The following is a 72,089-nucleotide window of genomic DNA, read 5'->3' as shown; positions in this document are numbered from 1 at the left end:
ATCACTGAGACGGCACTAATTACCATAGAATAATAATTCGACCGTCGTTCTCTTCAGAATGGAACTGCCTTTTAGACGGTATGACTCACGTGGTCCTATCATGTATGTGAGGCGGGAAAATGACGAAAAACGGGATTTTTGGTGTAAAAATATCCCTTTTTTAACACTTTGCCCCTCTGGTTCCCCCCCTGTTTTAACACTGACATCGGAACAAAAATATGGTAAATACTACTCGGTGGACTGAATGTTTGTGCAAAATTTCAATCTTCTACGTTCAAAAATAGGCCCGCCAAAAAATATATATACCGACAATACTCCATTTTTCCCCATATAGAAGTATATTATTTAAAAATTCCCTGAGACTTCCCTAATTACCCTAGGATAATAATTCGACCGTCGTTCTGTTCAGAACGGAACTGCCTTTCAGACGGTACGACTCACGTGGTCCTATCATGTATGTAAGGCGGGAAAATGACGAAAAACGGGATTTTTGAGGTAAAAAATCTTTTTTTTTACTCCTTTGCCCCTCTGGTTCCCCCTGTTTTAGCACTGACATCGGAACAAAATATCTGGTAAATACTACTTGGTGGACTGAATGTTTGTGCAAAAGTTCAATCTTCTACGTAGAAAAATAAGCCCGCCAAAAAATATTGAACATAGGCTTAGAAAATGAAAAAAGAAATTTTTGGCTTATGACGTCATCACCTCCTATGTCTGGACGCAGGACGGTCTGAAACCATACGTAATGTCTTCTACAAGGCCTCTGGACTTGGAAAACAAAAAAACGGACAAAAAGCTCAAATAGAAGAGAAATAACGCAATGTACCATGAAAAACGCGTATGGTACAAAATTGTACCATAGGATCCGGAAAGGATTAAAAACACCTGTCCTTGTCCATCCCCTCTTACTTTATTATCATTATTAATAGAGTTTATCTTCCAAACAACTATTTATATTATTATGCGATATTAAACCAAATATGAAATTTGTGATATTTATTTACTTGTATCATTCCATCCGGCAAACTAGTGTGATCTGCAAGAAAGGGAATGTTTTCGGGGTGGTAAAATTTGAGATGACTTCTGCTATGCTGTAACTTTGAATGTCGCCTTATCTCAAGTAGATGCAGACATGTTGGAAGGTTTGAGTGTTGTAGATTGACTAGTTTAAACGCTGTTGAAGATTAGGTCTGGAGAATATGACTCTCAACGAATATTATTCGAAAAAAATTATCACGAATGTTTGGGGATATGCAAAGAAAATGGTCTTGAAATTCCAGAGCTGGAAACAGATAGAGTTCCTCGTGGAAACGAACTAGACATTCGCCATCGAAATATCACAAATTTATTTTTGGACGAATCTCTTCTTCATTGGAGGCAGAAAATGAATTTTCTAAAGATAATATACTAAGAGACGATTTTCTGCTTACTATTAAGGATCATGTAGCAAAATCATTAGATCAACCACCACACCCAAAAAGTGAAAACTTTCTAAATTATAACATAGTCAAGCCTTTGGCCCAGCATTATTGAAGTGATCTGGAAATATTCAAACGTGAACTTAAAATCCTCCCAAATACAATAAAGTTGTATGAAGAGGAGAGAAAACCAAAGTTCATTTCTTGATGAATATCGTTGATCTTTGCATCCACTAAAACGCATTCCTAGAAACCTACAAGCTAGATATCATCTCTGTGACTATATCAGTTTCAAGTGCTACATGAGAAAGGCCACTTTCAAGTTTGAAATGATTAAAGACATAAACACAACTCAATGACTCATGACAGGTTGAAAATATTATTATTACTATTATTATTATTATTATTATTATTATTATAGAGTTGGGCCTGGAAATGTTTCTTCCATATTTATCGATCTTCTGCTTCCTCTTTTAACTCCCAATATTATTTAATTCTATCTTTTAAACCATCGATCAACTGTGTACTCCTTTTCCCTATTCCTCGCTTCCCTTCCATCTTTCCTTTTATGGCGGTGTGAAGACAATTTCTTCACAAAATATGTCCTACCCAATTGGCCTTCCTATGAAGGATGGTAGATAAAAGAGTCCTCTTTTCTCGTATCCGTTTTAAAATTCTTCATTTGTTGCTCTCTTTATCCACTTTATGTTCTCCATTTTCTTTTCTAACTTCCGTAATGTACAAGTCTCTGAACCATATAGCCCAATGCTCTATATATAGCACTCAACAAACTTTTTACGTCCAATATTGAGTCTGCTAGTTAAGAGTGATCTTTCCTTCTTGAATGGTTCATTAACTATGTCAATTCTTGACTAGATTTCTTTGGTGCCGTAAGCGTCTCTCGTCAAAATACTTCCCAAATACTTGAAATTCTCGATTTCTTGAAGTTCCCTTTGTTCTACTTTGATCCGCAAGGGCATGTTTCCACGGGATATTCTAGTGACTTTCGACATTTCGATGTTAATTTCATTTCTATACAGTTTTCCAGTGTCAAGTATTTTGTCAATCGGCTAATGTAGTTCTCCTTCGGTTTTAGCAATTATTACCATATCATTTCCATACCTAAAATTGTTAATGATCTGTTGAAAAACTTAGGATTACTTTATATTGAAGAAAATTGCAAAATCGTTAGATCTTGAAGAAGTTGTTGATTAGTTTACTGCTGCCCACAAGAATAGAAAGATCCTCTTTTAAGTAGAGGCATGAACCTATACATAATATTCCTTACCTGTAAAGTGTATTTTTCTACTTCCACTTAAAACAACCAGCTACACATATTTTAAAAGCAGTGATTAAATAACCACTTACTTATATTAGAAATCATTTGTTTTAATGTATGCTAGTTATTTGAGATAGTAAATTCTTATATTTTCACGGTAAAAGAGAAAAATTATGGACAGCAAAGATGAAAACGTTCATCTTCAAACACACACACACAATCATATATATATATATATATATATATATATATATATATATATATATATATATATATATATATATAATGTGGGTGTGAATAATTTTTTCATTCACTGGAGATAGCCCCTCAAAATTTTCTTGGGTCCTTCATTGGCCCCACTGCAAAAACTTCTAGCTACGCTACTGCCTACACAAAAATTTTTGACAGAAATATAATGGATCTTTTGATCAAAAAACTAGAATCAAGAACCAAATGAATAAAACAAATGTGGTTGGCCCTTCTTTTAGTATAGCTAAATTAACCATCTCAAATAACTTCTCGCGTAGGAATTGGACACTCAACGAAATAGCAACAATTTGATAAGAAAGAGAAAATTTCATATTAGTCGACGGAAATTTTCATGAGGAAACCTACTAACACTCAGGACGAGTAGACTGATATAATACTGATATTAAATATTAGATTGGAACTTATACTAGTGTTTCACGCGGATGACCAACAGGTATTTAACCCCAGACTACGAAAATTACCCTGCTAACCAAAATTCTTACTCCTATGATTGGGATAGTAGAACTGATCTAGTAAACAAAACCGTATAGGAGAAGAAAACTGTTTTGAGAAAAATTCTTTTAAATATTGCAACAGAACAATAGCCGTTACGAGTGTAATACGATTAATCTACTCGTGTTCTTGTTTGAAGTTTCGATCGTATTCAGCTGACAATAAAGTAAGACAGGGGTGCCCATCCCCCCAAAGCTGATGGCGCACTCCCCCCCCCCCCCAATCTCTTCCTCCTCCTCAAAACTCAAGTCCTCTAAAAACAATTGCCCAGTGTAGCAGTAGTTTTTATAATACTAGTAATTGTTTTTTTTTGTTGTTTTTTTTCCTGTAGTAGTATTATAGAATGCTTGTAGTAGTAGTAGGGGCAGTAGTAATTATAAAAATGGCATTACTTTTATTAGTAGTCTTGGTAGTGTACAATACTAAATATGTTCTATAAGTATATTGAAGGGTATTAAAAACTTCTACACACTGTGTATGGCACAGGAATTCTTTTTTTACAATTAGTAGTATTATTTCTCTTTACAAAATTATGATATAATTCCCTTGTACATGAAAAGTAAGACGCAAGTTACAAGTTATTGAGTTTGATACAGGGGCGTCATTTAGGGAGGGCAGGAGGGGGCGATTGCCCCCCCAAGAGTTTCAGATATACATATACTTTAATCAATTGTCTACTAATATATTAGTACAAAATGTGAAATTCTTATGTCGGTTGTGCTCTTGCCCCCCCCCAAGCAAAGTCTGAAATGACGCCCCTGGTTTGATACCAAAAGAAAATGTTATTAGCCTACAAAAAGAACTGATATCCAACGAAAAACATTCCTGTAAAAGAGACAATTACGAGTGGCCTTAAAAAGAATTGAAATCACAAAAATAGGCGCCAAGTTCTGGTGGACAACAGTTACAAACACTCACTGGCTCACTTCAAATTTAGATTTGAAACTTGGCTGTTGTCTCTATGGTTACCACTAGCTCACAATTATGTCAAACTACTTTGCAATTTTCAAGAGACAACATAGGCAAGTTTCACATCTAAATTTGAAAGTGATTACTTGAGTGTTTGTAACTGTTCACCATTACTTGGCGCCATTATTTTATATAGCAACTTGCGCGGTACTTCATTTATAGAGTTTCATTATTAGAGTTTCTAAGCAGGGGGTAGGGGGAGTCGTTCTCGAGATTTAAAAAAAAATCGCATCGTGTTCCAAAGTTATTCTGACGACAGCAAAATTACTTATTCGACATTAGAGTAAAATTATTCCCCATTTTTTTTATTCCCCCCAATTCTTTTCTCGATGGCACAACTTGCGCCATTCATCCCTCCTGTGGGCGGCCCTTCTCTCTTAAAACGAACCAACCTTTCCTTTCATACGGCTACTTGCGCGGTACTTCATTCATCAAGTATCGAAGCAGGGGGTACGGGGATCACCCCGGAAAATTTTTGAAAATTAGCTTCTCAAAATCGTGTTTTAATGCTATTCCGACAGTAAAATTGCTAGTTCGAAAGTAGAGTAAAATCCCCCCCAAAATTTTTCTCAATGGCGCAGCTTGCGCCATACATCCCCTCTGTGGGCGGCCCTGAAGTAAGACATCAACCGCCTTATGCAGAGTCTTTTTGATTTTAAATTAGCGCCATACTAAAAGCTTGACTACTGCAGAAAACATATCTTAGTCGAACTGTTTAGTAAGGCACTAATCACGCGACAGAACGTCTCTGCATAAGGCCCCAAAACTCTTTGTCGTCATTCATGATACTTGTAGATAATTTTTAAGCAGATGTAAAATCCTTAAATTTTTCGGCAAATGGTTGAGTGACAGCCACCGATGAAAGGTCTTTACCACAACTAATCGAATTACGACACCACTTAAGACGTTTTCATATATGCTTCTTTAAGATTTTTTAATAAGATCCGTCTTGTGAAGTATATTGCTCTTTGTTACTCCCATTCACGCAATATTTTGAGATATAGGCCTAACTTCCGCATTCACTAAAGAGTTTTTGATGTAAATGATATTTTGACCTCATTTATAAAGATTTCTCAAGACAAGCTGTCGACCTCGCTAATCCAAAGTCAAAATTTTTCTAGTTTTCAGACTGAATTGGTGGAGTAGTGAACTTAACTCTGGGCAACACTGATACGCTGTCATTTGTCACAACCCGCATAAGTTTGTTGTTAGTATGCATATAAATTAAACATTTTGGTGTTTCTAAGTAGTAGTTCATAGATTTATGCTTTGTTTTGTCATTAAAATGACCGGTACTCGATAGAAAAGACCCAAGTGATATAAATGTAGTCTGTCATATTTTGCTTTTTATTAATTATATCTTTCTGACGTCTCGTTGGCTATGTTATTAAATACCTTTCACTTTTACCCCTAGCAACCTAGTCCATAACTTTTTCTTGAATGAAATACAAATGTGATTTTTTATTTTAGTTTGTGTCAGTCGCACTTTAAATGGTATTTATGGGTTAACAACACCCGCTCCAGCAGGTATACTCACTCAGAAACGAGAAACTACACTAATAATTTTATGAAAATGGATCAAAACTTACTTAACCTTAAGTTAACCCGTTCCTAACCCCTACCCTACTTATTTATATCTTACTTTACTCTACCCTACCCAACTCTACTCTACTTTTTAAAAAGGCCTTACTTATAGATGCGCAGCTGGAGCGTGTCTTGTAAAGTTATCCGTATTTATATTAGTACACTTTGCGTTGCTGTGCGCGGAAATGTGTAAAGACCACTGCAGAACGCACCACATGGTGGAGTTGAACAGAATTAGAATATGGGAATGCAATAAATATGTGTGCAACATTTTTTGAGATTAGATTGGTACAGTTCTACTATCTGAAGCTATGCAAAAAGTAATGGTATGTTTACTTCTTTGTACAAAAAATTGAGTCTTGGTAGTTTTAAAACTGTTTCTTATGGGAGACTCGCATTCCTAGATGCAATTTCATCTTGGTAATGGAGAGTAGTATCTCCCCTAAACCCATCAATGCCTCTGGAGCGGGTACTGTAACTTGTAGTAAGTAGTTGTGAACGACCTCGTTAATGCGTATACTCATCGTTGCTGATGTGCCTGCTTCCTACCAACGCAAACCCTCAGTTCCGCTCGAACCCCTGCCTGCCCTCAGTTGGTTAGATAGCATTCGTACTTTTTTTCTGGCCACCTAGCCCAAGTTGGTTCATGTTTTATCCACTGTTCTTTTATGCCAAATGTACACACAGTATTTACACTCACCACAGTTTCAAATAATTAACCGTAATTACTAAAAATGAGCCAGAGTCACTGCCAAGTGATCTGGGGAGAAACTGAATAACACCCCACTTTAGGATGGCTTAACGGTTATGAGTATATCGATTATTTTCACGATAGGCTACTTGTGCTAGGTGCCCTCGTCAGGAAGTTCGTATATTTAACCAGGGGTTAGGGTAACGTGCCCTGGATGCACATCCAGGCAGAGCTGGGCAGTGATAGGTACAAGTGCCGTTGGTTGCAAAGAGACATGTGATGGACACAACAATCAAGCCGTTGCTCCTTAAACTTTCCACATTTACTTATTTGGATATCCCGTATGAGTGGGGCACTTCCATACTTCTATATTATGAATTAATACACTGCCTTCAGAAGTTGTACTTCACTCCTTTACATATGGGAGACTTGTATGGTTGGGTATCATCACGTAATACACTGTCTTCAATCTTCATATAGTTTACTTCATATTGTAATGGCAGACGTTGACTGATATCCTGCTTAAAACTTTCAGTTTCAATCATCTATTTCTACATTGTTGCGCACCTAAGACATAAGATCCCCAATTACATATACAGTGTTCTTTTTAAATATTAAAATACATATCTTCCAAATATTCTACAAGTATTTATTTTCAGATTTCATATTGGTACTGGTAAGTTTAACGATAGCACTATAACTAGTTGCTATGATTATTATTATTTCAGAGCTACCTTTGTATCTTTTTGTAAGCGATTTGCAGTGAGTAACAATATTCCATTTCTTGTAACGTGGACCAATATATATTTTTTTTTTTTCAAATATTAAAATTCTTTTCATCCTTTTACAAAATAGTTAATATCTCCACTGGTAACACGAAAATACCATACTCGGCAAAGGTACAAACTTACGTGCTGCTACTCGAAAAAATAGATTTTCTTTCTGGTTAAAGTTTGTGATTACAGAATAAAAAGGAACAGGCCAGCTATTAAATTGCAAACGAGTTGTACTTTTTCAGAAGAAGAAAGAGTTCGATCGTATGTTTACCACATAAAGATTAATGGCAAAGTATTACTGGCGTCATACAAAGTCATAACTGGAACACAATAACAAAATATTCTCTAATTACTCCCTTAAATATTATGTTTTAATTGATTATCTGGTTGAGGTTTAATGCGGGCATCAGTAAAGATTTTGTTTTTGACGGAGAGATATCTATATATGTGATGCACATTGAAACGAATAAAATTACAATTAATATTTTATTAAAGCATTTCAACTTCACAAAAGTAATACATATGTTTCTGCTGATAAACAAAAAGTTATATAAATATGTGTCTACATTATATCTGTGCATGATGGCGCTTCCTTTGCAGCAATCAAAAAACTACACCTACGCAATTACGCACGTATCGCCACTTTTGGTTTCCTAGATGTAGTTTGAACACTTTCCCTGTGTTACATATGTGTTGTTTTGTTGCTAACCAAGTTGAAGGCCTCCAGTTTCGAACTCCGTTTCTAGATTAAATCCGTAGCACTACCAATGTGCGATTGATATTTTCCGAAGCTACATTACGCGATTCACCTTTTGTATTTCTCTTCGAAGTTGCCATGAATAACAATTCTGGGAACTGGTTATTTGTAGTGGCTTGTGTACACGGGTGATTTCTCATCTCCTATGTTGGACAAGCAAGCACTTGAACCAAGTTGTTCTTCTATTTGCCTATCACATCCGTTAAAGTAGTCAAGCAAATGGCGCAACTGCTGCTCTTCACTGATACTCTAAACGTTGCACCGTAAAAAACTACAAAACAAAACTCCTAGAAACGGCTCAGATTTTAGTATTTTAATCGAAGCGAGAAAGCTAAAAACACCTGCAAAAACTATAGAATGTTCTGATGGAGCAGTTTCCAGCTCAATATTTTCCTAGAATTTACTTACTTTTCACTATCAAATTTATTCTTTCTTTTTCTTCCTGTCTGTACGCAGCTCTAACCTCGGCTGTCAGATGTTTTCAGCGTTTAGCTGCTGTTTTGTTTTGACGGCATTTAACTGTATTGAAATCAATTTTGCAAAAAATCGAAAGTGGAAAAATGTTTTCAAGATCTCCAAGCATAGGTTATTACATAACGTTGACGTTGTAAACATGTATTTCTTACATTAATTAATAAATCTTTCTTTTTTTGCTAATAATCCAGTATCTAATTTCAAACTCTACATATCCCACGTATCTTAAAATTTTCTATCAACTGAAATATTTTTTTCCAGGTAATTGAGAGGATGACCGAAAATGTTCCTGTGACTAACAACATGCTTTTTATATGCAGAATTGTAGTTTAAATTTGATTATTGTCGTACAATTTTTTTAAACTTAATTCTCCAAAATTGTTGATACTATAGTGTTAAATGAAGATTGTTTTCTACAGCAGTCTAATACCTGAAGCCAAAACTAACTTTTATCGTTTTTAGACAATCAGTTTCCCATATTTCCTCTAAGCTCTAATAACTAATGCAAATGCCGAAAGAAAATATGTATTCTGAAATAAGGTAAGTGCACCAGTAGCTGACACTGTTCCAAAAGCTGACACTTTTAGCTTAAATTGAACATAATAGGATTATTTGTGATCATTAACAGATTTATGAACGCACAAACCTTTATTGGTGGTTTGGCAGCATTTTACGTAATGGTGGTTAATTTGCGCCTCAACTGATAGAAGTATGCCGAAGTTGAATTACGTGTTATCAGGAAATATGCAGAAGTGAGAAGGATTTTTAAGAAATACCGTAAGCCTACTTACGTCGTTATTTTTATGTTAATTAATGTTTTTTTTTTCTAGTTCAGTAGCGTGTTGAATATGTATAGTGTTCGTGAAACAGGGTAGTGAATCGCTGGAGGAAAATTTTGTCAAATTTCAAACTAAAACTTCAGGTGGGTGGGGGGGTGTCACGTATTGGTGTCATTTTGTGTAAGATTTTCCAGTAGCTGACACTGTACGTCAGGCATTGGCATAACAGCATAACGGCATTAATTTATGAATTTCATAGATAGTTTACACGAGAAAGTAGCACTTATTTTCTGTTATCAATTTCACTAAATTTGGATATCTCGGCCCAAATGCTGACAGGGGCTGTCACTTACTGGAGCAACAATATATTGTTTTGCACCAAGACCTGAGATGAAAAAAATTTCATTGAATTTGAGCAACGCAATGACGCAAACATCGTTATTTTACAGAAAAAAAGTATTTTGTGGTTGCTCTAAACAAATTTAAGACAAAAATTCATGACCTGCTTTTCTTAACTTTTCATTGATTAGAACAGAGATAGATAGTGTTACTTCCTCCTCTTGTTGGAAAATTGGATGACCCGAGGTGTGTGAGCTTGTTGGAACAGCCAACAGTATTTTATAGAGGCACCTTAAAGTCCATCCAGAATTCTTAACGCAGACGTGACTGCATTCTTTCTCTCCCCAAAAGGAAATAGCGTTAATTCGTAAGGAAGAAGAAAATGTATACACATGCAAGCAATGATGGAAAAGAATGTATGATAACGCTGGTTATAGCTAGTGCTTCGGGTATTTTTGGCTTCCCCCGATGGTTGTATAGAGTTACATACGTATACCACCTTCTGTAGTTAATATAGTGCCTAAGAATTGGGGTATTGGTAGATCTGAGTCAGGTTGGATGACAGGAGAGATATTTTTTGAATATATGACTAATGTGTTTCCACCATGCCATGAAAATCAAATATCAAAACTCCTGTGTTGGTTTTCCTTGATGGTCATGCATCGCATCTCAGTGATCCTCTAAGCATTTTTTGTAGTAACAATGGTAACTTGTAGCTTTGTATCTGAATTCCACTCATGTTGTTCAGCCAATGGATGTTTCAGATTTCCATCCAGTCAAGAGCGCCTGGAAATGTGGTGTGCATCAGTGGAGCATCGAACATGACGGTAGAAAGCTGAGAAACGAAGACTTTGCATCTCTTTTGTAAGAAAAACAATGAAAATATCAATTACACCAACTACAATACAGAATTTATTCAGAGCATGCGGTCTTAACCCATTCAACGCTGATAGACTATCAAAATTTCACGAAAGGAGTTACAACTCTAAAATCTCTACAAGGAAACTAATCATGGCCAAATAATTGAATTCTTATGTTTCCTAGAACAATGAATTGGTACTGAGAAAGTTAAAATATGTCCGATGGTAATGGCACGTAGTTAGGCAACATACAATATTAAAAAGATTTTCCTTCTGTGGAAATTTATAAAGCTGCATGCAGAGAAGTGTGTAACGGATGTGATCCTCCACCCAGAATAGACAACGAATAAGTTACAGAAGAAATATCTACTCATCAAAATACAGATGAAACTACTAACATATCAATTCCAAGCATTTCAGAACCTACAAGAACTGACGTTCCTACGCAGGAACAAATTACAGAAGTAATTAAAATATCTACTCATCAAAAAAGAAGTGAAACTATGTTTTCAATTCCAAGGACTTCGAATACTACAGAAACTGACGTTTCTACCAAAGAACAGGAAGCAAGGGAAAATACTCTAATTCCCTCACCATTTAAAAGAGCTTTATTTTGGCAGAGTGAGAGAAGTATCATGAAAATAAGCGAAAGGAAAAGGAACGTATCCAGGGAGAAAAGAGAGATAAAGAAAGTAACAAGAATTAGCGAAGAAGGTCAAGGAAGAGAAGAAACTAAGTTCAACGGAAGGAGAAAATGTGGCATTTTCTTGGAGGAATCGTCCGACTCTTCCATTGAGCTTCAACTTGAATCTGACGGAAACAGTGGCGATTGGTACCAGGGAAGGTTGTCAACTAGTGGAAGTGAGTCCGAGGGCAATTTTCACGTCAACGATTATGTAATTGTTCAGTACGAAAGTGAATATTTTCCAGGAAAGGTTTTGAAGACCGAGCAAAACGAAGCTTTTGTCAAAGTCATGCTGAAGACTGGATATGGCTGGTATTGGCCGAAATTTGAGGACAAGCTATGGTATGCATATGACGACATTTTGAAAAAAAAATCAATACCTAAATATGATTCCCAGATGGGTGCATATTTGATAGAAGAAATTCACAAATACCATGTTAACAAAATGTAAGAAATGTCTTGGAATTTAAAACGGATACATTTGAATAAGTACCCAAAGTGCAGATTCTACTGTTACTTCTGTTTAACCTATATTGTGAAAGAATATTTGATGTTATTCTTACTAATAAATGATTTCATTTTACTGTCAGCGTTTGGTACATTACTATGTCAGGCATTGGATCATTGGTATTTTCTGCGTGTCAGACTGGTACAAGTGGGTTATGTTCCATATAAATTTCAGTAACTCATATATGTTTATCTGAAGGTCTCATATCAATTAAAACCTTTCCTTAAACATTTTAGTTATTAAAGCCATAATCCTTGTATGTTGTTTTATTTACAAAGCAAAGCATTAGATTTAAAAATGCATCCTTAAAGTGTCAGTTATTGGTGCTGTTACCTTACACTATTACAGTTGGAAAGCGTTCTCAATTACCTGTGGCAATCTAGAAAAAATGTGCAGTAAGAAAAGGAAAGCCACTGTCGCTCCAAACTTATGTGGTGAAATTAAACATCCACAAAACCTTCCCAGCGTAAACCTTGGGTTCATATGTATGCAATTGTATTTTCTGATATTCTATTTCAATTGCTCTCTTTCTACTAATGTGTTCAAAAACAATATTTTACTCGTACTTGTTACAATGTTTTCTTATTTTCGTTTCTTTAAAAGATATGAGAGTCAGTATTTCTTATTTTTTCCAGTTGCTCCTCCAAAGAAAGACTTACAAACTAAAAGAATATAATATTTTAAAACCTTCCAAAATGTACTTCCAAAAAGATCCTGCTATCAGTGACCTATACAATCAATAAATAAAAAAACACACGCCAGCTTAGGCATATTGTGGTACTGCTGGGAAAGTAGTACAGAATGGAAAACGCAAAACATTCTGTACAACCCGGAATGTCTTGTATAATAGAAAGCAATGCTGTTTATATTAAAGAAGAACCAATAGAAGAGGATCAGTTAAGGTTCTCTGAATACAAGAGATTACCTTCACCAGCATCCGCAGATGGTCACATAGACAAATATGAGCAAATGCCTTTTTCACCAAATTACAACTCAAGAGAATCTTTAGTGATGCCAGATGATGATATCAAATATACAAATTTGTCTGAAGATATGATAAAAATAGAGAAGAGCGAGTCCTTGGAAGAATCGCATGAAATAAAACCGTCAAATGTTGTATATGGCCAAGAAAGTGATGTAAGCGAAAACGAATTATTTGAAAGGTAAGATTAATTATTTATCTTGTTATGTATTTAAATGATATCTACCAGACAATATGGTATATTGCAACTGTGTCTAAAAATTAATCCTTAGTGTTTCACAAACGTAATATTTCGTCTGCATTCTTACACGATTGAAGACGAGAAAAAATATTACTAATTTTGCACATTACTGTACGAATAATCTCCCAATTCAGAATCAATATAACCATCAGAATTAATTCCTTTTTTCTATTTTATTGAAGGGCAGTGGCATACTTTTTAAATTTCTATTTCTTTAAAATTTTGAAGGTAGTGACATCCGCGTACATATATTGAATTCGTACAGACTGTATTTACTTCTAAACCACATGCAATTGAAAATATTGTGTGAACAGAAATATTCCAGAGAAGTTTCCAAATGTCAACACTTGCAATTCCTATTTATTTATCATACATGTTTTGTGCAACACATTTTCACATCTCTGGCTCTTGCGTGTGTGAAAAATATGTATTTCAATATACATATTACTGCGTGTTGCTTGCTTCGTTGTGCACTATCATGCAGTGAAGCGTTATAGTAGGCAAAATTTATGTTTTTGTACCACGAATTTAAGTGAAGAATAATGATTTAGCACGTAGAAGTTGAGATAACATATAGTGATAATAAATGTTAATGTCGTGGTAAGAAAAGAGGGAACTCCCGACATTCAGCGTATTATATGTGAATTTATCATTATCGAGGAATATGCTTATGAATCAAGTGTAGGTATCTTAACTCCTTCACAACAAATATTGATATGACTACGCCTTTAACTCATAGTTTTTTCAAGAAAACAAAACTAATGGTACAAGAAGGAGAAATCTTTACTATCAGCTTTCAAGTTTAGATGTAAGTTTGAAATATAATCATGAAATATTCTTGGATAGTGATCTTACGTATTATTTCAAACTTTGTAACTTTTAACCAATTTTTACATTTTGAATAATTTGATATCTTTTTCATTGTTTCTAGGAAAGATCAGCAATCTGGAGATCTTTCCTTAAGTGCAACACAAACAGGAGAGAATTCTAACTGTTGCTTCATATGTCACAAGAGTTTCCCTACAAATTTTCGACTAAAAAGACATTTAGTAAGTCATACAAGTCAAAAGCCATTTTCTTGTAATGAATGTGGAAAATCATTTTCTCAAAGTTCTCACCTTTTTTCGCACACTTTAACTCATACTGGTGAAAAACCATATAGTTGTAGTCATTGTAATAGATCTTTTATTCAGAGAGGAAGTTTGCGGAGACATTTATTAACACACACGGATGAGAAACCGTATTCCTGTGATCAATGTGGAAGAACATTTTCCCAAAGATTTCACTTTCAAGCTCATATCTTAAGACACACTGGTGAAAAACCATTTAGTTGTAGTCATTGCGGTAAATCATTCGTTCAGAGAGGAACTCTGCAGAGACATCTGTTAACACATGACAGACCGTTCACTTGTAATCAGTGTGGAAGAGTATTTTCCCGGGGTTATCTCCTTAGGAAGCATTTATTAGTTCATGAAAACATGAAGCCATATTCTAAGAAATGTAAATAATTCTCGATCAGTACACTTTCTGTTCAGTTTAAAAGCTGTATGTATGGTATATTTGAATATTGTTCAGCATTGAGACCTAATACGCTTAAAGATCTACATGTTACATTTCACTCGAAATTAATGTTCATTAAACACATCGAAAATATTTTTCATGATAATTTTAAGTTATTATTATTCATAATGAGAAGTGGCAAGGATTTCATTTATATTACAACACTCTGGAAATTATATTACTTATATATGCACTTCAAATTGGAATATAGTGTAATTTCGAACCCCTCGCAACCAAAGTATCGCCAACAATTGAAAAAAAAAACTTCAATCAAATTTTCTTAGTATTTCATTTACAAAGTAACTAGAATTTATCCTTCACTTTAAACCCATAGTACATTGGAAAACAATTTTAATGTTTATTCATTAGAACAAAGGCGTAATATTGCCGGTCTGGTATCCTTCCAAAAATAATAAATTTGATTCCTCAAACTTGATATCATCATTGAATTTCCGTTTTTCTTCAGTTAGAACTAGAACTAATGATATAGGTGTCTCCTATTGCAAAAAATTTAGGACCAACATAATACTGAAACCACAATCTGAAGAATATATTCTGTCTGCAACAAATTTTGTCAAAAACAATAAAATTAATGTATGCACAAGGTCCCGTAAGGCACTAAATGAACTGTTGTAAAAAATATGTGGTAATGTTCCAACACTTATTGGACATGTGTTTGTTGTGTTGATAAAAAAAATATATATATATAGATATATATATAAAGACTTATCTATTAAGTCTTTGATTTGAAATGGCAATTTTATACTAACGGTAGTTAAAATAATTTGGTAACATCATTCAATCTGAATCTTTAGGTTTGTATGCCAGTAAATCAAATTTTCGTACTTCGAGATTCATATTTTTGAAAGAAACCTAATCTCAAACACGGCTCTAGTCTGTGTTACGGGCTTCAGTGTCAATAACCTGGAAATAAACGGTTGGAAATCAAGTTCGGAAAGCACAAGGGACTAATTATATGATCTCATGTCCAATTTGCGGAATGTGGCCGTACTTCGAATCCATTATTAAATAATATGTGTCGTTTCTTGTAGCCTTGCTGATAAAATGTGATGTTAGATTCTAACAAACGAACGACGCCTTCTTCCTATTAACATTACATGTCGCTCTTTTATATACTGCAACTATATATACAAAGGTACTATCATTAAGAAAAACTAGAGTAAGGTGTTTTGTGGGTGCGTCAACATGTAGATCTTTTTTCACCCATGCAGTGCCATTACTGAAGTATAAAAAAATATAAAGGACAGAATGAACAATAATAGAACTGGAAATAATTTAATGAAAATACATAGAAAAGTCCATACACGTGCTAAAATTAAATTGCATGCAAAATTTCAAGAACAACTAAATATAGCGGCAACCCTGGGAGTAAACGGGCGTCGTCACGAAGCAGCAAGTGCAGGTTGTCAGGGAGCCTGTAATGTGTACTAAAGTGTGAAAGGTGCTAAACTTGCCAGCATTTGAACATACGAATAATCTAAAGATATTAACCCCAGCGGTTTGAAAGACGAACTGAAACAAGTGTTATTCGCTATAATTTAAGCCTAAATGTTCACCAAATGAGACTAAAATTAATTAAGGAGCATGACTTTGCTCCCAATGTCGGTGTTGCACTTAGTATTTTGTTAACTTTACCGGTAATAGTGGCAAAGTTTTTTTTCGCAACTTAAGCTTATTAAAAACTTTGTACGTTCTTTCATGTCTGAAACATGCTTGAGTAGTCTAACGATGATATCAATAGTATACGAATTGGCTGGAATATTGAACTACGCAAATGTGATAAAGGAATTTGCCATAGCATAGGCTGTGAATTTGCTCATAACAAAGCAAGAAAAGTTTCTTTCAATTAAGGTGTGTTAAATTTGTCTGTCAATTTGTTTCTAGTACATTATAAGGTTTCGGCTAATCACTTAGTTTTGCCCTAATATTTGATTCACTATATTATCTTCATGCTCCATACTCTATTGGAAACACCTTTTGATATAAAATTAAAATTCTTAGTCGTGACTAAAGCACACTTCTTTTATTTTCTGTATGCCTTGCTGCACATCACAGATATACAGCGAAATCGAACATAATGAATATTGTGTCATGCTGGGAGTCGTTTAAATATTATATAAGCATTCGCGAGTAGTTCAATTTTCTTTTCTTTACTCTTCTATTTCGTACAGGTTTTTAAATGGGACATATTACTTTTTCGGACACTTAAACATCCTCTGTCCAAATAAAGTGTGCGGATTAAAGGAGCGGCATGTGAGAGTACCGCCAAGGGCGGCAAAACTGCTAGCCCCAGCACTAGTTTAGATTGCTTGTCGGTATGTATTACCATTGTAAAATTTCGTAGTTTTTTCATATGGCCACAGGAAATGCATCCATAACAATACACAGGAGCTGTTTATGCATTACCAAAGATGAAAGATTAACTAACTAACTCTATGGCCTATGGAACCCGGAGGTTCAGTGCCGCGTTCACAAAAGCTCTCCACTGACTTCTATCCTTAGCTAATTGGATCCAGTTTCTACTTTGTATTCCTATCTCTGCGAGATCCATCTTAATATTATCCTCCCATCTGCGCCTAGGTCTTCCTAATGGTCGTTTTCCTATGGGTCTACCAGTCAAGACTGAAAGCGTTTCTACTTTCTTCCATTCTAGCTACATGACCTGCCCACCTAAGCCTCCTAGACTTGACGACCCTAACAATGTTGGGTAAACCGTATAAACTATGTAGTTCCTCGTTATGAAGCTTCCGCCATTCCCCTTTCTCGTTCCTCTTGGGTCCGAATATTCTTCTCAGGATCCTGTTCTCAAATACTTTCAGTCTATGTTCTTCCCTCAGAGTAAGCGACCATGTTTCGCAACCATACAGAACAACAGGCATGATTATCGTTTTATATATTTTAAGCTTCAAATTCCTCGACAGAATTCGCGACGACAAGAGATTTTGAACCGAATAGTAACACGAATTCCCTGCTTTTAGTCGACATTTAATTTCTTCGTGAATATGATTTTCGTCTGTTAATATTGATCCTAAATATTTGAAAGTATCCACTTTATCAAAAGTATTATTTAATATTTTAACGCCTCCACAATTTGCCGTATTACGGTCCCGACGCACTTCCATGTATTTAGTTTTCTCTGCATTTACTTCTAAACCCATGTCCCTGCAAGCGTTTAATAATATCTCTGCATTTATTTCTACTGTTCTCCTATCATCCCCTATTAAATTTACATCATCAGCATATGCCATAAAGATGACAGATTACCTAAATTTGATAGCGTGTCGTTACTCTTATCTTTAATTTTGAGATACCGAGGAGTAAACTACACGCTCTGATCCTCAATATGATCACTGTCTGAAGAAGTTTGTGATGCGAAGTCATGTCACGAAAAAAACCTAATATCCTCCAGTTCCTCGTCATGATTCTAAGTGCCAACGAAGTGACCAGTAGTTCTGGATTGTCCTATGTCAGCAAGCTGAGTCATGGCTAAAAGCAAGAGAAGAAAAATTACAATGAGACAGGACTACTTGTACTTCTCACTGGTGAGTACTCATGAGGAGACCGCTGTCCCACTGACTAAGGGGAGGAATCAAACTTCGTTTGGACTTCAACAAAGTGCACTCCCACCTTTCCCTTTCAGGGCATCGCTCCTTCCAGTACAGCTGTGCACTACCAGATTTTCCGTTTTCATTCACAAGATTACGTGTCCAAGCATCAGTCACCAAATTACTATTCCATTGAGCATAAATACGTCCATGGCGAGGTCGTCGTCCAAAGAAAGCGGTCCACATCCGAGGCTTATTTTGACACTGTGCTCGATCGCAGGTTTTGAATGCCGGCCCGGTACAACCCCCAATCTGGAGGACCAGTGACAGACTGCAGTTCCGAAGAGCTGTGCAATGGATTCTTACATCCCTACGCCGGTTTAGGAAAAACTAGTTGTTTGTGACGGTACTTATTTCACCTTTTATATGTGAATTGTTTAGCAGTATATGTGATCTGTAAGGATTGGCAAACGTACACAACACACGGTTAGTAAACAAGCTCTGGTAGCTATAACGCACGTATAAGTGTAACCATGCACACAGATTGTAAATACTAATAAAAGAACATAGGATATACACTGGAATGTATTTAAATATATTTGGACTATGTAATATAACATAAGAACACTTAGAATGCAGGATAACTTGTATTTTGGCCTGGGACAATGTATTCCTTTAGCTATCAGACATACTGTATAGCCATCGTGCGATCCGTTTGTACTATTACAATTCCCAGAAACATATAAGATCAGTTGTATAATATAAAATATAGGGAACAATATATTCACAAATTCACCCTTGGATCTTGGATTATAAGTTATGATGCTGCCCGATGGTCATGGATTAATACAGCGCTAAACTGAAAACCAACTCACGTCACCATATGTTTTCCGTGAATACGCCACGAATTGTAACTGCTCATTTGCAGTTATAGATAAAAGTATTCAAGGTGTTCGGTGGGGAAAGACAAAGATTTTGGGGACAAAGGTGATGAGGGAGGTCATTCTAAGTAAAAATGCTTATGTGAACATAGGATCTATTCCCCCTCGTTCCGGAGATAGGGGTGGGGGTAAATTTTTTGCCACTTACACTTTGATTTTCGTTTCAAACATTGTATCACACCCTGTAATTGAGATTATGTTACATATACTTCGTTTGAAAGCTAATGAAACATGCTTGCAGATAATGTACAAATTGTCCCAGTATCGTATACAAGAGGGAAGTGACGGAAATTTTTCAAATTTCCCTATGAAATTTCCTTTTTAAAAAAATTTGCACTATTCTTGAGTGGAAACACTGTCGCTATAGGAACAGTATCTGATTAGGCGAAAATGATAGTGTATACCAAAGATCCAGGTGAGGTATCAAATTTTTAGCTTCATTAGAAGCCGTAAAAAAAAAGCATTCTTCCTAACTCCTTACCCTAACAACCTAACAATCTTCGAACTTTCCATAAATGATAATGGTTACGAATATTAGTAAATGAATGTTTTCTGCGAAATTGGAGATACAATATTATTCCCTAACATACGACAGCTCTACATTTCTATCCGGGAACACAAATTATAGATGGCAGTGAAACTCGAATTAAAGTTTTCGCACAATATACTATACCAGAATGTTCATTGCAATAATTACTTCTAATGCATACAGATACAAATGTAACCTACTAGTCTCAATCTTAAACGTAATCATTTTACGCGTGCAGCAAATGTTCAATCATATCACCACCCTCCTCAATGCACTTTGCACTGCACGTCAGTACATTCAGTGTTGCCAAACAGATGTTTCTTGGTGTTCTTTAACGATGTTGAATGCCCCTAAAATGGGGCATAACATTGGCAACGGAATTAGAATGGGAACAGAATTGGGCGTAAAAGTGGCAACATCTCTATTGGGTGTACTTAGACAAGCAAAATGTTTGTGTGCATTAGAAGTAATTATTTATGATTTCGGCAGCCTTGCTGCATTGCACATTCTGAGGTAGTATGTTGTACGAAAAATTTAATTCAAGTTTCATTTCCATCTGTCTTTCAGAAGTATAATTAATGTTCCTCCACAAAAATGTAGAGCTCTCGTATCTTAGGAAATAGTATTGTATCTCCAATTTTCCATAAAAACATTCATTTATTAATACACGTAACCATTGTCATCTATGGAAAGTTCGAACATTTGATGTTATTAGAATAAGGAGCCAAGAAGAATGCTTTTTTTTACGGCTTCTAATGAAGCTGAAAGCTTGACACCTATCCTGGATCTTTGGTATACAGTATCAGTTTCGTCTAATCAGATACTGTTCCTATAGCGACAGTGTTTCCACTCAAGAACAGTGCAAAATTCTTTTAAAAGGGAATTTTATAGGGAAATTCGAAAAAATTCCTCCGTTACTTCACTCTTGTATGCAATGCTGGGAAAATTTCTATACCATCTGCAAACCCGTTTCATTAGCGTTCAAGCGAGGTATATTATGTAACATATCCCCAACAACGGGGTGTGCTAGAATGTTTCAAACGAAAATCGGCAAATGCAAGAGACAAAAAAGTTACCCCCACCATACCTCCGGAACGAGGGGAATAGACCCTATGTTCACATAAGCATTTTTGCTTAGAATGACCTCCCCTATCACCTCCCAAGATCTTCGACTTTCGTCACCAGACACCCCGAATATGTTAACCTTTGTCACTGAAGGAATACTACAACACACTCGTTTAAATACTCGTTAAGACAGATTGATGTAGGTAAGCAATATTTTAATTTCCCATATAGAGTTTCCCAGACGAGCACTTTTGTTTCTCTTTCCATCATCCACAGACTATGGAGTCTTGCCAACTCAGAGACAATTTTCAGGATGAGTAGTGTGACCACGGTTCGTCACAATATGGCGTAGGCGAGCTTAATTAGGTCGGCTTTACCGAGCGCTAAGCTCCAGAACCCATGATGGTATTATCTGTATGTTGATGTTCGTGTAAGCTATTTTAACAACTTAGCACCACTGCTAGTCAGCCGATCGGTTTTCAACTGCTGGCTAAGTTACTTCTTGAATTCTTGTTCAGGATCTCAACTCACTGTTGTACTGTTTTGGGCGTAGGATTCTGTTTCCTACAATTGTCGACAGATTGGGGTCGAATATTTTCCCTGTCAACGGATCCTTCAGGATCAACACTTTATCGTCGATCACCTTCTCGCACCAGAATAGACCTTGGTATACTTGGAAGAACTTGCTTATTTTCCTTTGTGCGAAATTGCTGCGATAATGGATTCGTAAAAACATCCAGTCTTTAACCTTGATCTCCTTCCGACAGGCTTGTTTCTCATTGTGGGCATGATTCCCTCTTTGTCGCTTGGTTTACTTATTTCTCTAGGCTTGGAGTAGTCGTCCGTTGCATTCATCTTGTATGTCTTCCGGATAGAGATTTGTCTGGGTTAGTTCTAAATACTTTTGCACATATGTGAGGAGAGTGATTCAACAACAATCTAGCTGGTGTCACTCCTAAGGAACTGGAAATAATTGTTTAGGAGCATGACACATTCCTGCAAATGTGAATACTATTTCTCATGGTAAATATGCCTCAATAACCTGATGAGCTCTGAAAGATTCCTGTGTGCTTTATTGCTGGAAGGATGATACGCTGTAGTGAAAAGTAACTGGCTGTGTTCTGACTCCAGGAAGTCTGAGAGGCCTCCACTTCTAAATATGGTACAATGATCGCTCACTACCACATCTGGTCGCACAAGATGCGTGATATACGTTGATGGTGATTTGATCACATAACTGGTTGAGGCCTTGGTGATCGGATAGACTACAATGTAGTTGCTGAAAGTATCCGTAACTGTCAATACGTATCTATAGCCATGAGTTGAAGCTGGTCGTGCGCACAAGTAATCGATACATAGTACTTGCCAAGGACTAGAAGCTTGAGATATTTTAAGAGGTTGTGCAGGACGGTGTCTATCAACTTTTTTTCTCATAAATTCCACGCAATCTTGTGCGAATCTCTGTATGTGTTCTTTCGTGTTGCGCCAAAAGAAGTTTTCTAATTTTGTGTACTTTTCCCATGCAGAAATATCCTGTGCTTTCATGACTAATCCGTAGCATGTCCGGTGCCAGATCTGCTGGAAGGCAAATTCTACGTCGTTTCAGTTGCCGTGGGTGTCTCACCTCCATAATGCCATTGTTCAGGCGGTCGTTCTCCTTCCAATACTTCCTTCTATTATCTTTAGCTCCTCACGGATCATTGAGGGCCAGAATAATCGAAACTAAGTAATGATCTTGTAGCTGTTGAAGACTTAACAACGCTGGTGTAAGATGCTGGGTTTAAGCACAGAGAGCCTGTACGGAATTCACCAACTAGTGGTAAATTTCTTCATCGATGGCTACACGTAACAATGCGTCCATGGCTACGTTTCTTTTCCCAGGTACGTGCACTACCTCGTATTCGTACTGCTGCAATTCGATGGACCACCAATTAGCCTGCTGCTCCAGAGTTACGTGTTCTTCTTACTTTAATGCTTCTTTGTATCATAATATCTTGAAAATGTGTCCTACTAGCCATTCGGACCATTTTCGCACGGCGAACATAATAGCTAAGCATTCCAGTTCGCTGGGGCTATAATTCCTCTCTTGTGGATTTAATGTCCTGATAGCATACTGCAGGACTTTTGCTTCGCCTGCTCTTGCCTGCCTCTTGTGCTAAAGAAGCAGCTAACGAGACACGTCAGGCGTCACTCTGGATGATGAATTCTTTGTTCCAGTCCGGATGTATCAGCAGGACATTTTCTTGCACTTGCTCTTTGAACTTTATAAAAACTTGTTCACAGTTTCCTCTCTAGGGGCAGTTGTTGCTTCCTTTCAAAAGGTTAAAAAGAGATTGCGCAGTCTCCGAAAAATTTTCTATAAAACGATGTTGATATTGGATTAACCTAGCCAATGCTGCAATTCCTTCGTCATTGGGCGTGGAAAATTGATGGGTCTTACCACATCCATATCCTTTGTCACAACCTCCGTTGTTATCACATACCCCAGAAACTTTCGAGTTATTCTACAGAAGACCTCTTGTCCAGGTTGACGTATAGATTGGAGTGACGAAAGCCTGTAGCAACTTCCGCAAGTAGTCTGCAAATGTATCCTGCAAATCCTGCAAATGTATCGTCCAGGATTTGGATGTCATTCACGTACATGGTTAAAGATATTGTTTGAAGCAGACCATGATATGGTCGCGGGTTCGTACTTTTGTGAAGATAACCTTCGATTTCTTAAATCATAGGATTTGCAACCCAGTCTATTTAAAACAAAAGGACACTGTCGCCTCCTCAGGAAATATTTTATGTTTGCTTTGAGGGATCAGAACATGTTAGCTGAATGAACGTAAAACCAAGTATAACGCAGGTCTGAGAATTTTCATCTTTGACCCACCATCATGAAGCAACTGAGAGCTTACTTAATGAAAGTGTACTGAAGTTTTACACAAACGATATTGATATGTGCCAATATAAGGACCCACCACATCTCTTCGTCTCTTGAAATGTGTGGGATTTTTTCTTGGTGCAGCTGAGCTTTTACCCTCTCCCGTCCATACAAAACCTTAAGTGTAGACTTATATGAATAATTAATAACATGAATATAATTTCTTGTGGATCAATTTAACTTTTTCTTCAGGCTTAAAGCACTGATGGTGAAACTTTAAAGGAATTTCCCAAGACAGTATATAAAATTCTTGTTTGACGAAGGAAAGTATCGAAAAAGAATTCATACAAAGATGTCATAAATATTTGGAAGCAGTTTCTTCCTAAACCATTATCAAAACTTGGGTAGTTCATTTTAAGATGGATTGTTGAATAAGAGCCCCGCAGTAGGCGATCTCCAACCTCGACCAACCTGGACAAATATGAATTGATCCATGTGAACAGAAGAATATCGGACAAAAATCAAGCCCAGATTAATACCATTAATGGGAGCGTATTATGTTCATTATTAGCAGTATACTGCACATTCGTAGGCTTCAGCAAAGTGGTGTCAAAATGTCTGAACAGTGATTAGAAATCAGGAAGACTTGGAGCACTCAAGGAAATTTTGGGCGATGAATAGCTAATGATGAAGCAAGTTTTCATATCTATGATCCTCAGATCAACAATGTCAATCAGTGGTGCCGCTCCGTGTCTCCTTGGCCAAAGAAGTCCCTCACCCAGAATTAAAAAAGAAAGATATTACTCCAATTTTCTGGCTAAATGACAGAATTATCTTGATGGACTTCCTACCTCTGAGCACTGGTATCACCGACGACAAACTTTCTAACCTATTAGACCAGCTGCGCGAGGTAACTAACAAGGAACGGACATAAACCTTCCATCCGGACATCCGAATCAAACCTAGTCCATTCGATAAACATAATAAAAATACCGTCATGCGCCAAAAATTAGGTGCCATGGACAACGGAGCAAGTCCCTGGGGCACATTAACCCTGTTATTATAAAGAAAGTCGTAGACTCGCAGAGAAATAGCTATTGCATCAACACTGTTCATTAGAAAGTCATTGTTTTTAGTTCATTCTCTTCAGCATGAAACAAACTTTCCAGAATTGCTTCGTATTGGGACCCATAACGTACTTGAACAGAGAAAATTGGGACAATGTCGGAATAATTCCCCCCGCAAATCTTTCCCATCAACTCTAGAGTGACCCCGGGTACATACAAACCATGACTTACCAATGAACAGGGTTAATGCAATAGCTATTTCACTGCAAGTCTATTAACAAGGTTATTGGGCCCCAAGGACTTACACCGTTGTCCATGGCACCTAACTTTTCTCTTTTTTGAATGAAAAAATCTGTATGTTTATCGAATGGACTAGGTTTGATTCGGATGTCCAGATGACACCTTCATGCCCTTTCTTCGTAAGATTAAATGTCATGAAAATGCAAAAGATTCTCCCTTTGCAGGACAAATGCCCAGATCACACGTCTCATATTGTGTTGCCAAATTGAAAACCCTGGAATTCATATTGGCGCGCCATTCTCTATTTCCCTTAATTGTATCCCTCTGATAATACTTCCCAGACATGAAGAAATACCGCAAAGGGCACCGCTTTGAAGAAATCTCCGACCTAAAATAAGCTGTAGAAAGCTGGTTTCAAGACAACGAAAAAAAAAATATTTCCAAAGCTAGAAAATTGGCAACACAGCTTCACCAACTCTAAGGGAGAATATTCTAATGACTATTTAACTTTATCCCTTTAGCTTTACTGTTTCTGGGCAAGACCAAGAACTTTCCAGTATTCATCCTAAATCAATTGAACTATTATGGGGATAGAATTCATTCCATGGAAGACAATTGACGATAGTTAATTACCTTTAGGAAGTAATATATTTTCTTAAAGTTTCTCTAGTGCCCGGTTTCATTTCCTACATTGCAGTAAAAAGAAATTAGGAAAATGAGCTTTCCTGAAAGAATTTGTGAAATGAAATAATGAAAATGAATTAGATCCTCATGTTGGCGACGATATAGAATTGTTCGCACTAATCAGAGGAAACAAAATCAATATTCGGGGGAAGTTACAGGGCCGTGCGTTGAGGGGGAAGCAAGGCGACGGCGCCGAAGCAAGGGGAGCGAAAAGTTGAGGGGGGGGGGAAATGATAGGGAAAATTGCTTGGAATATAAGTATGAGGGCGCCGTCGTATACTCTCGCCCCAAGCTCTGATTTTCCACGACACAACCATGGGAAGTTAAGCTATTAAAAATGGTAATAACAGGATCTAACTAACTTCCTGAAAATCATAATGCGTACGGTAATAGAAACCTTATAAACACAATTGAATAAGTAAGTTTCTGGAGTTTCTGCGGTGAATCTGTACATTTCACTACCTGAAGAACAAAGCAATTAATTTGTGACTTCTATGACGGTTCCATACACATAACTGAAATAAAAGAAATATAAAAATGAAGAAACACGAAAATTACTTACTGAAAATTACACTGGATATTCAGCGACAAAAATGCTTTCCGTCTGGTAAAAAAAAGTTTCATAAATAACTTCAAAATTCAAAGACAAGTTGAGTACAGGTTTCTGTAAATTAAAAAGAATCTAATTTTCTGTACGTTCCGCCCATAGCAACGCTGTATGTTCCAGTCATGTTACCGCTATTCCGCAAAAAAAAAAAAAAAAAAAGAAAGAAAAAAAAACTTTTACCAAATGGAAAGGATTTTTGTCGCTAATCGTACATTCTCCAAGTTTCATAAGGGAAGTAATGATTCCTGGATTTAATCCCAGGTTAATTGGTCTTGTGGTGTAAAATCTGTACGTTTCCTCATGGTTCTTTTGTTTGCACCCACATTAAAATCCCACCAAACTATAATTCCAACATCATAACTCGTAATGATTCATTTTTATTAAGTATCCCTCTCCTTTAGCTTAAACAGCATAAACGTCAATGTAGAACTAGAAGCTCTTCGTTTCTTCCAAATTTCCTGGAATACCCCACAACAAAAACAACAGTGTTTTCTTGTGGCTTCTCATTTTAAGGATGAAAAGCCCCACATTGAACAATTTTCCAAGCGATCACTGGTATTCCTTTGGAGGTGGTGCATTTTATAACTTTGATATTTAATGTTTGGCATATACTCAAGAGGAGAATAATAGATCAATTGTATTTCTAAAGTATTTTAATTTTTAAATTAAGGAAAATTGTGATACCAGATACAAGAATTTTCCAAAGTTTGAAGACTTTCAGGAACTGGAAACCTAATTTATTTGTTTCTTTTCTGCATGAGCATCAACATATGAAATTATAAATTCAACGAATCTATTTTCAAGAACCTGATTATTTCAATATCTTTAGCTTGATACATACACAGAAGAGAAATGAATTTTGCACTTGCAGTTATTGATGACCAATATAGAGCTATATTTTCGTACCCCATCCACGGTTTACTTAACTGAAGTTTCAAACTCATCTGCGTTCTTCGCCAGTTTCACTTATTTGGGGAATTGTTGTACAATTGTTATAGTATAATGTTAATTTTATATTTCAAAAAGAAATAACCAACTAGTGTTATTGTTTATGGATTTACACGTATTTACGATAAATCCATTCCTTTATTATTTTCGTCTTTTCTTTTATTATTTTATTGTAGTAAAACATTAAATAGTCTGTCTAATTTCAAACATCATTTATGTTGAATAATATTTTATATCAAGTAATGCAACTGTAAAATACCAAAGCATTTTCTAACAATTCTTTGTTGTCTATTATATGTTACACTAATTCTTACTTCCTTGGTTCATTTCGTCGTATATCTTGTATGCTCCCTATATTGGTTATTATACATCCTGCTAATCCAATATGTGTCACGCCATATTAACATGCAATTGGTTATCTAGTGATAACTGCGATATCTAGTATTTTGTCATCTTTCCGCATTTTGTCATGTAGTATTTGTCTGATCTTTAAACGTGGCATATTTGTTGTTTTTATTATTTATATATTCAATAAACAACTTAGAAGCATTCAAATGAAAATAATGAACGCTATTATAATTTCTTCCGAAGTTCTATATGAATTCTGCTTCTTGCTACATTTATGCTTTTTCTTGTTACCTCACTGGTACTTCTACTGTAAACATTCTCTACAAAATACACTTTAAATGACGTATTTCTTCTTGAATATGTTGTTTATCAGATAATGGTTTCGCTCCCTGTAACTATGTTTGTAATATTGCATTTCTCTAGAATGGATAATAATATGAAGCAGCTCTTTTAAATCAGCACAAATTGGTTTCCTGTATACGCTTTGACTCAAAGTTCCGAGATTTCCCTTATAATGAATGTGACCAAAATTTGATGTCTTTTAATTATTTTCGATCTCACTTATAATATAATGTTGGGATGTATGCTGTCAAGATGATTTTGAAATTCTAATCATGCATCCTTTCCATGTGACCGAACTATCAACGTATTATTTACATATAGAAACCAAAATTTTAACTCTGTTTAGCGGTGTCTGATTCTTCCCCAACACTCCAAATCAAAGTTCTACCATAGGCTATAACTACCATCCCACAACTACGCGATATACTTGTTCAAAAGTTGTTACTGAAATAACTTATCTTGAAGAGACATTTTAGTGAATAACAAGCATTTTAGTGAACACCCTCTTCATTAATTACCTTCTGAATCGATTATCTTAGCGAAGTCAGCCAGTCTTTTAATACTGTGTGTTGCATTTTATAACACATACACGGTTACATTAGTTTTACCCGAGTGTACAATGCATTTTTAACCAACACTTACGAGGGTCACTACGAAACTTTTGAGATTTGAAATAATTTACATACTTAAAATCAATTTAACACTTACATTTTCTGAAAGTATTCACCATTACAATGTACACAATTTTGCATTCTCGAAAACCACTTTTGGAAGCAGTGTTGCCAGTCTCTTTCTTCAAGTGTTGAAAGTTCATTCTCGTAAGCCCCTACAGCTTCTTCAGGGCTGCAGAATCTCTTTCCATGCATGCGATATTTGATCCTGGGGAACAGGAAAAAAATCACACGGGGCCAGGTCGGGCTATACGGCGAATGGGTCATAAGTTTGACCTTCCGTAGATTCTAAAAACTGAATTGTGATGTTGGCCGTGTGTGCGGACCCGTTGTCCTGATGAAGCAGGATCCTACGCAATCCAGTTCTTGGACGAAGCTTCTGGAACACTTTTGTTAAGTAAACAGTGGTGTACCACTGAGTAGTAACAGTCCTTTGTTCTTCAAGTTGAACAGTTGCAACATGGCCAAATTTGGAGAAGAAAATTGTGACCATCTTCTTCCCCACACTTCGCGGTCGCTTCACTTTCGTGGGTGAATTTTCGTCAGGAAAGATCCAAACTGTAGACTGGCGTTTATTTTCAGGGTCAAATTGATAGATCCAGGTCTCATCACCAGTAACAATGTCAGAGACGTGTCGAGAATTGCCTCTATCAAATCTTCCAAGCATTTCTTTACACCATTCCACACGCATGCACTTCTGCTGTTCAATCAAAGTGTGAGGCACCCAACGAGATGAAACCTTTCTGAGCCGAAGATGATCATGAAGCATTTTTGTTACTGCTGGCGATCTAATGTTCACTGTAGATTCAATGTTCTTGAAAGTTGTTCGAGGATTTTCTCGAATCATATGCTCCACAGTGGCAAGGTTTTCATCTGACACAGCTGTTGCCGGACGTCCAGAACTCTCTTCAAATTTAAGCAATGTCCGACCTCTTCTGAATTCACCAAACCACCGAAAAATTGAAGCACGGGAAGAAGCAAGGTCCCCAAATGCCCCCTGTAAACGGCCAAGACTTTGCGTCTTGTTCAAACCACTTTTGAAATAGTAAAGGATCATTGCCCGAAAATGTTCCCTTTCGAGCTCCATTCTAGACAGCCGAATACTGCTCACATCAACAAACAAGTGAAGGCGATACGGCCACGCCGATAAGCGAGCCGAGTTAAAACTTGCTTCGTTTCTTCGCTCTGGATACCACTACCGAACGCAATTGTTGGAATTCAAATACTGTGCCACAACAATTCTCAAAACTTTAATAGTGACCCTCGTATTTCTCAATAACATTTCTTGTTCTGTGTAAGAAATACACAAGCTAAAACATTCTGAAATCATTTTCTTTCTTTTCTTTTTTGCAATGAACAATATACTTTTTATTCAAGAGACAAGTCAGATACTTCTTCAGATGGTTGTCGCCAGTGAACTGTTGGTAAGAGACACAAAAGTACCTAAGAACAATAAAATATTTTGAACCTCAAAACGTAACTAAGCAGGAAGCCAAACGAACAGTAAAACATTCAGAATTCCCAATTTGTTATTTTTCGAACTGTTTTCTGTGTATTATTAACCTAACACATTTATCAACTCCTTACATTTACCATTGAGGTTAGTTGGATATATGTGTAGACGACTATGAATCGTGAGAAATTCTTGTTCGATTTTTCGTCGAGTTCAAAATGAATAATTTTTTTCAGTGTGTTACTCGAACTAAGCATTTTTGCCTAAGGATGATTACCATACATGCATATATAGATTTTCATACGTCTGCTAGTAACATCTTAAGGAAGCTACTACCAACAACGTGATTTTCCAGTTTTACTCAAATTCAACCCAACGCTGGAAAACTAGGTATTCCTCAATGAGAATATCCCTGTACTAATCGCTATGACAATCTTGTTAATTCATTCTATATGTAGACACACTGAGTATAGCGCAATGGTGTTCAACGTTTATGCTTTAAAAAAATAATATAGTAAAAACGCGCTAAAATGACTGTTAATTATTTTCAATTGCGCAAGGAGTTTAATCGTTTCTTGCCTTCGCCGGCTGCGACATTGCTGTAAACCAGTTAAGACAATTGTGGTAGAGCAGACATTTACCTTCAAGCCGCTTTGTGGGATAATAGAATCATCATGACGAGTAGAATTCATTGCAGTACTGACACCCTAAGTTATACTCACTCCCATTCGTGAAGTAAATATCACTGTATTTAAGAGATTAGAAGTGTGAGAATACAAGCGAAAGGATAAGAGAAAAAATTTTAAGTGTTTTAATCATTCAAAATTTTAATATCCCCCGAGCTTAATGCGTCAAATTTTCATGTTATAATATGTATATATATATATATATATATATATATTCAGTATTAGGTAACGTAATCGAATTTCTTTTATATGGCTGTTGACATTTTCTTCACCGCCTACATTGTTGCATGTACAATACAGTTCGGAAACAAGAGAATCTTACCTTCGTGATATTTAAGACTTAGAACTACAGTATTTCCCAATATATATACTTAGAGTATGCTCTGATCTTTCTAAGATACTGTTCATGAATAGAGATTACCTTGTATGAGATATGTAATAATTATTATTCTTCCAGGATGTGTCACATTTCTAAGGCTACCAGAACTAACTAAAATCGACGCCTATTAAGAATTTTGTTCCCAAGGACTAGAAAGTATTAAAGATTACAATTTTCTACCAACGGACTCTGTAACAAATATCTTGCTTGTGTGTATGAAGGTGAAGTTATATCGCTGACAATCGGAGAAAGTGAACTTACTTGTTTGTGATTTTTTTCAAAGTCTATAGACTTCATGAAGCACACTATATTTACAAGTAATTTCCTTCTTGACATCAGGAAAGTTACTTTACTTCACTACGTAATTCATTCTTAATTCAACTATTTATGTTGGACTTTTATCAAAACGTTTTCCTCTTTGATGTTTAGCAATAGTTTAAATACCATAACCACGGCAATCCAGTAATTATTTTTATTGTACTTTGTTTCAAAAAATCAATTTATTATTTTATTGATAAATTACATTGGCCAACAAGTACGTGGATGAGTTACACTTGTAGTAGAACTTATGCTGGAACATTGTTGCCAGAATGTTTATAATATTATTATAAGAATGTGTTTTTCTAAACAATTGCTAAAACTCGACATTACGATTTCTCTCTTTCGTTTTCATTCTCAAAATATTACCACGGAAAGCGCTAATTTTATTATAAAAATCATGTCTCTATCATTCTTACTTCAAAAACTGTACTCCATTAAAGTTTTGGTTACATATCTTTTCTGACATTCGGTAGTTCTGGAAAATACATAAGCTGTGGCACTCTAAAAATTAATTTCTTCAAACAATGAACCACCACACCTTGAACATGACATGAAAGAACAATTTGTGAAGCATAGATAAACATGTAGTTCATGTAGAATTGTTCCGAAGGGTTATAAGATGGGAAGTGGGTTCATGTGCCGAATGAATAAATATGATGTACGGAAACAGATGCAGTATCAGAAATATGGCTTATAATCGGAAGATTCTGGATTCGATCCTAAGTTTAGCACTTATGAAATATTCTCCTTTTGTCTAAGGATTTCATCAATAGTTTTGTATCTTATTCTTGGAATAAGTACACACTATTGGATTACATAATAAATTTTCTAATTTTTACTATATAGATTTATATACACATGCAACATACTTCTCATAACACCAGAGGAATATTTTTAATTCTTTGAATAAGGTTTCTACTTTACATAATATTTCTCAACACAGTAAATAATCGACTCAAATTTGAAAAAAAAAGGTAACTGAAAAAACGTTTTAGAGAGATTTTTAGAGGATGAAGAATTTTTGGGCTTCCGGCATCTATGGCTATTTAGCCCGTCACGTATGAGAATGACATCTTTTCGCAAGCACACTACTCGGGGAAAGGGAAGGAAAGAAGCGGTCTGGGACTTGTAAGCTAGGTACCACCCCCGTTGCATCCTGGAATCAAACAGAATTTTTAGAAACATCTAATACCTTTGCATAACAAAATTCAAGACCCTACTAAAATGTGTTAAAAAATTTAAAGTTTGTAGCGAAAAAAAAGCTGAGGTTATTATTCTTGCAATTTATAGTTAATTTCTTGACGTTGCTAATATAAAAATATTAATACATGTCAAGACCGGGTAAAAAATTTAATAATGACAATACTATTTCTAATTCACTATAAAATTTTGATTTCTCAAATATTCTCTTATTTTAGAATACTATTGACTGAGAACATATGAAACTACTACAAAAAATTAACATCCTAAGTATCGTATATTTGAGTACTCGTCGATTAAAAACAAAATTTGTTACTTAATTGCCTCGTATTAAAGTTCCACAATAACACGATAATATCTTTAGTGTGTGAAATTTTCATTATCTCATAGCTTATATATATATGTAAATTATAGTAACAATAACATATTTTTAATCAGAAAACTAAACTCTCTATTGTATAATTGTAGCGAAAGAGGTGCTCTCAGCTCAAAACACAATTATTAAAGTTCTTGACTCATGAGGATTTATATACCGTACGAAATTTTACATCATTTTGCGCTTTAATAAATAAAGTTCTTGTTGAAGTCTGATAACCAATGGCCACGGAATCCGATATCACCAGATATCATTACATCCAGTATCAGATGACTTAACGATGCAAGATCATTCGTAGGTCAGTCTAGTTCTGCAGTAACTCGTGACACGGATGTAGCCATTATGATGATCCAAGCAAGAAGCCGAAACACTGGGAATGGTGCAAATATGCATCTGCTTTGTCAGATGAAGTATAACTTTTCTGGGATACTCGGAAATGAATAGCCGTTTACCTTTACGCAAGTTTGATGATGATGTTGACATCGTCTCAGCAATATACACTACCCATCTGCCCCTGTGGCCTATTCCATCGCGCGATCATTGTGATACAGCGTTGCTATGTAGTGATTTCGTGGAAACATCGAGTTTATATCCACTGCACTGTAAACACGTTCAGTCCAACAGAGGCATAGAAGTCACGGAAGAATAAACCATACTCAATATAGAGTATTACACATTCCCGGGCGAAGGTCAAAAACTTGTTGGATGGACTGCAGCATTCCATTATTAGGAACTGTATGCACACACTCATGCCAAACCAGCTAGCTTTTTTCTACCACTGAACTGTGGGCTTCTTGGTTAGACTCGCTTATCACTAGACGGTATGCACGTGGCTTCTGATGCTTTACAACGCTGTCGTACTAATCGTTTTTCCTTCCATCCCATACATATTCTTAAACTTTGAATTCCTAAGATGTCTCCTTTGTGGTGCATTTGTAATGGCGAGCATTGTGTTCATTACCTTTAATAAGTTGCTTTTGTATACACACTATTATTAAATTTGTTTTCCGCCGCGAACAAAAACTGATCTGTCTAACAGATATATACTTTTAACAATGTTTCGATATATCACCCTGCACAATATTTTTGATACAATAACAAATGTAGCGGTTAAAATCTTCACATGTTCGCGTTCTACTCATTTTGGAATACAAATTGTTATTCCTAAAAAACGTTTCAGTATTATCTGAATTTCATTCAGAAAATCAAGAATTAAAAGCAAAAGTTTCGCCACATAAAACTTCTGTTTACTGCAATCTGGTACATTTGAGTATACGACGACATTTAATACGGTAAATAAGGAAACGAAATTCAACGCAAAGATAGAAAATAACTGAAATTAGATAATACACTGAAATTAGATACTGTGATAATAGCTTCTACACAGTATTCGTACAGTTATAATACTCCCCGTACAATGAATAACGAAATTTTAAAGTTCGGAAGTCCTATTTTTCAGGACGAATGCCAATAAAATAATATGCTGCACTATGTTAAACAAAAATAACAAACTCCGTGCACTCAAAAAGTTTCTTATGTACATAACGTGCATAAAAAGCATGGTATCTGGCCCGAATTCTGTCAATATTATTTACTTTGATTGTCATAAATGCATTTACTCGTAAAATTTTAAGCAGGACAATACATTTTCTCTCTACTGTATGTAGTATAAATTTACACAGATCATAGTTTTGATTTTGAAATTACCTTTATTACCTCAAAATACATTATACACAATAACAAGTTTTTAAAATTCAATTGAACGAATTTTTATATTCGAGTTGTGATTTATCAAATAAATAATCGTTACAACCGCCAGTTGCAAGCTAAAAAGAAAAACATGTGCACAATTTAACAAATTAATTAGTTCTGGAATTGGGAAGTTAATTTCATTTCCCTTAAGGTCACCTAGTAAAGTGTATTACTACTAATAACCAACTACAACTGATATCCAAAGAGCTTTCCGTGGAGAATTCCACACATGAAATATCTCCATCTTACACTTTTATATTTAAGTAAATTTGATTCAATGTTTGTGAGAAAACAGCTTTCCAGTGAATGGGACTAAATGCGAAATTTAAGCTCACTCTTACACCCTATACAACACACAGCTTACGACGTCTTTGATTGCTTATGACTTGATAAATGGTTATTATATTGATATCTCCGAATAAAAGATTTGTCACAGTGCTCACATTTAAATGGCTTCTCACCTGAATGTTGAAAAACATGTCTTTTAAGATCAGAGAAACTTCGAAATGACTTAGCACACTCCAGACATGGAAACGGTTTTTCATTCTTATGAATTAATAAATGTGTTTTATAATGAGTACTTTGACTGAAGGATCTCCAACATTCATGACATACGAATTGTTTCTTGGGATGTTTAGATAATATGTGCGCTTCAAGATCAGAAGAACTTTCAAATGTCTTAAGGCACTGCTTACATGGATATATCTCCCCTGTGCTATGAGTTAACAAATGTCTCTTAAGTTGGGGAGTCTGCTGAAAAGATTCACCACATACATTACAAGGATAACGTTTCTCCCCAGTGTGAGTTACAATATGTCTTCTTAAGTTCGATCTATTTCCAAATGATTTACTACAATACTCGCATACATATGGTTTCTCTCCGGTATGAATTAACGCATGTCTTCTAAGATGATGCTCATGGGCAAAAGATTTTCCGCACCCGTTACATACATATGACTTTTCTCCTGTATGTGTTAATACATGCCTTTTCAGGTGGTAACTGTCTCGAAACGTTTTACCGCATAGTATACAAAAATTTCGCATTCTCCTTCTTTCATTAAGAGACATAGTTTCTTGTCCTCCGTTATCCCTAGACAGCAGACTAAAAGAAAGTAACTTAGTTAACATAAAATAGGCTTAAATGGGGGTTGAAACACAAAAATTCATCCATAATAATGTTGTAACATCTAAATTTTCTTATAAAAGTTACGATTTATCTTTTCACAATCCTGTTTGCCTGTAATCTGGAATTATATGTTACCTTCTTTTTAATAAACACTTTGAGATTTATGATAACCATAAAGTACTCCTTATAGTATATGCAATGAAATTTGTATTACAAGTTACAAGGTGCAAATCTAGCAGCGTACCTGCTAATTTGTGATGACGGAATTGTAAGAAAATAAAATTATACATCTTCTAAAACTAGAAAGAGGAAATGTTTTAAATATCTAGTAGTATTTTGTAACGGACATCATTTACCTGTTTTGTTAATGTGTTATCCATCATTCTAAGTTAATGTCCCAGTTGGGACAGAGTTCCTACCCGTGTCCAAAATATGCAAATGTATACTCGAAGTACGCATATTTCCGAAAGTTGTCACTGAAAATTTTAAGCTCAAGTGAACGACTACATAGTGCGTAGTATGCTAGGATTAAACTTGGTTAGCCTAATTGTGTACTACATTTAGTCATTCGGCATAGCAGCAACAATATGTAACTTCTGAATACATTTTTAAGGATATTGTTGCTTTTAGTTTGGTTTGGTTCATTATAATTTAGAGTCCCTCTTCTGTACTGACAATATGAGACATACAATACATCTACACAATACGGTGGCATCCAAACCACCTAATGTTTCAATTTAAATGTTCCCCCCAAAAGAGAAAATACTGTGTTCAATTAATCATATTTTTAAGATAGTGGTCAACAGTTTCTAGAATAAACATGTAAATACTCATTTTATAATTAAAATATCAAGATGATACAAATACAACGAACTTATACATGTCACATTCTCAGATATATATAATAAAAACATAATAATGTAGCGTAATAAATAATCTATTTAATAATGGTAAACTCGTGTCATTTAATTATGGACACCATGGAAAAATACACGCTAATGAAGAGGGAAGATCAATACCGATCTGTGAAATTGCCCATATCGAATAGATACCTAGAGAACAATGAGGGTCGCATGAGAAAAAAGAGACACTGCTAACTGTAAGGCAGCTAGATTGTATGAGTTTATTTCATCAGTACATATCAGTTCTTTGACATCGTTAGCATACTTTATTAAGGAGCATTAACACCTCAGACGCGTACGTAAAACCTATAGGATTCCATAATGTGAATGAGCCCACCAACGAATTTCCGTGGTAATATATTCCACTTTCGCTCTAGGGCCTGCCGAAAGTAATCTCAGTTGACAGATTTTGGGTAGCAATCCGATGTCCAAGGGTTTCCCAGCCATGTTCAATCTAGATCTGGAGAGCGCGCTGGACACTCAAAAAATACCATATTCTCTTTCCAGATATTCCTTTACAACCTCAGTCAGGGAAGAAAATGAAATGAAATGAAATTTTGAGTTTTACGTCCCACGGTTATGCCGGTTAGGCTAAAGGAGACGGTGATAATGAGTAATGAATGAAATGGTGGAATGAAGAAAGTGGGAGAACCCCGAGAAAACCCACGCACACGGTGTTTGTCCACCACAAAGTTCACTTGGCGGGAGCAGGGTTTGAACCTGAGACCCCTAGCACCAGAGGTGAACGCTCTACCACTGAGCCACCGCGGCCCCTCAGTCAGGGAAGAGCATTATGGTAGGTCAAGCAATCATTATAGTCATACTAACTACGAAACGTTCAGGTGCTCATGCAGAATAGTCTCGCTAGATCGCACTAGTCACTGTACTTGGGAGGAACAAATGCAAGGACGTCACCTAAGACAATAACCCCATGACAACCTCTTTCCAAAAAATTGGCATGGTTATAATAACTCCCAGATCCCCGTCCCCCTGTATAAAAGAATATCCAAGATATGCAGCAAGGCCTCAAGCCAATGCAAATTTAAGGCTGGTTCAATATCAAGCATTTAATACCAGATAGCTCATACCGTTGGGTTGCAGAAAAGCAAATGACTTGTCCTATATTGCCTTCTAATGCTTGGTTTTCTTAGAATCTTGTTCACAGTCAAGACATTACACTTCGAATAACACTCCAACTAGTAATTACATTTGATGCGTACTACAAAACAAAATATTTCGTACGTAATAATTCGCTACCAAATTGGCCTTGCATATACCACCCAGCAATGATTAGCAACGCCTACAGAAGACTTATATGTCGCTCATGTGGTTACATTTACGTCATTTGCGTGAGGTAACGTGATATTTACTGGCATCATTTTGCATAGTGATGTCTCGGCCTTCGAAATTAAAGGAAAGTAAAGCTCATCTTCTGTCCATGTGTATCCTATACGCATGCTTTATTTTAAAAATACATCTTGTTTACATAGTTTAACTGGTAATCAGTTTATAGGTCCTACCTTTATTTGAATGTGAATTATAAATGTCAATAGCATACTTACAATATATACTACATTCTAACTGTTAACTTGTAGAAAAGCATGGCATATATTAATGCTTATTTATCGAGACTTAGTTCTTGAACAAGTAACTTGTATTCCGACAGAGATACCCTAAGAACTTATTCCAGATGGAGAAAAAATCGGCACACAAGCGCAGTAGTCAATACACATACACTTATGTGCACACGTACAAATAATATAAGTAAAAGCTATTTACGTACAATGTATAGCTTTAATACTACAGTAAGCATACTGTTTATCTAATACAATTATATAAATAGTACAGTGTGAAAGTAAGCAAATGTAGCATGTTTTGAAGTGTATTTCGAAGAAATAAACCAGAGTCGAAATGCATGGAACGGTAGATTGCTAAACACTAGAGACTGCCATGTACGCTAGCACAATCACTAGTAATATTAAAATTCAGAACCGTTTAGTATCAACAAAGAACATTAATTTTATAGCTACACTTATTCAGACAATATGTATTCTCATATTCGAATGTTTCGTCGCAAGCTTTTAGAAATTAAAAAAGTAGAAACAACTATTATTCTTACGAGAGAAAATTTTATATGCCTTCTTGGAAATGTACATGAAAATACATATATTCGAGAACATATTTCAAAACATATAAACAAGAAATAATAACAACATAACCAAGTTAAAATTTACAGAATGAAAAAATCTTCAAAACTTCTATAGCCAAATGGTAAGTATGATTTTCGTAACTATAACAAACTCGCAGCTTAATTTACAAATAGGAATTTTATGCATTGTTACAAATATAACGTACAATTTTTATAATATTAATTATTTTATATATGACACAGTACCAATATGCACACGTACTAATCATTTTACATATAAACAAGGAATTAAATGGAAATAAGCCATACAATACACAAAGCGATGAGGTATCTTGTGCTAGCGACTTCAACGTATAAGTTTATAAAGTAGCAAAACAACAATTCACCCTAGCGTATAGCCTCTAGTTGTCCCAGTTTTCGATGACCATCTTTACAAGTCCCATAACCTGTAGCAAAGCCTCTATTTTAGTCTTGCTTCTATGATTCAGTTAAACAATCCTTCTCAGTATCATTCATTTCATTCTATTTCTTTGAATATTTGCAAATAACTCAAAATCATGTTCTTTAAAATCTAAAGATTATTAAGAAATTTATTACATGAAACAAATTTTAGTCACTGACATAATTGGAAAGATAAGGTTTTAAATATTCGTAATTAATTAACACGACCAAATTTTAATCAAAAATTAATACCATAATTTCGACTACAAAAATTCCTCAAAAAAAAAAAAAAAAAAAAAAATTAGACAAGGTTTAATATTGAATATATCCCTCCAGTATCTGATATTTTTGAGTCTTTGTTGTGCACATTTTCCGTTTCTACATCCAAAATATTACCATTTGCACACACTTTGTTTAAACTATTTTTCATACAATTATTAAAAAGTGCAAAAGGCATTTTTTTTACTATTTGTTGAGATAATACTTATGTATGTATGCAAATTTTCCCAAAAAGAAGCTAGTAGGAAATATCGAGCTTTCATTAATAGTTTTCATGCTTTAACATCGCGCTTGTTTCTTTAACCCGGCGGCAGTGGCGCAGTCTCACAGACCCGTGTCACGTGTTTTGTAATTCTACCGTTATTTCATATCTCTTCAATTTTTCCAAAGATACACTAGAATGTAGCATTAATATTGAAATTTGCAATATACCAGTTTAATATGCGTAATACAAACAAAAAAACTATCATCAAAGAGATTTAAGCGAAAATTATTAGTTAAAGATTTAAAATTTAACAAATGGGTCTGTGAGACTAGGCGCCAGTGCCGCCATGTTCAATTAAAATAATGAAAACGGCATACAATCAAAGGTAAAGTCAGACTTTATTAAACCTCATGACTGAGGCGACGAAATCATTGGAAATTATTAGTTTACCTGAAGATGCAAAAAAAACGAAATCTTTTAGTCTAACGTCACAGGGAATTCTGTCGACTAAAAGCAGGGAATTCGTGTTACTATTCGGTTCAAAATCTCTTGTCGTCGCGAATTCTGTCGAGGAATTTGAAGCTTAAAATATATAAAACGATAATCATGCCTGTTGTTCTGTATGGTTGCGAAACATGGTCGCTTACTCTGAGGGAAGAACATAGACTGAAAGTATTTGAGAACAGGATCATGGGAAGAATATTCGGACCCAAGAGGAACGAGAATGGGGAATGGCAGAAGCTTCATAACGAGGAACTACATAGTTTATACGGTTTACCCAACATTGTTAGGGTCGTCAAGTCTAGGAGGCTTAGGTGGGCAGGTCATGTAGCTAGAATGGAAGAAAGTAGAAACGCTTTCAAAGTCTTGACTGGTAGACCCATAGGAAAACGACCATTAGGAAGACCTAGGCGCCGATGGGAGGATAATATTAAGATGGATCTCGCAGAGATAGGAATACAAAGTAGAAACTGGATCCAATTAGCTAAGGATAGAAGTCAGTGGAGAGCTTTTGTGAACGCGGCACTGAACCTTCGGGTTCCATAGGCCATAGAGTTAGTTAGTTAGTTAGTCTAACGTCACATGATTGTGGCTTTTGGCTAAGAGAAACGATGGTCAAAACAAGTAAATGATGAAAAAATCTAAGCAATAAGAACGTGGGAGAAAAAAGTACAGCGAGCAAACCCACGTACACGATATCCACCACAAACTTGTTTGGCCAGGGATAAAATCAGGCACCTCACGCATCAGAGATAACCCTTCTACCACTAAGTGACAATGTTCCCTTCTGAAGATTTAATACTTCAATGCATTTACAATAATTTAAGAATAGGTCATTTTAAATTATTCTATTTACATGACTGTATAACACCTAATAATAATGTTTTTAAATTTTACATTCGTAGTCAATCAGCTTTCGAGTTAACATAACTGCAATATACATAATATGTATTGCATTTCTATACTTATTGAAAAGATCTCAGTCACAGGGAAAGCCATGCTACACTGAAATAATAAACACAAAAGAAGAAACTACAAGAAATTTTGCCAGAACTTGTGTAATGGAGATATAGCGGTATTTGCCTTCTGCAACTCAAAAACCATGAGTGAGGATGCTTGGTAACGAAATTCGAATCTGAGGATTCCCGTTTACAAACACACTTACCGAAGTTTGCTCGGTAAACGTGATCACATTTTTGTCATTATGTTTGTAAAGTATCTATTATTTTCATAAGACAAACGGTGAATCATCTCCTTTGCTCGAAAACTTTCCCTACTACAGTTCTAATCAACAACTAGTAGCCTATGTTCATTATTTCTTTACATTTGCTACATATTATTTACGAAGACTATTCGGAATATGTGTTTTCTTTTGTTTTACTAATTTTTCAAAAAAGTTTTGTCTTACGTCAATTGAAGCTTAAAAATTTCTTTTAGGTTATGTCGATGATAAAAACACATAATCAAATTGATCACATTTTAGTAGATAGAAGAAGGCAATCTAGCATAATTGATGTCCGGTCGTTTAGAGGGGCTGATTGTGACACTGATCACCACCTGGTAGCAGCGATAATATGAGAGAGAGATTATCGTTGAATAAAGGTAATATTCAGTGTCCGAAAACGGAGAGATTTAATTTAAACAAACTAGAAGAGAACCAGGTAAGAGAGGAATACCAGATTGAAGTTTCGAATAGATTCTCGGTTTTAGAATATTCGGAGTGCACTAGTGTTCAGGGTACTTGGACTGGAATTAGAGATAGCATTAAAATTTCAGCAAAAGAAAAATTGGGACACGCGGAAATACGTAGGAACAAACCATGGTTCGACCAGGAATGCATTAACCTAGCAGAGAAGAGAAAGCAGGCAAAATTACGCTGGCTACAAAATCCGAATGAAATAACTACACAAAATTTCACGATATCAGGCGGGAAACTTCCAAAACTTTTAGAACAAACAAACGCGATTTTTTGAAAGCTAAAATTAAGGAAATTTAAGATAATAGTAAAAATACAAACATTCGGGACATCTATAAGGGGATCAGCGAATTTTAAAAAAACTATCAACCTCGTGCTTATATATTAGAAAGCTGACGATACAGTCCTCACTGATACGGATAGCATCATAATTAGATGGAAAGATTTCTTTGACGATTTGCTGAACACGCAGCCAAAAAACAATGTGCGTGGAGAAAAACAGATACACACCGCAGAATCGTATATTCCAGAACCCAACAGAATAGAAATAGAAACCGCTATAAAGAAATTAAAGAAACAAAAAACTCCGGGTGTAGATGAAATTTCGGCTGAGTTAATTTTAGCTGGTGGCGAAAAATTGTGGAACAAGATACACAAACTCGTTCTCTTTATCTGGAAAAAGGAAGAATTGCCACAAGAGTGGAAAGAATCAATCATTGTTTCAATTCATATTAAAGGCGACCCTTTCAAATATTCTATTAGCAAGACTAACCTCCTACGCAGATGAAATTGTTGGAGATTATCAGTGCAAATTTAGACGAAATCGATCAACTATCAACCAAATATTTACCATTCACCAAATACTCGAAAAAAAGTGGGAATACAAGCCCCGGTACATCAACTATTTATTGATTTTAAAAAGGCGTACTACTCGGTTAGGAAATATTATACATCGTTCTTACAGAACTTGGAATACCGAAAAAGCTAATAAGATTAATTAAGATATGTTTAAATCAATCCCAAAGTAAAGTCCGGGTAGGAAAATTTTTGTCCACGAGCTTTCACGTCGAAAATGGCCTGAAACAAGGAGATGCGTTGTCGCCATTATTATTTAACTTTGTCCTGGAATACGCTATAAAGAAAATCAAAAATAGCAACCAGGGCCTAGAGTTGAACGGTATTCACCAGGTTATGGCATATGCTGATGATGTAAATTTAGTAGGGGGTGATAGGAGAACAACAGAAAGAAATGCAGAGATCTTACTAAACGCTTGCAGGGACATGGGTTTAGAAGTAAATGCAAAGAAAACGAAATACATGGAAGTGCGTCGGGACCCTAAAACGGCAAATTGTGGATGCGTTAAAATATTAAATATTAATTTTGATAAAGTGGATACTTTCAAATATCTAGAATCAATATTAACAGACGAAAATCATATTCACGAAGAAGTTAAATTTTGACTAAAATCAGAGAATTCGTGTTACTATTCGGTTCAAAATCTCTTGTCGTCTTGAATTCTGTCGAGAAATTTGAAGCTTAAAATATACAAAACCATAATCATGCCTGTTGTTCTATATGGTTGCGAAACATGGTCGCTTAATCTGAGGGAAGAACATAGACTAAGTATTTGAGAACAAGATTCTGAGACAAATATTCGGACCCAAGAGGAACGGGAATGGGGAATGGCGGAAACTTCATAACGAGGAACTACATAATTTATATGGTTTACCCAACATTGTTAGGGTCGTGAAGTCTAGGAGGCTTATGTGGGCGGGTCATGTAGCTAGAATGGAAGAAAGTAGAAACGCTTTAAAATCTTGACTGGAAGACCAATCGGAAAACGACCATTAGAAAGACCTAGGCGCAGGTGGGAGGACAATATCAAGATGGATCTCGCAGAGATAGGAATACGAAATAGAAACTGGATCGAATTGGCTGAGGATAGAAGTCAGTGGAGAGCTTTTGTGAACGGGGCATTGAACCTCCGGGTTCCATAGGCCATAGAGTGAGTGAGTGAGTTAGAAAATTCTTGATAAAATTTTAACATTTTTGAAGACATAAATGCGAATTTTTGCAAATATTCAAATAATCTAGAATGAAGAAACATATTAGATATTTCTAAATAAAGTACTGCTGTTTCATGAATTGACATAAATATGTTAAAACAATGATTTCCTGCAGACTATGAAAATTGGACAATGGTCATCAAAAACGTGAAAGTACTAGACGCTACACGCTAACGACTACTCTACGGTAAGATGAAATTTTGCTTCTTTAAACGTAACACAAAATTCCTCATCCACTCGCATATCATGTAGCTTATTTTATTTAGTCATTCATGTCTAAAACGATTAACAACTGTGTATACTAGGACTCTGTAATATGTATACTACTTAATATTTTGAGAGACTTACGCTGCATTTCATGTAAGGCATAGAATCCATTCTCTCTCTTCCTAAATTTTCCTTAGAATTTGACATGTCTCCGGAATCACTTAGTGATAAAAGATTTGAAGATTTTTTTTTAGTAGTAACTTAAGTATTATTCAATATTTTCTTCAAATATATATTTTTATATGTTAGCTTTCTCAATACATGTTTCAAGACGACACATGACATTTTCTCTTTTAGGAGAGTTATTTGTATTTATGTAATTGCAAATAAGATGCGAAAAACTTTCAGATCTGAGTGAATACAGCTCAAATTACAGTCCTTCAAAAGAAAACATGGGATATGGTTTTAATACGTTGTACTATTTCTAGAAACTATTTTAACTTCCATAATAAATAACATAGTATCAAGCAAATCTTTCTTTAAGCATATTCACATTTATTAGAGCAATGTAAAAATCTAAAAGAAAGAGAAAACACTCACAAAGACTTACTCTTCTATTCCAAGTCTAATTATGCCTCCTTGATTCTTGCTTGTACTACATGAAGGAATTTCATGAAGTTCTTCAGACGCATCACTCTCTTCTATTTTCACGCTACTATCAGTAAGGTTTACATACATAACGTCATCCTCCGTGCTATCTGGGTCAGGCTTTATCGACATATCTGCACTGAACGTCGAACTACAAGGCAGATTTTTGAACCGTGATACACTATTTACTGACATCTATAAATACTGAATATTTCTTCTTCTTTATTTCCAATATGTGATAATTTTGCCTTTATGTATGTGGAAATGTCCGCTATTTTTATTAAATACTGTCTCTTATTTTTGTTTACTATTTGCCACGAACTCTCGTCTTCCCATAACTAAGCACCTGAAGAAAATGAAACAAAACGTCAATAATAATAAACATACTACGCATGTTTCAAATAAATCGTAATTATAAATAATTCATCGGGTTTTAAAGTAAAATATGTCGAAAATTATTAACAACGCGTTTGACATGAATCGAGACAGCAAAATATATTTCAGTTCAATTTTAATTCGTTATATTAGCTCTTGGTTACAAATGGTAGCATAATTACAGTTTTCAAAATGGTGTCTATGCAAATGAAAGCATTTCTTGTTTTGAAATTTGAGAAATGTTTCTTAGTTCTTACCGTACACCGTGCATTGCGTAGAAAGCTTGAAACTGTACTACCATATCATTAAACCATTCCAAGAAAGTATCAGTAATTCAATAACACTAGTAGCCTGTGTAAAGGTAAAAGCACAGGACGTACCAGCGTTTCTAATGAAACAATGGGACGTGTTACGGTGCGTTATTCTCCAAAAACAAGTTTAAAGATTTTGCGTACCCCATTGCAATTCAAACTTTATACATACAGTTATTACAAATCTTACAACCAGACAACCTTGTCAAACAATATAAATCTTATAATTCTACGCAGAAACGCTAGGACAATTGTTTTCTTGACCTTCTGCTTTTAATTCTTTTTCTTCTGTTTAACTTTCCACGCATACGCTTGTTAAGCCAAAGCAAACCGATTATCAAGTGAAGTGAGTGACGATGGAAGAATACGTGGAATGAGAATATGGAAAGAAACAGGAGTAACCCGAGAAAACTCACAAACACGATGTTGTTCACTACAAACTTATTCAGCCGGGGATCGAACCATGGCTTCAGGCATCACACGTAAGTGCTCACAAAAATTACGTAGCATACAAAGTACACTGTTATTTATGGTACTGATTTTCAAAGCATAATAGAAATTCACATATTATGTACAACTTCACGATACACTGTGTACTAAATACGAACTTTATATCGTCGTCGGCAATTCAAAACCTGCTATGTGACATTCTCGGCCGTTTCGAGATAATAGTATTATCTGGTGCAGCTTTTAGACTCTCTAATTTATTATTACTTGAGAAGGTATCTAGTTACTTGCAGCATCAAATATTACTTATAACTTCACTTTTATAATGCAAAAAATCTAACCAGGATACTGTTTTTCGTTTCTGCTGAAAAATTTATAAAAATGCACATAACATGTTTTGAATTGCCGACGACGATATTTCTCAATGGACACTAGCATGGAAAACGCCGAAATTTAAAGTGCCATTATTTAGTTGAGGAAACTAGTAGACTTCTTCCGGTATGCACATATGGATGTGGTAAAACTATATTTTATTGTAGTTTCGTTTTCCCATACGTATCATTTTTTAAAAATTAATCTCATTTTTTGAAAGTCTGAAATTCTGTAACATTCTAACTTTTAGCTGACGGAGCACTTTTGCATGATATACGAAATCTAAACTTTACCGTTACAGGTATAGAGTTACTAGTGTGAAAGCTTGTGAAACCATTACAAGTTCTCTCAATTATATTACTCTCTGTAATGTTTTCAGCAGCATCCTGCTCTATACGCATATTTTGTCGCTGACGTTCCTGCTTTCTACATAACCACTCTCGCCCGGTGCCCCTGCTGCGCTATTGTCCTACATTGCCTATATATTATTCTCGTTTTTAGCGGTAGCATAGGACAAGTTGGTTTGTGTTTCTGCTACCTTACAATCCTCATTTATGCGCATACCACGTCACTAACGCACCTGCTTCTTACGTAAGAACGCCAGAGCGAGCCTCTCTGCTGTGCTACTGCATTAAATCGGTTATATTTCATTCTCCTTATAGCGAATATCTTGCACAAGTTGGTTTATAATTTCTCCATAGTCGCTGAGGTGTACATCAAAACGCGTATTTGTACCCGAAGAAGGGAAGCATATAAATTTCCACACATTATCAATCTATACGCTATCACTTTCGCATACTCCATCGTAATAACAGCCCAGCGACCTATTTCTCAAAATTACTACTCTAATACTTCACAAGGTATAACCTACAAGTCTGAATTTCACAACTTTTCTCCCTTTTACCCATTAAAGTTCAGTAATCACTATTACCCACTAGAGTAACAGAAACATTAGCAAAGTGTGCTGTGATGAACATAATGAGTTTCGCCCTAGTCGGTATGGTGTAAGGCAAAACATTTACATGTTCTCGGTTAATAGGAAACAAACGCTATTTTATAATTCATTGATAATATCATTTGTAAACGTTTCGAAAGTAATTTCTCCCACAGTGTTGCGTGCACTTCTCAAATAATAACCTTTTAGCAATAAGAATTATAGGGGCTTTTAAACAGCAGGTTATTTTACAGATGTTGCCATTCAACAATAAAGATTTAGCAACTAGACCACAAGAAATGGGGCGACCATCCAATATTTCTCACAGTGCAGGTTGCTGACATTGATTTCTCAGCACAATTATAAACTGAAGGTATTCATAAAGTTTACTAACACCAAACATAATCTCGTTTGACAATTCTTGTGTCTAATGGGTAATATTTGTTAACGCGATTTCCCTTAAGGTATTGGCCAAATTTCAAAACAATCATATTTTCATATTAGGTATCAAATAGGCTTTCAAACGATAAGCTATTTAGCCCATGTTGCTATTTTCGAAAAATAAAGATTTCACCACAGGGAATGGGGCAGTGACAGTGATGGGTAAATTCCCGAGAATTTATGTACAATCACAAAGAAAATTGCATTTTATTACTATATTATTATTTCAAAGTAAAATCCGTTTTTATATCACAGTATATTTTTACTATTGTCTCCAGAGGAGTCTTTAAAATGTATATTCTGAACGGTATTGTACTATTTTATTTATATATTATTATATTTAGAGAGTAGGCCTCTGCATAAATGTATATTTATTTTCAATATGTTCTATGGGAGTAATTATGTGTGAAAAAATAGTATAGTAAGTCCACACACTTTTAAACCGCTAGCAAGTTTAAATTAATATGTAGTCCTAAGTGGATTTTCCAAATTTGACTCTACTACTGATATCATAAACATATTAAATTTTTAAAGGTTATAACCAAATTAGGTTGAGTAATTGCTAGAAGACATATACATCACCATTTTATCAACCATAAATATTTATGTTCAAAATATTTGAAAGACACTGACTTATCTTTAGAATTTTGCACGTAACCTTGCCATACATGACCTCTCTTCCAACCCATTTCTCGAAATTTCATGCGTTAATTCACATGTAAGTGAAATCCGAATACCTCTTCAGAAAGTTGTGTCAGAGAGAGGAGAAAGACCGACGTCTATTACTAACGGTGGTCCGGGGTTTATTTATAGCACTTCATCTCTATTTCTACATAATTTCTACATTACTTTACAAACTGGTTTCTTTTTATCGTTTGTAAATTAGTACTTTTCTACCTTTTAGTGCAAATGGAAATGGAACTTAAAAATTATATTATTAAAGCACAGTCAACGAATCTTAAATTTTTTAACCACCAAATTATTTAAAATCTAGAAGTAAATCATAATAAAAGAAAATAACGTAAATAGCTATATGGTTCTTATAATTAGGAAGATATAGGAAAGAAATGGAAATAAATTCCTTCCCGGGAATTTATATGCCAGGGAAAATACTCGGGAATAGTCCCATTTTTTTATTTTCCTTCCCACCGGGAATATTACCACTGCCCATCACTAGGCACTGAGGATGAATTTGCCACAATTATCCGTCCCCCTCAAAACTAAAGTTGATGTGTTACGGGATTTTTCAAACAAACCCCTCTATTACAGGATACAGGGGATAGAAAATTTTAAATGAACCACCCTGTATATGAACCTAACATACGTAAACCTACAATCAAAATGAACACTCTTAACAGTAATTTATCATAGCATGCAACGATGCAATAATATAGGGTGTTTAATAAGTAATGGTCATAAATTAAACCGTAGATAGTAGATGCCAAAACTAACAAAAAAGTCTTAGTAAACATGTGTCCGCAAACGCTTCGTAACGGAGATAAGGGCTGTCAAAAGTTTGGGAAAATGAAGTTTAGAGACGAATATCTCAAAAAGTATGAATCGGACAGAGGGCGGTCCAATGAATGACTATCGAAGTCAGACATGCGCTATGCAGAAATGCATGGTTGATAACTCTGCAATGCGCGCGCAAGGGATTCCCCAAAGAAACGGAGGGATTCCCGGAAAATTGTCTAAGGAAAGGGGGCTCGAGATGAACATCGAGGGCGAGTCTATCCACCAGTAATTCATACGTCGTGGTACCAGTACGAAAGCTCGAAAAGATACAAAATGGCGGACAATGTTTACGTGCCGTGTGTGGTTGGATAACCAACAGGAAATGAGAGAGGTAATCGAAGAAAGGTGGTGGTGCATGTTCTAAACTACTTCAGAGCACATTCCTAAGACGAATGCACATGTACAGAGTAGTCCTTTACTGTACCAATACCAAGGTAAAACAAACGATGCGCGAAAATGAATGGAATGGCCGAAAGGAACACTGGTAGAACATGCAAGCCAGCTGGAAATACTGAATCGGGGTTGCAACAGACGTTGAGCTCACCTTGGGTGCATGATGTTACGGGTTCAAATCCGCTGAAGTGCCCACTGAATGCAGTGGTTCTGATCTCAGATTTTCGAGAAAGGGCGGAACAATGGTGCGGACATATTCAACAGGATGCAGACATCTTATCACGAGTACGTGGATCTTTGCGAAAACGAGTACGAGCATGCATTCGCATGAATGGATGACACTTCCAACATTTACTTTAATGATAGAGGTACGTTAATTTCTCATGCATCTCTTCTATGGTTACACATCTGGGTATTTACTGTTTACCTTATGATTAATGCTGTACACATTACCAACATGACGATTTCTGTTAGTTGATATGGAGAAACACTACATGTCCATCATTTTTTGCTTGTTGTAATACATTTACGCGTTCAACATGCGGAATGTTTCAGATTCGCCTCCCACATACTTGAATGTTGTCATGTTTTCCCATTGCAATACAGTTTGCGGATATTCGTTACGTTAACTGCTTAGCACATAATGCTTCATCAGTGCCTTGCATACCGTTTGATTTACCTAAGTGCTGCCACACTTGTACGTATGCATTAGTTGTCGGAATTCTTCCTGGAGCAATTTTGAACGTACATCACCACACTTCGATTACCTCTGTCATTTCCTGCTGGTTATGCAACCACACACGGCACGTAAACATTGTCCGCCATTTTGTATCATTTCGAGCTTTCGACCTGGTATCACGACGTATGAATTACTGGTGGATAGACTCGCCTTTGATGTTCATCTCGAGCCCCCTTTCCTTAGACAATTTCCCGGGATTCCTTCCGTTTCTTTGCCGAATCCCTTGCGCGCGCATTGCAGAGTTATCAACCATGCATTTCTGCATAGCGCATGTCTGACTTCGATAGTCATTCATTGGACCGCCCTCTGTCCGATTCATACTTTTTGAGATATTCGTCTCTAAACTTCATTTTCCCAAACTTTTGACAGCCCTTATCTCCGTTACGAAGCGTTTGCGGACACATGTTTACTAAGACTTTTTTGTTAGTTTTGGCATGTACTATCTACGGTTTAATTTATGACCATTACTTATTAAACACCCTGTATATAATATTTAAACTAATCATTTTAAATTAAATTCCAATTACTTCGCCACATCAAAGAGCATAAACTATAGCGCACTGAAAACTCACCGAAAATCAAATACTAAAAAATAAAACAAATTGGTTGAATGCTCTCCTTGGAATTTATACTGGAATTTTTGCTTAAAAGCACCCAGTTTTTTTTTTCTTCGTTGACAGTAGGAAAAAATCAACTATTTTTTCTGCATAGTCGTTTAGCCACAGTTTGCACTCGGTTACAGAATCCTTTTCTTAACTATATATACAGGAAAACAACAAAATATTCAAACTTGTGAAATTACACAAAGGTGGTACAAATCTCCAATCTCTTGTGGATATATACTACAAAGTTACAAGTTAATTATGCCGCAATAATGTTTCGTGAAAAAATCACTGCTAAAGCAAATCATGTGCTCTCGTAACATTTGCCCATATTCTTGTAGCTACTACTTTATCCTTGTTTGATCGAAGAACACATACTCGTATATTTACACTTGTATTACAAATGTATGAATGAGTATTACTAGTCTGGTAACTTTGAGAAATAAGCCCCAAAACATCTTTGGAAATCATCTCAAGAACAAAGTCTTTTTCAATTATCATTATTTGACGGACTATTCTGTAACTTCACCCTCAATCATACCGTAGCTACATGCACATTACACTTTTAATTTATATCAATTCAATCAGTGCGATGAAGAACCATTCACTGAACACAGAAGCCTCCAAGTCGATAATTTATTATTATTATTATTATATTTTTATGGTTTAACTGATGGCAGCACAAAAAGTACCAAATACTGAGGAATGAACACAATCAGACGAAATGCCAGCATGACAGTAACAAAAAAAAAACTTTTAATTACGGACAGAAACCAAGTTGAAGTCTCGATTATACGAGTCCGCGTAATGATGCGATATAAGGTAGAAAGGCAATACACCATTATATAGCAGTGTTTCAAACCAATTGTTTTAATTAACTATCCTAGGATGTGTGCTGCAGTAATGAAGGAAAAACAGAAATTCACAGCGGGCACTAATACGAGGGGGGTTTAATCTAAACCGAATGTGATAAAATGGGGAAAATTATGGGTGCTAACCAATGTTATGGATTCACGAATTTGTAAACTCCACGGAAGAAATATGTTACTTGATTTCATAAGATTCTACAAGTAATGGAAATCTCTTAACTCTTAAAGGTACAATAAGGTAGAAATACAAATGGAAAGTATGTTCCTTACCACGTAGTACTTTATAAGAAAGTAATGAAGTGAAGTGATGTATGAAGGTAATACTAAGTGATCACAGATGTGCCACAAAACTTTGTCATATCCAAGGCATGTTTTTACGCTATATAAAGTGCTTTCCCATTTTCGTCGTGTTTGTGTACACCCACCATTGCTGACGCGTCTCCTAACACGAAAGAACTCCCTCGCTAACGTTCGGACACCATCCCTTACTCACTTATGTAGCATTCTAACTTGTTAGTGCTCAGCTAGGACAAGTTGGGGAACTTTTGCTGTATCACAGACCACATGGAAGTTGCAAAATGTAACAAAATAAGTTAGGTTAGCCCGCCACTAAATCATAACAAGTTTACCTCTCTGCCCTCATGTACAGTGCCGCTTACATCAAAAACAACTACTTCGTTAACTTCAACTATTTCCCTCACTCTTTCTCACAAACCAAAATAAATTCTGCAATTCAGCCGGTAAATAACGTAAAATTGGTCCGGCTATACAGCTATTAAACTCAAGTTTCTTTGTGTTCAAACTATTTGTTTGGCTTACGTTTACAGTTGGTCCTCCAGTTTCATACCAAAAAAAGCAGTAAAAACATTAAAGCGTGCAGTTTTACTATACGGTATGGATCCATAGTATAATAGTAGGAGTAGGAACAGGTTAGAAGCCCCGCAGTGGTTCGTTGCGTTCTGTTCTCGACATAAAATGGGCATGCTGCTTAATCATCGAGACTTCCGCGTCTTGCAAATAGTACCGACTTCCACATATCTTTCCTTATATTAAGCATAACTTTAGTCCCAAACTTACACACCTAAACGTCACATAAGAACTCCAAATCATCATTACTTAACCCATTTGTTTTATGCACGGCAGTTTTTACGTTATACATGCGAACGTTGTAGCTACACTCAGCCCTCCAAAAGTCAATGTGCACCTGGTAATACTACTCTTCCCCGAAGAAACACTTTTCAGTGCAGCAAAAGTTTTGCTAAGTTCATATTTCATGAACATAAGTATCTCCTCGTATGGCAATGTCGTATACAGAAGAATTATTTTCATTCCTAAGTTCATATTTCATGAACATAAGTATCTCCTCATATGGCAATGTTGTATACAGAAGAATTATTGTCAATCTCCCAGAGATATTTATTTGATAGGGGATTTCACTTTCAATCCACTTTTGAAAACGTATTTCCATAATACTGTAGTAGTGTGTTGTATCAGACAAATAGTATTACCAGACGCACTTTTTTCTCGGGCCAAAAAATTCTAGGTATTTAAAAAAGAGATCGAGTAGTATAAACATTTTATATGCATTTAGGGTAATAGTTAAGAACAGCTACTTCTCATCTCCCGTGCACGAGGATACATCTTACTGTTGCACTACCTAAACAGCCTAAGTACAAGGGCAAGAACTCAGTCTATTACCTACTTTTTAACATCCTAGATAGTCATTGAATAATTCCTGAAAGTATGGCGTTTCTCGTCCTTCCCTAAATGGGAAGTACGGCTCCTTAACTATAACCGCATTTAGTATTGAGCTTCAATAAGGAACAAATCTAGCTAAAACCCACCTTCATTTATGGGCGGATCAGAATTCTAGAACATTTCAGTCTGTCGTCTAGTAACCCAGCAAACAATCTATCAGAAATAAGAAAGCACGTCTTCACATTTAACATCTAAACTATTCACTGTTATTTATATCAAACCATGAATATTACATTTAATTTCTATTACTTCTTACCAATAACAATTCCTCAGGTTCTGTCATGCTCTCAATGTCAATTCGTGCATTGCCTTGCACTTATGCAATACTGTGTTCACTACTCCAAGCAAGAACATCTTGCTCCTCAGAGTACATTAAAAACATGTTTGATTCTAAGGCGAGGGCCTTATTATGTGCCTATCTTTACCTGTTCCGCAAACCATAGTGGAATGTGTCAGCATACTGAATATTTTGGTCATGCTTTGCGATTACTTGGACCTATAATTTGACTTTTTGTACTACGGTTGCAGATTTTGTGAAAAAAAACTAGCCGCATTCCATACGGTTTGCGTCAAAGCAATGCAAATTCTGCGTTTTAATTTATGAAAATAAGCAGAGTTCTTAAAACTGAAAATTGCAACTTTTGCTTTGCGTTACGTTCTGCAATTTAAGTGAAGAGAGGAAAAAAATAAGATGAACGGAATGAGGCCCCAACGCAATGTAAATATGTGATTTTTCATTACGGATTTGTAAAAGAAGACTTGTGGATAGTTAATTGAAATACGAAAAATTTATTTTACTGTTGATATAGCGAAAATCAACAAGAGCTATCGAATATCGCAATAATAATAACAATAAAAACATTTTGTTTTTCGTTGACGTAAACCACTAATGCTCAAGATCTCAAGTTTATACGTGTTTTATACTAGTAAAATATGAAAAAAAAAAGCCAAAAGAGACGTTTGAATATTTGTCGTTGTTATCTGCGATTTGTAGTAGTTTAATGCCATAAACCAGTGGTTCTCAAACAATGTGTCGCTACACACTAGCGTATCACGCAATCCCCTAAGGTGTGTCCCGAAATTTTAGAATTGAAAAATAATGACGAATTTAATAATAATTAGTTAAAATCAAGATACCTTGTACCAGTTAACACCATAGGCGGAACTGGAGAGGAGCCAAGGGAAGCCAGCATCCGTAGAACCCAAGCTGGCCCTCCCCAAAATTTTTCTACTGGATGAAAATAATGTTATTAATTAGCCTCAATTTATACATAATGATCTAAAAGTAATGCTTGCATTCGACATATTTAATAGTGCCTATACTCGTCCCCCCATCGATTTCTTTTAAGTATGGTCTGGTGCCTGGATGTAATAAAATCCCTCGGACCAATTTGATAGTGGGCAATATAGCGACTTCTCAACTTACACTGCTTTTTTATTATTTATTTGAAAACTTCATTAGTGTAAATTAGTTTGTATCGTTTCATTAACATTATCGATGTAGTAAGTTTTTGTTGTTTATGTATGTATGATAAACCAGTCTTGTTATTATTTTATTTATAGCATAGTAATGTTTGAATAGTTAAGATTCTCAGAGCAAATTATATAATAATAATAATAATAATAATAATAATAATAATAATAATAATAATAATAATAATAATAATAATAATAATAATAATAATAATAATAATAAGGAAAAGCAACAAATGATATTGATTAGTGAGTTTTCAATATGTATTACATGCAAGTGTATAGAAGGCAACAATCGCTTGAGTTTAGCAGTTCAAGAATTTGACTACTTCTTTCTTTCCTTTCTGTTGTTGTTGTTGTTTTTTTTTTTTTTTTTTTTTTTTAGTGTACCTTAATAACGCTGGTCGGGATGAAAATCCTCTCACGAGGGTGAAAGGGTGTACCGGATAGATTTCGAGAAGCTGAGTACGAACATATCATCGAGAAAGTTTCAGCACGTAAGTTTTTTTTTTTGGGGGGGTGTTTCCATAATTGACAGAAAAATCGTATTTTTCGTATTTAATATGTGTTTCCCGTGTTTGGAGTGCATAATTCTGAATTTTTATCTTAATCCAAGAACTGTTACTAGGCTAAAACCCCAGGAACATTCTTTTCTCTAGCTCACGACCCCCGGAAACGTACCCTCTCCCCTTGGGTTGCATAGATTTATTGTCGTCCCACATTGCAAACACTAAAACCTAAGCGTTATTGACGAAGAAAGGTTTCGTAATCAACTTGCGATCATTCGTCGGCTCCCTTTTGCCTCGACGACAGACAGATTGTTGAAAAAAGGCGCCAAAACATACACCACGTTGTCGCGTGAAACAAATATTTCAGTTTCGAGTTGATCTTCGTGTTAGAAGGTAGTGTTACGCTGTGTATGTGTATACCGTAGGTGAAAAATATTTCTGCGTGAAATATTGACGTTTGTGTTAAACGAACATGCCGAGAACTTGCAACAATTCGACAGATTCATTCTGCTACATATGTAAGGAAGTGATTTTCAAGGGACAAAGTAGGCCATTGTCACCGTTCTTGAAGACAACCTACCATCTGTACTTAGGGTGTAAAATCGGCGACCAGGATCGCGTTTGGGTTCCGAAACAAAATTGTAACTCGTGTGCGCGTACTCTCACAGGATGGTTGAAAGGTACATATAAATCGATGCCGTTCGCCGTACCTATGGTTTGGCGCGAGGCCCGTGATCATGTTTCAGACTGTTACTTCTGCGTGACTAATATAAAAGGTTTCTCAAAAAATATGAAGCATAAAATACAGTATCCTCACTTGAATTCCGCGAGGAGACCTGTGAAACATGATGTGTGTCTGCCTGTACCCGTACCAACAGACTCATACACCCTGTGCAGTGTTTCATCCGATGAAGAACCTGCTGCTTGTGAGGATGTTGCACAATCTTCGAGTACACAATCAGATCCCAATTACGCTCCAGTGCCTGACACTAATGAACATGTGATAAGTCAGGAAGAGCTGAATGATCTGATCAGAGACTTAAACCTTCCCATGTCTAAGGCACGGTTGCTTGCATCACGACTTCAAAAATGGAGTGAATATATCGATGTATAGGAAAAGAGAGGTGAGCCTAGTTCCTAATTTTACAAAGGATGGTGATTTGGTGTATTGCAGTGACATTCCATCGCTTATGGGACAACTGAAGTTAAACTACAACACTGAAGATTGGAGGCTATTCGTAGATTTTTCTAAGACAAGTCTCAAGGCAGTGTTATTACACAATGGCAATGAAAAGCCAGCTATCCGTATTGCTCATGCTGTACATATGAAAGAAGCATACGAGAACATGAGAAACCTGTTGCAGAAAATAAAGTACGAACAGTTCCAGTGGTCTGTATGCGCTGACCTTAAGGTCATTGCCATCCTCGCCGGTCTACAAGGAGGTTATACAAAGCACTCCTGCTTCTTGTGTCATTGGGATAGTCGAGCCAAAGATTAGTACACCATCACAAAATGGCCGCCAAGGAAGCAACTGGTCCCAGGGAAGCTAATGATCGTCTTATGAATCCGGAGAAAATATTCTTACCACCCCTTCATATCAAATGAGGGCTCATAAAGGTCTTCGTCAAGTCCCTGAACCGGGATGGTGAAGCATTTAATCATCTCAGAAAACTATTCCCAAGACTCAGGGAGGCCAAGGTGAAAGAAGGTGTTTTTACGGGACCCCAAATCAGAGACGTTTTTAAGGATACTACGTTTTCTTCTAAGCTTAATGAAGTGGAAAGTGAGGCTTCGGAGGCCTTTCGAGTTGTGTGCAGTAACTTTCTAAGGAATCATAAGTCACCTGATTACAAAGACATTGTGGGCAGGTTAATTACTTCATTTCGTAACATGGGATGTAATATGTCCCTAAAGTTAGCACCTAGACTTCCTGCATTAGCACTTGGACTTCTTCCCTGAAATGTCCAGCTTGGGGGAGGTCTCTGACGAACACGGGGAAAGATTTCACCAGCAAATAGTTATCATGGAGAGGCGCTACAGTGGTAAATGAAGTGTGAATATGTTGGGAGACTTTTGTTGGCATGTGACACGCGAGATACCCTGTAGTAATTACAAGAGGAGTAGGAAAACCAAGTGAGACATAAGTGTTAAACTTTAACTTTTTATGCAATTTTATCTGCATAATTTATATTGATATTTAAATTAGGAAGTGCAAATTATTATGGGTGGAGAATAGCATCTTTGGGTGGATATTGAAACACCCCCACTGCTCCCTGAAAACTGGTACGTCCTGGGGAAAAGCGGGTGACGGATTCGAACTCAGGAGCTCGAAACTTATAGGAATCACCTATTTTCGTTCGTGGAAGAGAAAAAAAAAAGTTTCATTTTGCCGACCAGTGTTATTATTATTATTATTATTATTATTATTATTATTATTATTATTATTATTATTATTATTATTATTATTATTATTATTATTATTATTATGAACTGAAGATTGTGGTTACATTCTTTAAGTGTAAACTGTAACCAGGCGCGCACCCAGAAATTTTTGTGCAGGGTGTCAAAATTTGGGAGGGTTATAATATTGCAAGACACAGACCCGACGTTATTCTGCACCCGAGTAAACGATAAATAAGTAGCGGAAGTCTGCACACCAGGAACACTTTTTTATATTTTGCTTTTGAAAAGTGTGTTATGTTAAAGAAAAAAATATGTTCCTGATAACCTGATATTTTTGTTTCATACTGTAAAACCTACATGAGTATCGCAGCAATAACAAGAACCAGAGGAATTTTAGCCAAGCAAGTCATGTCGTCTCTTGATATGGGGGGGGGAATGTACCAAGGGACTTAAATTATTTTACTCAGGGACAACCATACAGAAACCATAGTTTGCTTCCTCATTCTCAATAGAATGGGAGCTTTTGCATTGTCAAGCAGGGCCGTAACTTAAATTTTCTCTGTGGGGGGCAAGTAATAATACGTGTATTTGGGCAACCCTAGAACAAGTTGTTTTTCTAATTCTTGGGCCCCATCTTTCTCACTCTTTATGGACTCCCCAGAGCCTGTGAGCCATCCCGCAAGACAAGGTCTGCGAGGCCATTAGTTACTCCACTGGGCCCGTTACAGACATAACTTAATTAAGGGAACAATATTGACAAATCTCAAAGCCATACGAATAAATATTATTTCTAGGACCCCCTAATAGTAGACTTTTTTTTTTTTTACTGAAAAGGGTCCACGACTCATTTTTGTTTTATTTAACTTCTGTAAGTACCTTATGCTGTTTTGTTTATGTAATGTGGTGAACCTGTTTGATGCTTCATTTATAATTTTATGTTCGTATCGTATATGGAGTAAGAAGATTTTGTCTTAAAGTGGGCCCCTCTCGAACGGCGGGGAGCTTTTCTCGGGGGGGCAGTTGCGCCTCCTGCCCCCAGCTACAAGTTACGGCCCTGTTGTTCAATAACTTTGTACGTAGGCAAATACAAGGAATATAATGTTATATAAAACAAATAATATTGCAGTTTTATCACATTATTTGCACAAATAGCATACACACTGAGAAAAAATTGCAAGGTGCGTACGTAAAATTGTATGTTACATTTGTAAATACTGTAGGTTTTGGACTGCACGTACAGCAAACGTATAACTCAAAACGCATGTTTTATAATACTTTCTGTATAAGTGTTTCATCTATACGTACATTTCGTATGAAACAATATAGGCGGTCAGGATCTCACATACAAATTGATATATATATATATATATATATATATATATATATATATATATATATATATATATATATATATATATATATATATATATATATATATATATATCACACGAAGGTAACATAAGTATATGTATGTGTTATACGAAAAACTGTTAGATGCTAGACATCCTGCAACGGCATGATGTAACATCTAAGGGCAGTGCGTATATAGCATATGGATAATCTATGCTCCATACTGATTTCTGTAGTAAGCAAGAGGATTCCGTATATTTGTACGATATACCGCTGTCCGAAGAACGGATTTTTCTCAGTGCAATGAGTATGAAACTAGGCATATTAGTTTTAGAAAAATACAAATACATAAGTTTAATAGGGCTACATCAAATAAGTATCAATCATCATATGCAAAGTATTGTCCCTTGGTACATGAAAATTCATGTCCCTCGGTACTTGGATTGTCCTATTTATAAATAAAAGTAAATTTAACGAAAGGAGTGGATAATAAATTATAGTCATCAGAATGAAGAAGCAATACACAGATATCTTAAATATGCTGGAGCATTTACTTGTTGCTTCCACTTACGCGTAGCAAGAAAAACTCTCCAAACATCAGGAAAAAAAACTTCTTATATTTACGAGAAACATATATATTGTCTTCTAGTTCACTTGTTTCTCTATATATGCAATTACTTTATGTGCCCAAATGAAGTATAGAAAACTGAATTCCATGATAGGAAGACAAAATTGATACGAAATTTAGGAGGGCTGTAGATCTAGTATATTATGTCCCTGGAACGCACGACTTCCCCTACTTTGCCTATAGGGGCTATTCACAGAAAAAATTAAAGAACTAGATTGTTTTTGTAAGAAAGGAAAGAATGCAGATATAGTGTAAGATCAAATATTTAAGCTGCATTAATAATTTCTCTGTTAAAGTAAGGATAGTTTTATTAAGAAAGTGCACACATATATGTCAAGTTGCTAAAATTGGATGCGGTCCCGATCGGATGGACTTTCCATGAGTACGCCCTGATCCAGACAAAACACAATCATTGAAAAAAGAAAAACATTTTTAGGGTCCGGGTCCGTGGGTGCTCCCGAGCGCATATTTGCGGATCCCAAACGTTTCAGATATCCTCTGATCTGATTGGCCGATACAGATCACGAGTCATGACCTACATATAGCACCAAGTAAACGTCAGATGCTATGACCCTCCTAGCCGAGTGAGCTAATGCGACATGCTAGTAAAAAAAAAAAAAAAGTAGTTTTTGGCGTGCGTTCAAACCCTGCCTAACGATTTTTTATTTTCTTTTAAAGATTTTTAAACACTTCTTTCGTTAAAATAAGATTAAAAATAATATTTAAAAAGTGATTTAACGATTATTTTTTAAAATTTTCATTAAACGTCTTGCATTAAAATAAGTTTGCCCTTTTACTATACAGATCCATAGCAAAAGTAGTAGTAGTAGTAGTAGTAGTAGTAGTAGTAGTAGTAGTAGTAGTAGTAGTAGTAGTAGTAGTAGCCTAGTAGTAGTAGTAGTAGTAGTAGTAGTAGTAAAAGTAGAAGTAGTAGTAGTAGTAGTAGCAGTAGCAGTAGGAATGGGTTAGATGCCCGGCAGGGGTTGGTTAGGTTCTGTTCTCGACATCAAATAGTCAAGAGTACTGAAACGTTTGGGATCGGCAATATTGCCTCCCGGGTTGTAACCATATTTATACGGATAGTTGATACTAACGGTGCAACTACAACAGTACGCTAAGAAGCTTATATTTAATTCAGGAATATTACAAGACTTGACTTATATATGCTGCAAAACGTCCCTATATTGCTTATAAAATCTGATTTAATGATTTAAATAGAAGTCCTTTTATACCATTGAATTCGCTCTCTTTCTCTCTCTGTTAAAATATTGCTATCAATCAATTCTGCTGGTTAAATCTTGGTTTCATTAAATGTTTGTTGTAGTGTTGAATTCAGACTTTTGTACAAGGGGGGCAATAAAAATTTAAGAGCAGGGGCCGATTAAAGGGGCGATCGCACCCCGTCCAAAGCCCTCCAAAATATTAAAATTACACACACTGCTGCTTCTAGCTTACCGCCACACGAACAAAAAAAGTTTGGGATCGTTCTTGCGTTATTTCAAAAGAGGGTTAAATCTTTAAATTCTATTTAAAAATTGTGTCTGTCCAGCATGCCGCGTTTACGCTAACGATAACTCGAGTCATAATATCAGAAAATTTTAGGAAGAAGGACGATTTTACTTGAGGCCATAACATCAGGACAGAGTTGGCGTGGGTCAACGAAAACTTGACCCATTGACCCACCACCCACCGTGACCCACGACCCACTGACCCACCACCCACCGTGACCCACGACCCACTGACCCACCACCCACCGTGACCCACTCTGACCCACAACCCACGGTGACCCACCACCCACCATGAACCAGTCTCATTCACTGTGACCTACTCTGACTCACCAAAATCCGTCGTCATCAACTCTGAACACGATTCACGGCCTCTTCTGTACTAACTAAAGAGTTTACACTTGTAATAAAACATGACTGTGAAATTGTCACTAATCGGAGTTTGAATTTCTAGTCAATCGCTCAAGCACCGCTCTGTCAGAATAACGGTGGATCTGATCTTTATGATATAAAATGGTAAAGTGTTTGTCAGTGAGGAAATTGAAATAGTTCGAGGTGAGGGGAAATTAGTGTTTGCGTAAAATATACTTGCACTAAGAGAGTATTCTTGCAAGTGTTAATTTCTCAACGCATTCCAAAAGAAACTTCTATTCGCAGGAAAATACCCCTGTACAAAATGGAAAAGGTTATGGTTTCTCAGTTCACAGTATTTTTCTCACAAAAGACTTAAAAAATCAGTTTTTCATAGTGTATAAAGGTGCTCGGGTACCCTATGTCAGAGCATCTCCATAAAGTATGCTCATAATTGTAATTTGTGTAATCACTAAAACACCACATTAATTTAAGTTACAAATATGCATAATTGCAATTATTATGAATATTTATTCAAAGTGGTTTACCTAAAGAAAAGAAGAGACTTACTAAAAAAAATAAGTACAAAGTTGAATAACACAAATAAGCCATTAGTAATACAAGTAGGCCTATACATTTTCTATAGCTCGTAATTTTCCACTTTAAAAAAAAAAACGTGAAATCGGATTTATTTCCTGTTGGTAACATTTTCGTGGTAAATCATGAGCAGCGGAATGGTGTCCATCCTTCAGCCAAAAAATAAATAGCTCGTCTACTTTGAGCTTGTCTAGCGGTGGGCCATTAACATTGATGAACAAGTTGGACAATGTTTGAGCACTTAGTCTATTTCTAATATCAGTCATCTGTAAATTCATAAGGGGAAGTTCCCGTTCGCACTCTGTCGTAGAAATTGATAATACTTCTACCCGATTTCTGCAACTCCTCATCGACAATCTGCTTGTCAGCGTTGCCAGACTTACAGCTCGGAATTATTCCAAAACCTGATCGAAATTATGCTAGATTCGGTCAAATTATGCTAGACCCTCATAATTACTAATTCAAAAGTTTTAAAAGAAAAAAACGAAGTTGAGATTCGATAACGTAACTTAAAATACGCAGAGCGCAAGGATGCGTGGATAGAACTCAATACTTCACGCACCAAAGCTCTAACTCAACTAAGCTAGTGCAGTCGTTCCAGACTCAATGGCGTATATATCGTATAAATGAATGCAAAGCGTTTGTTTACATATTTTGAAAGAAAATTACCTCGCAGCATAAGCGGAGATGGGAATTGTCTGCTGGGGGGCAAGGAAGCAAATTTTTGGTCGGTCTCGGACCTTTCATTTCACGAATAAAGATGGTCATGAAGTCAGAAATAAAGACGGGGAAGTTGTCAAAAAGTTAGGGGGAGAATGGCCCCCATAGCTCCACCCATGCCTCGCAGTTAAAGGATTAGAAAACTCTGGGTGGAGCCACAAAAAAAAAAAAAAAAGCCCAAAGCCGTTTCTAACTTACTTCGGAAAACTTAGCTGTATGGTTTACCGACTGTATGAATCAATCAATGGAAGAGAATACATTTCTGCAGTTCTTTTTCTTCCCACGACCAACTTCTTTCTCATCTCCAGGTTTTACGGCTTTTTGATAAACTTGCTGAAATTATGCTAGATTTGGGCAGGATGCTAAAAGCAAGATGCTAGATGCTAAAGACATGCAAATTATGCTAGATCTAGCATCATTATGCTAGATCTGGCAACGCTGCTGCTTGTTAAACTTATGTCTGATAACGATTTTCCTTGGTCAGTTTTGAAATAATCAGCGAGAAGTATCATCTCTTTATCACCATACAACATCTTTTCCATATCGATCATGTCAGTTGGCAATGTCGACTCATGGAGAACAGAAACTTCATCTACCACGCCTTCGATAGGGAATCTTGTGAATAAATTATCAATTAAAGCCTGATGAACTGAAGATTTCTTATTTGTTTATAAATTTAATTTTTGTAATTACACATGAAGGTTTGATGCCATTACGAAATTCCCTCTCCCGTCTAGAAAGCGAAAGAGAACGTGGTTCCTGGAAAGTGTTCAGAGGTGAAAGGGAATTTCTCTCCTTCTTCCCCTTCAATTACCGCACTGCTATTTGCCATGTGCCAAATTACGATGAATTTCAATTAAATTATCATAGTATAATTATTTCCTTGTTGAATTATCAATATTTTTCAGTGGAAAAAAGGATGAAAGTTGAAACTTCCAAATCAAGGTAAGTAGACCAACGTAAAGGGAAAAAAGTGTAAAATTTTCCATATAAGTATGCGTACAATCCAAACTTAAAATTTCCGTGTAATTAAGCTTACAGTACAAATTTTATGCCTATTTTAGTCACAAGTTTTTGGGTTGATTGCCCTGTGCTGTAAGTGCTCCATATAATAAACATAAGCTTCAGCAATTATTATAGCAGAAAGCAATGGATATATGAAGCCAAACACTGTAATTTTTTGTTTCTGATTTTTTTTCTTAAATAACATCGATCGTTTTCGATCATTTTTACAAACCAACTCACTACCAATTTTCCATATATAGAAAGTGCCCCCCTCCATAAAGGAGAATTTAAAAATATGCTAGGACACATTTTGTTTATTTTCAATAAAGAGTTAATTACACCGAATTTCAGCTCAGTAAGTATAACGGCTTGCGAGATACTAATTTTTTTTTCGCAAAAATTCGGATCCACACCCTCCTTAGGATATGTAGCTATTATAATGAAAGCAATAGAACATCCCGACTTTGATTAAGGCCTAACTACATACCAAAAGTAATTTCATTTGACTTTGCAATTCGGCCGTGATGATCAGGCACACATAGTTACATTTAATTTTTTATATAATAATTTATATAATAATTTATATATTATTAGCTATTATATATATATAGCTATTATATATATATATATATATATATATATATATATATATATATATATATATATATATATATATATATATATAATATATATATATTATATATTATTAGTAGTTAGCTCCTCTAAAAACTCACAGATCTCGAAAGACAAGTAGTAGTATAAGTCTTATTGCTATTATTACAACTAAAAATATCAATATCCGAAAGCGCCTGAAGTTCTTTTTTCACTTGGTTAGATATACTCACCTCAGGTAAATAGACAGAAAAGTGGAAAAGGAAGGGAAATTGGAAAAGGAAGGTCTTGGAAGTAAAACGGAGACAAATTTACCAGTCTTCAGAAGATACTGTCTACAATGCAGTGAGCAGAGAGGGTCGGTAGATCATACTGAGTCGGTGGGTCGCAGTGGGTCACGGTGGGTGGTGGGCCACAGTGGGTCACATGCCGTTGATCCACGACCCACTGACCCACTCAGAAAACATGACCCACTGTCCCACCGACCCACTGACCCACTCCATGCCTGATCAGGAAAACTATCCATGGCTGTTTTTTTTTCATGTGAGGGGTTTTCTTTCCTTTTTTGTAAATATTGCTCATTTTTTGCAATGGGTTTGATTCGCAACTTTCTACGCTATTTTAGAAACTCATAACAAGGCATAATAGCAGGCCTACATTAACGCTGTTGAGGTCAAAAAAAAAACGTTTCTGAAAAACTACTGGGAACCATTGAAACCAGTCGAGAATCAAATCAACTCGTCAAGAAAACAAGTAATTCCAAATCGCGACAAACTGAAATTAATGTTGTAGAATGTGATATTCCTTGGAAGGCAAGGCATTGCTTTTCAAGGCCACAGGGAAGATGCTTGTGTGGATAATTGGATCTCAGATGGTGACGGTGTAAAAACTAAGTTCAACAAGGGCAATTTTCGAGAATTGGGCAAATTTAGAATGACTTGTGGTAACGATGTCTTAAAGAATCACTGGAAGAAAGCATCGAAAAGGACAATTTCTGCCAATAAAACTACACAAAATGCCCTCATTGAGGGTTGTGGATGAGAAATCACGTCTGTAATATTGTCAATCAGGTGCGGGAGGGTCTGTTTTATTCTATTATGTTTGATGAGACTGCAGACGTTTCGCACACATCTCGGCTGTCTTTGATTCTAAGGTACGAACACATAGGTGAAATAAGAGAAGTCTGCTTCAGTTTCATTGATCCTCGATCAGCAGAGCTGAAACGTGAAGACGTTGGTTCGAGCTCGGAATCCAAAGACGTAGAACCACCCGAACTCTCACTGACTGGAGGGAAAATTGGAAAAATTGCTCTATCTTTGCTACGAGACTTCTCACTCGACCCGAAAAACTGCGTTGGTATTGGTACAGATGGTTGCGCCGTCATGACCTCTCAAAGTCGCGGGACAGTGCAGGAGATCCAGAAGGAGGCTTCAAACGCGCTGCACTGTTCATATTGCAATCACAGCCTCAACTTGTCCATCTTCAGGTCATCGTCAGTATAATGCGTGAGGAAATGTCTGGGAACAATGAAAGAGATCATTGTGTTTTCCACCGCATCGTAAAAACGTAATACTGTCCTTAAGGCGGTTGGTACCTCTTCACTGAGTCGAGTTTTCCCCTAATAACAATGAAACTTTTTTCGTGTTTTTCTCAGCAAGCAATGAACAAATCCTTACAAAAACTTCTATGGAGTCAGGTCGATAATAAAGGATTCGTTATATGAGCTTATAATTTTACTAAACACCTCCAATTAAGTTATTCATTCCCCCCTTTTTTTCATGTGAAGATTTGCAACAGTGCGATCTCTGTTTCTCCCTGCTTGTGTTAGCAGCGTAAGGAAATTCGGGCTAGCCATTTAAAACAGGTTTTTAAACTCTGTCCATATCACATCTGTGGAATGAAATTTTCTAGCCCTCTCGTCTTTTCCGAGGACAGATTTATGGCACTGAGAAGGAGTGGGCGCTTTTATTTTCTTTGCTAAACATATTGCTTTTAGTATTCGTCTAGTCTCATTCGGAGTTTTTGTGGTTACTTTCAAACATAGCAAGATGCCTCTTGCATCTCATGTATTTCAGTCTTACACCTGGTGATTGGTTATACAAATATAAATTAACAGACGATTGTGATAGCAGATAAATTTCCTGTGTGGGGGCCGCGGTGGCTCAGTGGTAGAGCGATCATCTCTGGTGCATGGGGTCCTTGGATTGATCCCAGCTCGCGCTAAGTGGTGGACAAACACCGTGTGCATGGGTTTTCTCGGGGTTCTCCTGTTTCCTTCCACTTTCTTCATTCCATCATTTCATTCACTACTTATCATTACAGTCTCCTTTAGCCTAACCGGCATAACTGTGGGACGTAAAACCTACAGATTTCATTTCATTTTCAAATTTCCTGTGTGAAATAATAATAATAATAATAATAATAATAATAATAATAATAATAATAATAATAGGAAATTCGTGGCACAAGAGATTGTAACGAGCAAGGAATATCAGTGCAGCTTGGCACTATTAAGTTAGTTAAAATGTGTGATCACCACATCGGTTCCTCCTCGCCGGGTTGTTTCCCTGACCACAGACTGGCTGCTCTACCGACACCAGTGGGGTTTTCACATTGAAAACACCAGCGCTCTTTCACTTTTGTAACCTCACGAAAACAGGTAAAGCAGTGGAGATAGCATTTTGGAATAATTATATAGTGTCTATATGTATATGAAGGTCCGTATCCAGGGGTCTAGGGGAGCCGCTTCCCTAAATTTTTGCTGCCCCCCCTAAATTTTTCACGGTAGGCTTGCAAATGAACTATAATAGGGTGATAAAGTATGATATGGTTAGATCGGGCCCCCCTAACTTCACCCCCCATTCCTACATTTTTGGGCTGGCTACCAGCCTGTGTATATGTATTTGAAACTGTGAATAGTAATATAGAATGTTTATGCTAATAGTTTCATTTTTACCACATACGAAGGAAATTTAGAAATAAACTTTTTTGTTACACAAATGCGCTCTTAGCGTCAATGCTGTCGAATTCTATTCCTAGTGATGATAGATTTTTCGGTGTTGTTTCAGTATCATGAGGCAATTGGGAAACTGAAGAACTGACCACACATTACCCTTCTAACAGAGCACATTTGCAGGAGAAAGTGAAGTGTAATATCAGGGATTTTTTATTAACAAATACGTGCGCACAATTATAATAAAACAGAAACATTTAGGCCTACCTGTAGGTATCCGCGTTCACAATAAATGAATATATATGAGCCTTACCTTATCATTACGAAATATCGCAAGCTTATTAGTTTTGAAATAAGCTTGTCATTTCGAGGGTTAACCAAGAACTATTGTCCCGGAGCAAACGTTATACCTTTGTGTATAAATAACTCTTTCAGTTTAAGGCCTTGTACACAGAACCTATCTACATAAGATTGATTTTCTTTGAAATTGCACTTAATTTCTTTAAGATTTCCTGACAAAAATATTTATTAATTATTCGTGACTAAAAAAAACCAATTATTTTAATAACAACAATATCTCTTTTCCTGTTTTACACCAAGTAGATAAAAAAGCGAAAGAAATCCAAACTGAAAAACTGAATAAGAACGTTGTTTTACACCAAATTTTCCATGATAAAAATGTATTGTTTTTTTTAACACTAGTTACATATAAAAATATATTAAATCTAATTTACTTACAAATTAGTTTAGTAGCATTGTTTTATGGTAGTATTTATAGTACCTTGTTTGTTTTCAAACTATCAAATATAAATCGCAGTAAATTGTGTAATCTGCTGTCACAAAAAAAGTATACCATGCTATTTTCCGATCGGTATAAGGAAGAGATACCATATTATTTTTCGATCAATATCGTTAAATGTTATTTTTCCACACTATTTTACCGTGAATTATTAATTATATCTAAACTTTATTATTTTTAAATGACTGAAGCTAGGTAATCTTACGAGGATATTCTAAAACCTGGTCATTTGCGGGGCCAGGAAATCGTTTGGAGGGCCTGGCCCCGATGGACCCCCCGTGGCTACACCCCTGGGAATACTCCAGTTTCTTTGGGAGTCACCCCTTGCACCGCCATTGCACTACATCTGATTGTACACTAATGGAAACTACGACTAAAAATAATGGACATTCCCTTTTGCACAATTTCGATCCGACATTTTGTTCTCGAGTTTGCTGCTGTTACATTTTTTCGAAAATTTTCGGGTGGTCATTGCTCAGAGGCATTTCTACACCCAGGTTGGTCTATACTTTTAGTTTTATCTCAGTACCAGGAATCACCTCCCGATGTTTCGTATATTAATAAAATTACTATAAATGTATAATGATTAAGTTATATATATATATATATATATATATATATATATATATATATATATATATATATATATATATAGTGGCGGATCCAGGATATGATGAAGGGAGGGGCTAAACCATAGTTTGCAACTTTATCCAGTGTAAAGCAGGATTGAAGCTCATTTTATCCAGAGTGTACCTGAGCATCAAGGGCGGGCTATAGCTCCTATAGCCCCCTTGGATCCGCCCCTATATATATCTGTATCGATAGATTTGTTTTGTCAAGCTGGATCGATTGATATATAGATTGTATCCGCCTTATGCAGAGTCGTTTTGACGTATGATTAACATCATACTAAAGGCCTGACTACCGCAGGAAACATATGTTAGTCGGACTCTTTAGTATGACGCTAATCACGCTTCAGAACGACTCTGCATAAGGCCCTATATGTTTAGTTGCTGATTATACCTCACCCGCGGAAACTAAATCTGACTCAGGAAAATGGAATTAGATAAAATTGATATCGATCGATTCGTTGTGTCAAGCTGAGTCGATTGATATGAGGGTGGATCAAATTTAAACGGGATTTTATTTTTTATTTAAATTCATTTATTGAATACCACAAGGCACTTACAATTTATTTTTCCACAGAGTTTCCTCCTTTGGAAATGCATTTTCCCAGCGTATGGGCAGCTTTTTGATACCCTCATCGTAAAAAGAACAGAGTTGTGTCACCAGCCAGTCTGGCACAAACTCTTTCACAGTCTCGTCATCTTCAAATCGTTGCCCTCCTAAAGTTTCTTTAAGCGGTCCGAACAAATGGAAATCGCAGGGCAATAAGTTCGGGCTGTAAGGAGGATATTCAAATGTAGAACAATTCCTTTCCTGTAGCTTCGAGACAGTTCGAGCTGCAGTATGGGGTCGCGCATTGTCGTACAGGAGGAGAATCTGTTGAATCAATTGGTCTCGACGGCGATATGCAACTCTCGCCTTGTTCAACAGCTCGCAGTAGTATTATTATTTATTGTGCGTCGCTCATGTAAAAAGTCAATCAGCACAGTGCCTCGCCGATCGAAAAAAAAAAACGGTTGAAATAACCTTGCCAGCTGACAGTCGAGTCATGGCTTTCACTGGTGCTGCCTCTCTTTTCCTCCGCCACTCCTTACTGGCTTGTTTGGATTCAGGAGTGCAGTCGTGAACCCTATAGTGATGCAGTGGTGAACCGACTCAAAGATGCATCACCTTCTTCCGCAGACCTTGCTTTAAGCCAATGACAGACCTCCAAACGTCTCAACTTCAAATTTTCGGTCAAATGGTGAGGGGCCCCATCTGGAACACACTTTACGGAACTGTAGGTCGTTTTTGATGATTGTTTGACAACTCTCATTGCTGATTCCGACTTGTTCTGCAATTTCTGATACTGTTACTCGTCGATCGTCGTCAATAATGCCTTTAACCGCACGAATGTTTTCGTCCGTAATGCTGGTCTGAGGACGGCGATCGTGTTGCTCATTTTCCACACGTTCTCGTCCTTCCTCGAGCTTTTGATGCCAGACATACACACGCGTCCTTGACAATGTTTGATCCCTGAACTGTGCAGTCAATCTTTGGCAAATGTTTGCCGCTGTAACTTCTTCACGAGCAAGAAATTTTATAATTATGCGTTGCGCAGTGGAGAGTGCACCTGTTGCTCCGACATCATGAGTGGTACTGATGAAGTGGCGGGAAATATCTAACAGCATGCTTTTTCCACTCCCAGCGGCCCCGCCTAAAATAGCGGCCAGTCCTACCAACTGTTGATGATCAGGAACAAAAATCCCGTTTATATTTGACCCCCCTCGTATATAGATCAGATGTTTCGTTTCTGATTATACCCCACCCCCGGAAACTAAATTATTCCCTCTGCATGAATTAACAAGTCTGTCAGAATTATTGCAAATGCGTGACTGCAATATAAAAAGTGCTTATGATATGATAAAGCTATGTATAAATAGAATAGAGAGTTTAAAATATACGCCAGGCAACAGTGAAGCTGAAGTATTCAAAAGTGTTGAAACCGGGGTTTTCAAAGGGGTGAAACCTTATTAATTTTCTCTCTGTCGACAGATGTCAGTTCATACAGTGCATATTGGATAACCTCAAAATGTGAATCATTTATGAAAACTATAAGAATCACAAGCTAATAAGTCAAATAGAATCTGTTTTCAGTAACTCCTGTGACATTCGACAAAGTGAAAAAGAAATCAAGGAACTTACTTGTAGGTTTGGATTAAATTTACATGGTGTTCTTTGCGACTTTGTGCAATATAAGGCAAAAGTGGTGTTTCACCGCTCTTAACACCATAGCAATTAGCAGTGCAGATTGTGAACGTGATTTCAGTAAAATGAACATAATAATATTCGATCTTAGAAATACGCTACAAATTAACAGTTTCGAGTGTAATGTTTGTGTCATTAATCGGGCCTTCTCTACACATGTTTAATCTTGAGCCTATGTTAAGTCTTGGTTACGAAAAGGAAGGCGCAGTGTAGACTACAGAAGATGTCAACAACTAGAGAAGAAGGAAGATGGACCCTATAAGAAACTGTGACTTAAGATTCAGAATACCAGATATTCAGTGGCGTCTCGTGACATAATTTTTCGGTAGTTCACCGTCGTTAGAAAATTATATTCTAGAATTTTTTTTAGTGTTCTAAATAAGAAAAACTATAAATAATTAATGAAAGTAACCATATATATTTACACATAATGAAAAGTACCAATTTATAAAAGAAATGTTCCATTTCATTCGTAAATGAAATTACTTCTTATATTTTTCTAGGCAATAACTTGTCAATAACTCTTCTGAAGTATAGTTTTTTTAATTTTTTTTTTCTCTGTTGATACTGTTTTGAGCGACGGAACTCCTTTAAATGCTTTCATATTCTTTAATATGGTAACAC

The 72,089-nt window shown here is 36.1% G+C and overlaps 3 protein-coding genes across 4 annotated transcripts; 1 reads left to right on the top strand and 2 right to left on the bottom strand.

The window, feature by feature from the left end:
* The first annotated feature begins 5,560 nt into the window (after positions 1–5,560).
* LOC145691026 (uncharacterized) lies at positions 5,561–15,358 on the top strand. Its single transcript, XM_081766577.1, has 3 exons — positions 5,561–5,635; positions 12,517–13,044; positions 14,036–15,358. Exons 2-3 carry the CDS (start codon positions 12,683–12,685, stop codon positions 14,610–14,612), a joined length of 939 nt encoding a protein of 312 aa, XP_081622703.1. The 5' UTR covers positions 5,561–5,635; positions 12,517–12,682; the 3' UTR covers positions 14,613–15,358.
* Positions 15,359–34,645: 19,287 nt separating this feature from the next.
* Positions 34,646–54,095, bottom strand: LOC145691025 (uncharacterized). Of its 2 annotated transcripts, none has more exons than XM_081766574.1 (3): positions 53,942–54,095; positions 44,892–45,275; positions 34,646–35,810 (listed from the first exon to the last, which is right to left on the bottom strand). In XM_081766574.1, the coding sequence occupies exons 2-3, from the start codon at positions 45,122–45,124 to the stop codon at positions 35,069–35,071; spliced, it is 975 nt and encodes a 324-aa protein (XP_081622700.1). In that variant the 5' UTR covers positions 45,125–45,275; positions 53,942–54,095; the 3' UTR covers positions 34,646–35,068. The 2 variants fall into 2 exon arrangements, with proteins under 2 accessions (XP_081622700.1, XP_081622702.1); XM_081766576.1 differs by lacking the exon at positions 53,942–54,095 and adding an exon at positions 53,772–53,926.
* Positions 54,096–70,408: 16,313 nt separating this feature from the next.
* Positions 70,409–70,888, bottom strand: LOC145689784 (protein GVQW3-like). The gene has a single exon (XM_081763989.1). It carries the CDS (start codon positions 70,886–70,888, stop codon positions 70,409–70,411), a length of 480 nt encoding a protein of 159 aa, XP_081620115.1.
* Positions 70,889–72,089: the final 1,201 nt, after the last annotated feature.

Source organism: Thermobia domestica, chromosome 7 (genome assembly GCF_964235325.1).
Source record: "Thermobia domestica chromosome 7, izTheDome1.hap1.1, whole genome shotgun sequence".
Taxonomy (NCBI): domain Eukaryota; kingdom Metazoa; phylum Arthropoda; class Insecta; order Zygentoma; family Lepismatidae; genus Thermobia; species Thermobia domestica.
Note: the sequence above shows the minus strand (reverse complement) of the source record. Positions and strands in the feature narration are given on the sequence as shown.

What these genes read in the sequence shown, in the direction of transcription:
- LOC145691026 (XM_081766577.1), top strand. Translation starts at nt 12,683, where the DNA reads ATGGAAAACGCAAAACATTCTGTACAACCCGGAATGTCTTGTATAATA. An exon ending in GAAAACGAATTATTTGAAAG is followed by an intron (nt 13,045 to 14,035) that starts GTAAGATTAATT and finishes CATTGTTTCTAG; the next exon opens with GAAAGATCAGCAATCTGGAG.
- LOC145691025 (XM_081766574.1), bottom strand. Translation starts at nt 45,124, where the DNA reads ATGTCAGTAAATAGTGTATCACGGTTCAAAAATCTGCCTTGTAGTTCG. An exon ending in ATTAGACTTGGAATAGAAGA is followed by an intron (nt 35,811 to 44,891) that starts GTAAGTCTTTGT and finishes ACTTTCTTTTAG; the next exon opens with TCTGCTGTCTAGGGATAACG.
- LOC145689784 (XM_081763989.1), bottom strand. Translation starts at nt 70,888, where the DNA reads ATGCTGTTAGATATTTCCCGCCACTTCATCAGTACCACTCATGATGTC.